At 36.3% G+C, this 65,359-nt stretch overlaps 6 protein-coding genes and 1 non-coding gene across 8 annotated transcripts; 5 read left to right on the top strand and 2 right to left on the bottom strand.

Moving 5' to 3' along the window:
* Nucleotides 1-12,080: 12,080 nt before the first annotated feature.
* Nucleotides 12,081-13,827, top strand: LOC132166521 (uncharacterized). The gene is made up of 3 exons (XM_059577352.2): nucleotides 12,081-12,284; nucleotides 12,366-12,555; nucleotides 13,164-13,827. The coding sequence occupies exons 1-3, from the start codon at nucleotides 12,147-12,149 to the stop codon at nucleotides 13,622-13,624; spliced, it is 789 nt and encodes a 262-aa protein (XP_059433335.2). The 5' UTR covers nucleotides 12,081-12,146; the 3' UTR covers nucleotides 13,625-13,827.
* Nucleotides 13,828-18,152: 4,325 nt separating this feature from the next.
* On the top strand, nucleotides 18,153-25,576 carry LOC132166345 (Ribosomal protein L17 family protein). Its single transcript, XM_059577147.2, has 6 exons — nucleotides 18,153-18,265; nucleotides 20,998-21,052; nucleotides 22,045-22,095; nucleotides 24,444-24,535; nucleotides 24,623-24,700; nucleotides 25,248-25,576. The coding sequence occupies exons 1-6, from the start codon at nucleotides 18,210-18,212 to the stop codon at nucleotides 25,393-25,395; spliced, it is 480 nt and encodes a 159-aa protein (XP_059433130.1). The 5' UTR covers nucleotides 18,153-18,209; the 3' UTR covers nucleotides 25,396-25,576.
* LOC132166816 (small nucleolar RNA Z122) lies at nucleotides 21,401-21,487 on the top strand. The gene has a single exon (XR_009438617.1). It is a non-coding gene; the product is annotated as a small nucleolar RNA Z122 (small nucleolar RNA).
* Nucleotides 25,577-29,679: 4,103 nt separating the features above from the next.
* Nucleotides 29,680-36,202, top strand: PGSIP1 (plant glycogenin-like starch initiation protein 1). Of its 2 annotated transcripts, XM_059576743.2 has the most exons (5): nucleotides 29,680-29,820; nucleotides 30,948-31,142; nucleotides 31,880-32,508; nucleotides 33,441-34,467; nucleotides 35,942-36,202. In XM_059576743.2, exons 1-5 carry the CDS (start codon nucleotides 29,756-29,758, stop codon nucleotides 35,976-35,978), a joined length of 1,953 nt encoding a protein of 650 aa, XP_059432726.2. In that variant the 5' UTR covers nucleotides 29,680-29,755; the 3' UTR covers nucleotides 35,979-36,202. The 2 variants fall into 2 exon arrangements, with proteins under 2 accessions (XP_059432726.2, XP_088367984.1); XM_088511858.1 differs by lacking the exon at nucleotides 35,942-36,202 and having other exon boundaries at nucleotides 33,441-34,672.
* Nucleotides 36,203-39,925: 3,723 nt separating this feature from the next.
* Nucleotides 39,926-42,968, bottom strand: LOC132166247 (putative pectinesterase/pectinesterase inhibitor 51). Its single transcript, XM_059577029.2, has 2 exons — nucleotides 41,454-42,968; nucleotides 39,926-41,027 (listed from the first exon to the last, which is right to left on the bottom strand). Exons 1-2 carry the CDS (start codon nucleotides 42,499-42,501, stop codon nucleotides 40,345-40,347), a joined length of 1,731 nt encoding a protein of 576 aa, XP_059433012.2. The 5' UTR covers nucleotides 42,502-42,968; the 3' UTR covers nucleotides 39,926-40,344.
* An 8,605-nt stretch (nucleotides 42,969-51,573) lies between these two features.
* Nucleotides 51,574-53,566, bottom strand: LOC132166339 (putative pectinesterase/pectinesterase inhibitor 51). The gene is made up of 2 exons (XM_059577141.2): nucleotides 52,578-53,566; nucleotides 51,574-52,340 (listed from the first exon to the last, which is right to left on the bottom strand). Exons 1-2 carry the CDS (start codon nucleotides 53,536-53,538, stop codon nucleotides 51,658-51,660), a joined length of 1,644 nt encoding a protein of 547 aa, XP_059433124.2. The 5' UTR covers nucleotides 53,539-53,566; the 3' UTR covers nucleotides 51,574-51,657.
* An 8,243-nt stretch (nucleotides 53,567-61,809) lies between these two features.
* On the top strand, nucleotides 61,810-62,127 carry LOC148583140 (uncharacterized). Its single transcript, XM_088511580.1, has one exon. The coding sequence runs from the start codon at nucleotides 61,810-61,812 to the stop codon at nucleotides 62,125-62,127; it is 318 nt and encodes a 105-aa protein (XP_088367706.1).
* Nucleotides 62,128-65,359: the final 3,232 nt, after the last annotated feature.

Genomic DNA, 65,359 nt, shown 5'->3' on the forward strand with positions numbered 1-65,359 from the left:
CAATTGTTTTGACAGGACAAACCCTGTCCCCCACCAACTGGGAGCTTACTACCTGCAGCTTGTTTCGCCCCAAGTTCATCTGACCGAAGGCTGGCATAAACTGTACGTCTACTGAGTTGCCATTGTCAATAAGGATCTTTCTGGTAATGTAGTTTGCCACCAGAAGAGTTACTACCAGGGGTGTCATCATGGGGTGCTATATTCCCCTGGCTTCTTTTTCAGTAAAGGTGATAATGAGTTCTTTAGTCCTCCAAATCTTTGTAGGTCTTCCAAGCACATATAACCTCCCTCACCTAAGCCTGCTGGAAGTGCACCTTCCTGTCTGGGTTGAATTCGCCTCCCCTGAGGGCTTGGCATCTTTGGGAATCGGTTTTGTCAGTCATCTTGCTTGGGCTTCCGGCGTGCCTGTTGTGGTCGTGGTGTCCCTTGATTAGCCACGAACCTTTGTAGCTTCCCTTCTTTAATTAATCTCTTTACCAGCCTCTATAAATCGAAATAGTCTTCTGTATCATGACTGTAATCTCGGTGGAATTTGCAATACATGTCCTTCCCGTGACTATTAGGATCCGACTTAATTTGTCTTGGCCGTCTGAATTCCAGATTGCCTTGAATTATCAACACTCCCGTCGCCGGAGTGTTGATTAGTGTGAACCCTATAGGTTGTCATCGGACAAGTGTAGGTCTCTACTGAAACGACTTGAAGTGATTCTCGTCTCTTCGGGGGCGGTTTTCTCCCCCTGATCCATTTGTTTGTGGAGGGTCTTTCAGCTTCTTGTTTGTCATTTTAGCTCGTTCGGCCTGCTCCGTGAAGGCTCTAATTGTTTCTTTGGCATTGATGAATTCTTCAAATTCACTCATGAATTCTTGGATGGTTGTTAGGGCTCTTTGTGCTAACTCTGGCATGAAGAGATTGTGTGGGGTGAACCACCTTCTCGTTGGGATCATCTACTAAGAGTTTCTTTTGATTGAGTCCGGCCATGAAGTCCTTCAGGGACTCATGTTCCTTATGTTTCATTGTGAGAAAATATGCCTCCAGCCTTCTTTGTCGGCAAGTACCAATGAAATGAGTTAGAAAACTCTTACCTAGTTTGGCAAATGCTTCAATTGACCCTGACGGGAGATTGTTGAACCATCTCTGACCGGGTCCCTTCAAGGTCAAGGGGAAGGCTCGACAGATAATTTCATCTGCGGCTCCTTGTAGCGTCATGTTGGCCTGATATGTTTTGATGTGGTCCTCAGGGCCTCTTTTCCCACCATACAAGTCAATTGGGAAAACCCAAAATTTTGACGAGAGAGCCAACTCAACCACCTTCCTGGTAAAAAGGGCATGCGCTTTCTCAAAGGAGGTTGTTGGCTGCTGTGGGGTGCCCTCCATCAACTTTCTTAGTAACTTCATCAAACTTGGTCTATAATTGCAACTATTTACTCATCCGTCGGCTTCTTGACGGTGTGTTTGCTTACGGGTCTTCTAAATGTCATTCCTGTGATCCTTTCACTGTCCTCTTCGTCAACTTTGGGATTTGGTTCTGTTGAACATTGTGAATTGCATCACCATCGCAATTCAGGTTGGGTTTGTGTCGTTGCATCAGTTCAAAAATTTTGTTGAAGTAGAAGAGTAATCATTTCTGAAAGATGGTTAGGCTGGGCCTCCATAGCGAGGAGACATTCTTGAGAGTTCTCCCAAGGGTTGATATGGGGATTGGGTTGAGAATTTGATTGTAGCTTAACTTGTGGTTTTGCCTTATTCTCTTGTGGATTCGGTTCGCTGACAGTGCCGGCATGGGCCTTCTGAGTGCTCCTGGATCGAATGTTCACCATGGGTAGTCTTTTATCTTTTAGAGTACAATGGCTTGAATAGCAAGCCATTCTCACGTTGGTACAATGGCTTGAATACCAACTACTGATATACCATGGGGCAAGATGCCTAGAGGTATCCTGTCTGGCAAAGTTATTAATGGGTGAGATCTTGATTCCTTGTTTAGTTTGTTTTCGTTTGGGGCCTCAGCCAAGGGGGGTGATTCCATGTGTAAGCCTTTTTGGTGAGCTTGGGTTGTTGAGGGAAGTATTTCCATCTACGTGGTTTTTGGGTGAGCCCGTCCTTGGTTAGGGCTGAGCCCACTTTTAGGCTCATGGACCCTTGGGCTGGGCTTGTTAACCTTACAATAAATCTAGCCATTCTAGTTGGGAAAGTTGAATGTATGGAGGAGTAGATAAAATTGGTGTGTTCTAAGGTGGGATTTTTATCTATGAAATTTATTTATTTTTATTAGGTTATGTATAACAAACGCCCGGGGAAGAGGTGAACAAGAACTTAAAATTAAAGGTGGGGGAAAATTCATTTTACCCTTCTGAAGTTTCATAAAATTTTCAATTTGAATCCCAATGTTTAAAAATTGACAATGTACTCTCCTACTGTTTCAAAAATTTTCAATTTAGACCTTCCGTTACTAATTTTCATCTAATTGGATGGAAATCATCTTACGTGTGTCTCACGTGGGATTTTGATGTCTTTTATTCCAATTTTGCCTTCATTTAAACCTAAAAAATTAGAAAAAAAAAAAAAAACCCTAAGAAATTACGTAATTATCCTCATTAAAACATATGAAATTTAGGGTAATTACGTAATTTTATAGGTTTTAATGATGGCAAAATTAGAATAGAGGGCATCAAAATTTCACGTGAGATGCACGTGAGATGATTTTCGTGCAATTAGACAGAAATTAGTAACAGTGGGTCTGAATTGAAAATTTTTGAAACATTAATGGGGTACATTGCCAATTTTTAAATATAGGGATTCGAATTGAAAAATTCCTAAAACTTTAGGGGGGGTAAAGTGATTTTAACCCTTAAAATATTTTATTTGAAGGTAAATAGGTACGTCATATATTGAGTATGACTTGACCCAATAGATCTTGGGTCAAATATGGTTAAAAAATTGACTTAGAAACTTAGAAAATATTAAATTAAGAGCCCTGTTCGGACGAGTGGAGGACCTCGTCCGAACGAATCTAGGGTAAACGTGATGAAAACGTTTTAATTGAGTAATGTCTGTTAGGACGAAAGAGAAACTTGGGGACCACTTTTCATATGAGTCAAGTTTGGACCAAAAAGAGGTTCCATCTAAACGAGAAAGTGATCAAAAGGACTAGAATGTGCCATGTGGCGATTGACAAACGAAGGAGAGGGATAGTGCGTGTTGACCAGATATTAGTTTGAACGAGACCAATATACGTTCGGACAAGAGAGGATATCAATTGTGTCACGAAATAAGCTACACCTTACATTATAGTCAAAATTGTTGTTAGTGTAGTAATTATTGAAATGCTAGAATAGTAGTATTGTTTGGTGTGTTGAGAAGTTGAGGATATAGATATTTTGATTGTTAAATGAGAAACTAGTGTTTTCTCTAAAGATGTAAAAGTTCCACGTGAAAAATTGTGTGTTTTTATGTGCATTTGTAATGTGTAAACACTGCATGGAACTAAAGAGGAATTCTAGAGGTGCTAGAAATAGAGTTATGAAGAATTTTGGGAGAGTGTTGGACATGAGTCATTATTCTTCAGTGTTCATATTTTTTTAGTTTGGGCACTATGTAGAGATCATAGTGATTCATACAACCAATGTGTCATCTGTAGCACTCCAAGCCAGGGCAGGCATCCAACCGTCCATCATGTGGGTCAATATGCATGACTGATCAGGACCATACAGTATTGTAGGGTAAAACCATTCCAAACCACCCCTCCCATTAGTTAATATATGAGAGCATCTTCCATCAAGATATTATGAAAGTCGGCTTTTAATAAAATTTAGGAGAAAATGCAGTTTACCCCCTGAAGTTTCAGGGATTTTTCAATTTTAACCCCAAAGTTCAAAAATTGGCAATTTACCCCCATGAAGTTTCAAAAATTGGCAATTTAAACCTTCCGTTTAATTTTTCCGTTAAATTGGACGGAATTTTTTTAAAAAAGCTTGAGGGTAATGATGTAATTTCATAGATTTTCGTCCATTTTGACGGAAAAATTAAACGGAGGGTTTAAATTGCCAATTTTTGGAACTTCAGGAGGGTAGATTGCCAATTTTTGAACTTTGGAGTTAAAATTGAAAAACCCCTGAAACTTCAGGGGGGGGTAAACTGCATTTTCTCCTAAAATTTAACACATCAGGTAAAAACACTAAATACAATGGAGATGAAAACATTGTATTTTTAATTCAAATCAATCTCATAGACTTTTCCTCTCAATACCGAAATCTCCAAAATCAATCAAGACAGTGGCTTCGGTGGTTTTATCAATGGGTATTTTGTCAAGAGAAGAAAAATTATTTGGTGTGAATGGTTGTATTATTTTTTGGTGTTTCAAGTTGAGGTGTATGCTTCTTATTGGAGAGTGCTAAATACTCGGTTTACACTAGAATTTGATTTTAAATATATATTCCTCTTTGGTGGCCTTTCCACACTCCAATCCTATTGACTACCTCATTGTCATCTGAATCACAAATTCAACTCTACCCCTTTTACCTTTCACTTGCACTCTCATAATCTTTGTATGTAGTCAAACCATAATAATTGAATTTTGTAATAGTGAAATAGCAATAAAACTAACTTCTCGGTATATTCTTCAAACAAATATTTCCTCCCAGTCCATGATTATATGTATGTGTGGAGGTGGCCACCACTGTTGATGTTCCCGAGGACATATGTCTCGTACATATCAATCCCACCTATCAAATCTAACTTGATCTAACATGTCTCAATCTCATATCTGTACCCTCTTGTTGGAATGTTTCCCACTATCCCTCTTCTTCTTATTTTGCACAATCTAACTTGTGGGATTCTTCTGTTCTGAGAAAAAAGTGCCAAGATTTATGCACTCATACATGTTCATAAAAGTGAAGCCCAAAGAAGAGACCGTAGCCTTACTTTTCTTCTTTTATCAAATGGCAATATTTGACTATACACATAAGGGGTGGTGAGAAATATCACCCACCCATCAGGGGCTGTATTGGAGTTCATGGGACCCTGCAGAGCAGGACCTGGGGTGGCCTATCCAAGGGACCCTCGGGTTGCTTATTCAAGGGTTCCCCCACCCTCGGGTGGCCTATCTGTTGGCCTCCAAAATATAACCATATAATGAACAAGAGTGTAAAGCACCAGACTTCATCACTAGCATATTGAATTTTTTATTTTTTATTTTATTTGTTCACGGAAGAAGAGGGAAAGGAACTAGGTTGTCTGTTGGTAGTGCTTTGATACATGTGGCATGATGATACAGTACAAAGTAAAATAGTAATATTTAAGAAAAATTACACTTTACCTCCGAAGTAGTGCACATTTTTTGATTCTACCTCTAATATTTAAAAATTAACAATATATCTCTCGAAATTTTTCCTTTTGCAATGTGGTCATTCCGTTTGAAAATTCAGTCTTTTTGGACGGTAGGCCGCCACGTGCGACGCATGTGACATTTAAGCACCAAATATGCTGAAATTACCCCAACTTCACCTCTGATTTTCCCAAAATCCCCATGTTTATTTTTCATTTTTTTTTAAAAAAAAAAAACAAAGAAAAAAGGGAAAAAAAAAAAAAATTCTAATGGTGGTGGCTGCTGGCCACCCCATGGGCATTTGGTGGTGGCAGAAACCAAATGGCCAACTTTGTTTTTTTTTTTTTTTTTTAAAAAAGGTTGATATATATATATATATATATATATTTTAAGGGGGGCAGTTTAGACTTTTCATATGCTAAAAACTCACATGAGGCGCACATGTACTGCAAACTGTCCAAAAAGACTGAATCTATAAACATAATGGCTACATTGTGAAAAAAAAAAAAAAAAAAAAATTCTATATTAAGTATATTGTCAATTTTTAAATATAGGAGGTAGAATCAGATAATGTACTCAACTTCGGCGAGGATAAAGTATAATTTTCCCTAACATTTATAGTACATATTGATGTGGGTAAAAAAAGCATAGGGCCCAAAACTTAAGGCTCAATTAAAATAATTTTTCACTCTCACATTAGCCCAAAAAGCTCAAGTGGATGTCACTTTGATATATTTATTAGGAGTGAGATCAGTTGTGGTTGAAATTTTGGTACATTGGGTGATCATATATATGTAGCATTGTGAGAATGCCACTCCTTAAGGAAAAAAAAGGGGGGGGGGGGGGGGGGGGGGGGTGGGAAATACACTTTACTCCCCTAAACTATCCACCTATTTGCACTTTTAACCCCAATGTTTAAAAAGTGACATTTTACCCCCCCAAAAAAAACTTTCAAATTGTTGCAATTCGACCATTCTGACTTTTTTTTTTTTTTTTTTTTTTTTTTTTTTTTTTTAAAAAAAAACTTGGGATAGGGGCATTTTGGGAAAAAAAAAGTCAGAATGGTCGAATTGCAATAATTTGGAAGTTTTTTTTTTTTGGGGGGGGGGGGTTAAGTGTCACTTTTTAAACATTGGGGTTAAAAGTGCAAATGAGTGGATGTTAAGGGAGTAAAATGTATTTTCCCCCAAAAAAATCCAAATCATTTGATTAAATCAAAAAGATAAAAAAATATCCCCTTGAGATAGGTTTAATGAAATTGATTATTCTTAATCTCAAGCCTATGTGTTTTAGGAAGAGTTTACTAAAACTTTATGTACAAAGTGAAATGAGATTTCACAAGTGCGAAAATAATAAATGGATTAAATTGCTTACTCAAGAATAAGATGTAGTGAATTAAAGTGACAATCATTTTATGACTTCAATTCAACTATGGAATATTTTATGGAGTGGACAAATGCAAAATATAAGTATAGTCATTGACATTAATTGAATAATCAAATCTAAATGACTATAATGCAATTATAATTATTTAGTGGAACCAATTGTAATTAATAGTAACTTATTACAAGTCATGACGCATGTTATAATAAGCCTATTGAAGCTGTTTTTTTATTTTTCCTTTAGGTTCATCTTCAAGCGAATCAAGCTAATGTAATTTGACCAAAGTGCACAAGCTTCTAAAACCTTGTATGCCCCGACCCCATCCCTCCCCTCCCCCCCTTTTTTTTTCTTCCTAATTTGAACCTTGTATGGCCTTGTTTTACAAGACATGAGGCTACGGTTTTAATTCCCCTAGTGCCTGTGCTTTACTAAGGTGGAAGCTAGGGTTTTTCTCTCTTCTACTAGTAACCACTTGCCTATAAATAAGGTGTTTGTGTAGGCATTGCATGCATGCATAACACACAATATTCTCAAGAGTTGAGAGGCACAATTTAAGAGTCACTCTCTTGGTCAAATTCAATCATTGAAGAGAAGATTTAGAAATTTTAAATCCCCATCTCAGCCGTGTACTTGGGGAGAAAAGATAATAAAGCAATTAGCCCCCTTTACTTTATGTGAAGGACAAAACTCCCTAGTAAGTGTTTCTCCTTTGCAATTTTGATTTATGCATGACCTAGTCGTGTTATCTTGAAGTGCTCCTAGGGTGGGTTATTCCGTTGTACATATAATGTATATAATTCTAACAAAGAACAAACTTCAAAGAAAACATGGTTTAGATGAAAATTTGTGAAACTTTATGCATAAACTTCTAGTTGAACGTTTTTTATGGTGCTGCCACCGCGAACTGTTCTGGCATCCTCCTACTCTTGTTTGATCACCCTTGGTCATTTAAAATTTATTATTAATATGTTACAACCTTGATTGGATCACTCGATATGCATTACAGATTACTTGGTGGCAGGTTTTTCAATAGAAGTATGGTTACCTTGTACTGTGATGTCGGTATCCATTACGGTGGCTTGATGATCACGAGTCTCTAATATGGGCTATGGATACCTTGTCATGGGCTGTTGGTACGACGACATAATCAGTATGTTTACAGTGCCTCATAGCAAGAGTACCAATATGTTACAGATTACCTATATAGAAATATGGTATGTTATGCTAACTTCCACTATTCGATGGTTAATGTACAAGTATGATGCCATAGCCGGTATGTTGCTGTACTTCGTGTACTGGTATGTTGCGGTGCATTGAGTGCCAGTATGTTATCGACCACTTGTGAGTTGTGATGGGGTTCCTGTATGGTTATATAACCTCCATCGTATGAGGGTATTAATATACATATATAATGATGTCATAGAATGAGAATATGATGTGATGAGATGTTATTGTTGAAATGTAAATATAATGTGTAAAGCCGCTATGTTTTATATATTCAAATGTTGTTATGCCCCAAAGTAAAATTATCATGAGTAATGCCCTATTTCATAAAATGGCCACTTGATCAGGCCTTTTTAAAACATTTTGTGAAAACCTTCAAGTCACTTTGAATATTTTATGAGGGCTTATTTCATGGTTTATTTATATGTGATGTTTACTTACTAATTTGTGGAGTTATGCAATTACTACCATTTTCACCTATGAAACATTTATTTGGTTCTCAGTTTATCAGATACCATATCTAGTTGGAGCTTAGAGTCTTTCGTCAGGCTTGGAATGTAAAGCGAGAATCGTAGGCAATTTTATTTTATTTTAGTATTTATGAATTTCAGTGATGTATGTTTGCCGCTAGTTCTTTCACTTTGACAGGTGTTTAGGATAGTTTTCTCCAATTCATTTGGAAATGTTGCTAGTAACTCTCTAGGTTAATTATCCTTATTAATTAAATTTAGGGGTGTTACAACTGTGTTGCGATTTCACAATTCACAAAGTTTCAAAGAAGTTCAAGATTATACTGGGGTCATGAGAATTTGAGTGATCATTAAAAGATCTAAAATAACTCTACGTAAGAATGTTTTGAATTGCTTACCACTTTTGGTGGTTTGTATTGATATTTATAATAATACAAGTATTCGATTTACAATGAAACTTATATACTAAAAGATATATAAGAGATAATTACTAACAGAGAAGACATAAGAAATAAGTGCAGCCGTGCAGGGGATGAATTCTATTTACACATAAAGGTTTGATACAATCCCAACTTTTTTGCCCAACTTAGGCACAAATTTTCCCTTATTTTTTAATTTTAAAAAAATAAAAAAGAAAAAAAAGTTTCTGAAGCAATAATATTTTTTTTTTGTCATTCTTTTATTTGGTAAAAAAAATACCAAATAAAAGAAGGACAAAAAAAAAAAATTCTTGCTTCAAATTTTTTTTTTTAAAAAAATTGAAAAATAAGGGAAAAGTTGTGGGGCTTGTACCCAAGTTGGGCATTAAAGTTGAGTCTTTAACATTATCCTTACAGATAATAACCTCTTAGGTTTATCTACAGCTTGTTATTATCTTGAGTGTGAGAGTCTCATACTATCTCAAACTATTATTTGTTCTAACATTCATTAGATTTGCAATTAGCAAATTCAAGTCAGTCAAATTTCTCTTCTTCAAGCTGTTCAACAATTCAAAATTGTTTAGGTTTTTTTTAGGAGGTGTACAATGAAAAGATTGACTAAAACAGAGCAAAAAATCAGCTTTTTTTTTTTAAACAATTTCTCTTTCTTGAAAAATTTCAAGTATATAATCAATTTTTTACACCAATTTATTTTTAAATAAGAAAAATATTTATGCAAGCTTTTATATATAGATTGGTCAATTAAATTGTTTATGAATATATATAGTTGTTACATATTTCAATTGTATAAAATATATAATTTTAGTTAACTAAGATTATGGAGAACATCAATGATTCCATTGTACTCCAATCAAATTATAAACGAGCTTGTATCGAGTAGATTTAGCAAATTTGCCAGTTGATCCTTTGTGAGGAAAAAAAAAAAAAATGATTACTATCATAAAGATAGAGACCAAATCTAAAGAGTATATCTACAAAAAAGACTTTATCAATTAGCAGTTATTAATAGACTTTATCAATTAGTTATAACCATGATTTTTCGAAGGGAAAAATGAAAAATTAATCCTTGTGGTTTACCTGATTTACAATTAAGTCCTTCTGATATCAAAATGAACTTAAAGGTCCCCGAAGTATGCCAAAAAAAATAATTTAGTCCCTACAGTCAAATTCTTTCTACTAATTTAACATATTCTGTTAGTGTGACACTGACTTGAATATGGCAAATATCACAATTTTATTGGTTCTAACGTTTCATGTTATCATAATCTGTTAAGTCAGTGAACGTAATTTGACCGTAGGAACTAAATTATTTTTTTTTGGCATACCTTAGGGACTTTTGAGTTCATTTTGATACTACAAGGAGTTAATTGCAAATCAAGTAACCCACAAAGACTGATTTTATATTTTTTCCTTTTTCAAAAACACAATTTAGAGAAACATGGTATCATCATAATTTAGCGTGATTCAAAAGAATATGCTAATTGGTTGAAATGCAACATTTTAAAAAATGCCGATACATCGAAAATCAGGCAGGAGAAGATTCATTGGTAACATTGTCATTGATTATACCAGTTGTGACAACTACTGCTGAAAGAGTCTTTTTAGCAATGAATATTGTAAACAATTGTTTACATAATCGTATGAGAGATTAGTGGATAAATGATTGTCTAGTTATGTACATTGAGAATTATATATTCAAAACTATTGACAATGAAAAAATTATGCAGAGATTTCAAAATATGAACGGACAACTAAATAAACTAATGCTAGGCGTGACAAAATTAAAAAGAATATATATATATATATATATATATATATATATGTTTTAAACAATAATTAAATTTTATTGAATTGTTATTATTTTGTCAGTTATATATATATTTTTTAATATTTTTAATCACTGTTTGCTCAACTATTTTTTATTTTTTATTTTTTTTAATATTAACCCATCTGAACCAAAATCCTGACTCCACCATGAATAAAAATGGAGGGCATTTGATGTAGATAAAATTGGCCTAGGGCCCAAAGCTTATGGCACAATCAAAGTAAATGCGCGTTCTCACAAAAGCCCAAAAGGCCCCTAGAGAGTCTCAAATAAAAGACGCCCCCTCTCCAAAACTAAGGTATGTCCTCCCCCTCGTAACAAATTCTCTTCATTATAATGAAGAGGGCCAGCATAGGAGCATCTGATGCTTAAGTCAATAATTTTGTTTCAAATTGAGAAATATAATTATATTTCTCAATTTGAAACAAAATTATTGACTTAAGCATCAGATGCTCCTATGTTGGACCCAAGCTATAGCAACTAATAATATGATAAACAATATAAATATAAAACGGAAATAATAATAGTGACACTGTATGTGGTTTGGTCTATGACTTATGTCCACGGGATAAAGCTATAAGACTACATTAATTATGATCGTATTTCTCTGAGTAATATTTACAATATAACATACTCGTATTTATAAGAGAATCATGTTAAATATAAATAGACTTCTACTCTAACTATGTTAATTAAGTGATAGTTTTTAATTATATAATTAGACTTCAACTATAACTCAGTGATACTCTTTAAGTGTGATTCAGTAATATTCTTTCCTATTTTACACGTAGCTGTCACCGGTCCCACCTTATGAAATCTGGCATCATCACGTATTAAATAATTAGGCTATCAAAGTAAAAAATAAAATGATGAAAGTATGAAAAGTAACTCCCAAAGCATTTAAAAGCGACTGGAGTTATGAATTCCCTTAAATGTCTGGCTCTCTTAAAGATACATGCGTCCATAATTAATTCCCTAACCAAAGAAGGAACAAAATGCGTCCCACACCGTAGAAGTTAAAGAGTCCCAAGGAGGAATATCTCAGTAATTCCCTACTGGACTAGAGGCTTAGAATCACCCAACACATGAAAACTGAATCAATGAAGTGGGGCTTCTGGAACAGAAACGAGCTTTCGGTGTCATTTTCACAGTGCAAAAAGATAAGGATCGATATATATTCTCCATTATTTTTCCCCTAGCTCTAGCTGCTACCATTTTTACTCCCTCCCTCTTTTATATTTACCATTTCTATTTAATTAATTACCATATATGCAACATATCAGAAGAAGTGGTGTCTCTTTTCATCATGACCTCATCTGTCACCATATAGCTGTAATTCCCACCGCCATACCACAGTCTGCCATATAAACAGGACTTCTCAAGAAACCATGGTCTATATATAAACCCCTAACTTACACTTTATATAGCCTTCTTCTAGCTAGTCCCAAAAAAGAAAACCCTTGAGCTTCTTTTAGAGAGAGAGATGAGTAGCTTAGAAGAGGAAAGGCTGGTTCAGATGGTACAGGATTTTATAGAATCAGAATCACCATCACCCATTTTTTCTGCTTCCTTAAAGAGTAGTCTTCCTTGTAAACATGATGCCCAATATCTCACTTTACAGGTACAAGTTTATTAATTTGTTGTTCTTGAATGTAATATGTTTTGGTTTTCATTTTAAATTGCTGATTTTGTGCTGCTTCAGGAGATTCTTGGGAGTGGGACAAAAGCTGAGGCTGATGTTCTTGAGAGGGTGTTAAAGCATATGAGAAGCAAAAGGGTTGCTGAGAAAACAACCAGCCTGAAAAAGTGGCTTGTCATGAAGCTCAAGAGGGATGGCTATGATGCTTCTCTTTGTCAAACATCTTGGGTTACTTCCTTGGGATGCCCTGCTGGTGGGTTTCTCTCCCTCTCTTGCTCTATTTATTATTTGGCTGAAATTCCTCATTTCCCTTCTCTTCCAACTCCAATCCATGCATCCACTTTGATTGAAAGAATTTGTTAACTCACTACTTAATTTATTTCTTTAATTTTTTTTAAATGGAAGGTGAACGACAGAGTCAGGATTCGAACCGATATATAGGAAATCACAGAATTTAAAGGCATAAACTTTGGTTCTTGATTGGAAATTTGTTGAAAACTCAGGTCTAAACAAGAGAAGAACCCAAGAAAGATACGCATATTTCATAGTTCCCTGAGAAAGTGAGAATGGCTATTGTTTCACAGAAACTCTTGTGAAAAGGATAGTCTTTAATTTGAGAATGTCCCACCAGATGCATATTACTTCCAATTTCCTTGTCCTCTAAGGAAACCTGAAAAATGCCACCAAATGCATCCTCAATGGTTTTTGTTTGAAAGCATGGGGTTGGTCACATGAATTTTCACGTGCGTGGAACATACGCGCGTGTGTATATAATATATATTATATCTCATAATGATCACTTGGGTTTTAATTAACTCCGGCTGCTGATTCTGGGTTTTTTTTTTTTTTTTTTTTTTTCAGGTGATTATGAATACATTGATATAACATTGCAGAATGATGAGAATGGTGATGATGATGATTCAATGATGAGGCTGATATTGGACATGGATTTCAAGTCACAGTTTGAGCTTGCAAGGCCTACAGCAAACTACAAGGAGCTCACAGATAAACTCCCACAAATCTTTGTTGGGAATGAGGAAAAGCTTAACAAGATAATATCTCTGCTGTGCTCTGCTGCCAAACAGTCCCTAAGAGACAGGGGCCTCCACATTCCGCCGTGGAGAACTTCCACTTACATGCAGTCTAAATGGCTTTCTAGCTGTCGAAAAGCACCTGGAGAAAACAGAGGAGCAAAAGGTGGTTCGCGTGGTTATGGCAAGTGGTCGCCATCGCCTCCCATGGTGAAGCCCAAGAGGAGCCATTTGGGTGGTGGGTCGGGCTTGACTAGCCAGTTCTCTAAGATGAGCATCAACTGTTGCTGAAATTTTTGTTGTTGGATTCTTCATTTCGGCGGAGGCTGCCCAATTTTGGTCCCCCTTCTTTTTCTTTTTCTGTCTTTTTGTCGGTCGGAGGTTTTTTGGTTATTTCATCCTTTTTTTTTTTGTTTTGTTTTTTGTTTTTTTAAACTGAGGCTATGGATGTAATGGAACGGTTGGCACCAATGACAAATCAACTTCTTTTTTTTTTTTCTTGTAAATTATAAACCAAAACAATTATGGATACTTTATTTGGAAGTGGCCATACTACCACAATGATATTAGAGGCCTAAACAGTAAAAAATCGTAAGGATTTCCTCAAATCATTGTCTATTAATCTAGCTCTATTGTATTAGTGATATCGTTTTGATGGAGCAATTAGCTCTATCTTGTGATTGTTGATGAAGTTTTGACGCTTCATTTCCTACTCTTTTATCAATGATAATATTCATTTAAAAAAAAAAAAAAAATCAGCTCCATTAAGCCACTAATGGAACCGAAGGCAATTAATTAACACTAATCAGGCTTGTGTGGAGATTCTCATTGTGGTATTTGAATTCACATCATAGTGCATGCCCAACTATTTTGAGAGTTTTCTTGAAACCACTTAACCACCGCCATTAGTTTTTTATTTTTGTTTATTTTTTATTTTTCAAATATAGCACATTTATATAGTAGACTTAGAGCACCAATGACTTGTATATATACGTACTAAAATGTTTGAAACTAAACTCAGTATAATAATTTGGCAACACATGCAAGCTCCCTATGAGCACGTAATTAGTTAAATTTCTTCTAATTACACATGTGATATCATATAAAATTGTATTTTAGTTTCAAGATTTGTTTGACAAGATATATGCATGCATGATGAATATTTTTGTGGCAGTGATATTCCTAATGAAAAAATGTGGGTGATATCGCAGGAGTTTTCCATTTCATAGGTAGGTGGTGATAGCTAGTCACACGTTTTTGACGTTTAATAATACGAGATTAATTAGTGAAAGCAATGTTGCCTATATTTCCAATTTCTACGAAAAAATAGTCTGTGCTTTAGAGTCCATAGGGTTAAGGACGATAACCTCAATAATAGGTGGTATAATGCAACTTTTCAAGGGAAAGTTGATAAGGACTTCTCTTCTCTCATGGGTTTTTCATTGAACCTAGCCTTTTTAATCCATTTTCCACATTATCATTGAGCAAGGAATGCGACCGTCTAGAATCGTGCAATTATGGTGATCCACAAATAGCTATGACCAAACTTTGAATCTCATGGATTGCGTGAGATGGTAAAAACTAAGACGAACATTTGTTAGCAAAAATATAACAAATTCTGCCACTTCTCTCTCTCTCTCTCTCTCTCTCTATAGAGTTACATTAAGAGCTTTTTTTTTTTTGATATGTTTGTACAAGGAGAAGGGAAGGAGATTCGAACTAGTGACTTTTGTTTCATAAGGCCAGGCCTCAACCAATTGAGCTATCATTTGAGAACACGTTAAGAATATGTTTAAAATTGCGTTGTAAAGTAAAACTTTTAAAGTTAAAAATAATTTTTTAGAAAAGCTTTAATTTTAAGCTTTTTGTTTAATTAGCATGATTTTTTTAAGTATTAAGAATATTTTTTACCTTGTTTAATGTAATTTCAAACATGATCTAAGGCTAAAACGAGGCCGTGACCACATTGAATTTTATTTTATTTTTATTAAGTTAAATATATGTGCATTTTTTGTTTAAAAATTAGGTTTGGGCTACCAAAATTAGGCTTAACCCTTCATTCGCCCCTTGAAATGTATATATATAAGGTCATTAGGGACTGAATCCATATTTTTCATTTATATATATATATATATATATATATATATATATATATATATAAAAGCAAATAAGAAATATGAAATGGAGGAAATGTGTGGTAAGATTTCGAAGTCATCATCATTTGTAATCGTGTTAAAAACTTAAAAGTAAAACTATGGTTAGGAAAAAAAGAATATCAATTCTGCCAAAGAAGTCGTCCCACTTAAAAAGAAAAATGATCATCACACTTAGTTAATGCTTTTGCATGGAAATACTTTTCCATATAAGGAAATTGGAACCTTCTCTATCTGTTTTTCTTTTTTAGGGAAAATCATTTCAGTCTCATTAATTGATGAAGGATCGCCTCTTACTTTACATAGCAAAAGTTTTGAGAAAATCATAGGTGAAGCTACAAGGTTATAAGTCATAGATACATACATCACAATTTTCAGTTATAACAACATATCTATTCTAGAGAAACTCAACTCAATACATAGGTAGCTCATATTTCTCGGCCCTGGAGCAGAAAACCACATGCCGAAACTCATCCTCCATAATCCGAAAGCCAGAAAACTGTTTACATCCACAACCTAAGGTTATGGACAATCTTTATTTAAACAAGTTACAAAGGAACTGCAAAGAACAAATTAAAATACAAAAAAAAAACACAAAATTAGTAGACAGCAGCATCGGTGAAGCTCCCACGTCAGTGCGTGTAGGCCACGCTCTAGCGTGTGGTGGCAGTGTTGCGACGAGGAGGGTGGCGACAGGTGGCAAAGAGGCTAAAGAAGGCGGGGAGAGGCGCATCATTGGCCTGGCAAGTGTCAAATTAGTTTTAAAAGTGTCACTTTTGTTTACTACCTCCGATTTTTTATTACTTTTGTAATCATACTTTTAAATTTTTAAAAGTGTCAAATTAGTTTAGTGTATCAATCTTCTATTTTTTTGAATTTCACCAATCCGTTAAGATTTCTGTTAAATCTTATCAAAATTCTCAAAATACAAAAAAAAAAAAAAAAAAAAGTCAAAGAAGCATGATTATTTTGGCAATTTCCGTTAAATAATTTATTTCTCCTACATTTCCTATTCAACTTCATACCTTATCCCCAACCATCTATTTATAGCTTCTCATTGGCGTTTCTCTTGTGGGTCAGTGGGTCACCATCGTCGCAAAATCTACGGTGGTGGGCATGTCGACATATTGTGTGGGCGGCTAATTTTCTTTTCTTTTTTTGAAAGAATTTTTAGTGCTTTTAGTTATTAAAATAAAAAAGAAATGGAAAAATCTTTTGAATAATATTATCTGAAGTAGCAATCGAGTGCATTTGCATGATCACTAGGATAGTAATTGACGAGCAGTTCAAGGTAGATTTTTTGTCCGATCCAAGAAATAATTATATTGAGAAATTAAAGAAATTCAATAAGAAGTTGTTTGGAAGCTAAGAAAATAAGGACACGTACGTACATGCAGTTGATATAAGAAGTGTCATGGTCTACATGTTTCAGCCATATCCGAAACTGACGTCGGGCCACAACCGACGGATAAGGAAAAGAAGAAGAAGGTGAAGAAGAAGAAGCATGACAATGAAAGATAATATTTTAGGAAAAGGATTGGAGAAAACCAGAGGCTCTTCTTTGAAACCAGGTGGCGGCACAAAACAATGGGGGGAAATGACAGCACTTGCGTCTGCCATAGAATCTACATTTTAAGAATAATGTTTTAAATAATAAATAACTAAATAAATTAGGTTTAGAGTACGTAGTACTTCAGGTGTTTTTGTTTTTGTTTTTTTTTTTTTTTTTTTTAAATAAAACAAGAAAAATATCAAATGATTCAAATGTACAGTTAGCCACACAAAGATTATACTATATTATCCTCTATAATATAGTATATATGCTATATTAGCCACACAAAGATTATACTATATTATCCTATATATATAAAGACAAATCTAGAACAATTGAGCTATCAGTTGAAAAACTTATTAAAAAATGAGAAATGATAGGTGTTTTTTTAGTGTTCTTCTAGTGTCTTCTCAATTGTGATGTGACTATTAAAATTACCAAATAAATTAAAAGTCAATAATGATAATATCAAATTTAACGATAATTTTAAAAGTTACATCACAGTTGAGAGGACACCAGGGAAATACTAGAAGAACACATATCATTTCTCATTTTTTAATAGTTTTTTCAACTGTTAGGATTTAATTTTAAATTTTTGAAAGATAGAAAGTGAGAAAGTTAGGATTTTTAATGTCTTTAATCACGTACATATTGGATTTTAGCCATACTTATAAATAAATAGCCCAGATTAAATGGGATCTCACTATATTGTTATAGACTCCAAATATGTGTGAGATATAATAAAGAGAAGAGACATGTTATTTTGTATTCTCTCGTCATTCCTCTCTCTGATAACGTGACATTATCAATTCACCCTTAAATTAATTTTTATTAAAAGGATGTCAACAAAGAAGAATGGGTATATATATATATATATATTTTTTCAATACTCATATTTTATAAGCTTTTTCTCTTTGTGTAAGAGTTTTCTGACTCTGAAAAAAAATAGAAAAAACATTTGGGCTTTGATCCAAGCCCAAGCTATCTAGCACGATAAAAAAACAAGAGCAAACCAGAGCCCGCAAATAATGAGGGCTTTCGTCTGTGGGCCCAAAGTGAAGCCTATCCCTTGGAGCCCAACACAAGGCTTCATTTTCAGCTTCGGCACCTCCAGCCTAAATCCTAGGGTTTATCATTTACGAGCTCAAACTCTCTCTTTTTGTGCAAAAGAATGACGAAGTTCAGGAAGCTAAATCGACCCACGGGTCACCGAATGTCCATGCTCAGGTTCTCGTTTCATTTCATAATTCCAGTCTCTAATTAGCTTCTGAATTGGCTTATTTGTAGTGTGATTAAGAAATTCTTGGATGATTTTTTTTTTTTTTTTTTTTTTTTAGAGTTGTGTTGGGTGTAGCTTTTTAATGTGGTATGGATTGATTGGGTTTAAGTTTTGTTGAAAATCTTGGTCGATTGAAATGGTTGGCTTTCCATTTTCAGTGGTTTGCATGGGATTTGTATGAGGCGGAAAACATATCAATTACAATCAACAATTGGAGACGCCGTGAAACCAACACCATCAACGCCATGCTGACTAAGGCATGACGGTGATGGTGGTGGTTGTGAGGTGAGATGGGCAAAAGAGACAAGGCTTTAAGGTTTCTTACTTTTCACATGGATTACTAACATGTCACATTTTCAACCGATTACATGGTAATGGCCTATATTTGAGGAATTGCAATTCCTGCAATACTCTATTCCAGGGAACTCAATCCTATCTAGAAAACAAATTTCACTGCAATAAACAGCGCACTAGTCAGTCCTCAGTTCCCAACAAGTCTCACAGCAAACCAATCACCTACAAGAACATGGAGAGAAAAACTCATTGAGTTTGTTGTGGAAACAGCAAGAAGCTACTGTAAGTGACTTAATTTGTAAGAGATCACTTGGACGGAAATGGGTTTCTCTTACTCCATTTATCTTCAAGCGGGGCACATGGCACTGTTTCTGGCTACCCCTTCCCACTCTTATTAAGAGAAGCTGGTACTGCAGGCCTAAATATGTCTTGCTGAAGTACTTTTTCATATGCATCATACAGTGAAGTCATTTGCCTCATCATTCTCTTCAAATCTTCCTTCCATCTTGATACACTTGAACCACTTAGCACAAGGAATGTAGACTGCCAATCTTCTGTTGTCAAGGCGCTAAAAGGAAGTAAAACCCATCTAAATGCCCTTTGTTCAGATTTCCTGGGATCCATCCTGGCATGTGATCCTCAGTACAGTGAAGTCATTTGCCTCATCATTCTCTTCAAATCTTCCTTCCATCTTGATACACTTGAACCACTTAGCACAAGGAATGTAGACTGCCAATCTTCTGTTGTCAAGGCGCTAAAAGGAAGTAAAACCCATCTAAATGCCCTTTGTTCAGATTTCCTGGGATCCATCCTGGCATGTGATCCTCAGTTGAGATCTTCATAACCATACTCACAAGCAAGCTGCTCAAATAGTTCCCATGAGAGATAGATGTCATGCAAAGTGCACTTCCAAAGCTCTTTTAACCCATCTGGTGTCTGTACATTGAAGAACTCCAATTGAGCCACATACATAAAAACTTTAGAAGCTCCTATAAATGCATACTGAGGAATTTGCCAAAATATGCTTAATGAGCTTGAACCCTCACAACATGTGCAGTCTTTTTTCGCACTTTAGTCTATAGCACTCCACTATTCCAGCTGAAACCATTATCATCACTGCTATTACAAGGCCAATTCCCATTCTCTGAATCTTAGTAAGCCCCTTGGAATCCTGATTTCTTAATTCTACCCACCTTGAATTATCCTCAGTATTGTAATGGCCTCAAATATCTCGAGCACCAGCGTGCCTTTGGTGTAGGACCCATCGGTGTAGGACACCTTGAACATAAACTGACCCTTATGCCAACCACCATTATCGAGGCAGTCACACACTGCGGCGGAGACGCACGAGTGTAATAAAACTAAGCCACCAATATCATGCTAACTACCTAATATTTCCTGTGTGAGTTATGATGATAACACTATATGTGTTATGATAACACCCTACGTGTATGATAACACCTATCCACTGGGTGTTCTTTTGTGCAGAATGCAGAAACATTTATCCCTCACACACTTTATTTTGAATGACGTGATAGAGTTAGTAGGTTTAACATCTCATGCGTGGCCAAGTAACTCGGTTGTAACAGTTGTATATAATTCATATTGACTAACGTGAGAATTGACGAGACCTGTCAGTTTCGGAAGACAGAAGACATGTCGTGGGCAAAGACGAAGCCTTGGGCGGGTGAAGACAGAAAATTGCAGGGCCATTCTACAAAAATGCTTAGTTTTTAAAAATCTTGGGAGTTACGAACATCCTCCCACCATCCAACCTATGATTGTGGCGATTGAGGAGGGAGTTATGGTTGGTGATCTTCAGTAGAATTGATCGACCAAGAATGACGGGGAAACTTTTAGTTGTTTAGTTTGGTTCTCTGTTTTGATGGGTGTGGAGCGTGAGCTAATTTTTGGGTTGAAAAAGATTTGAGACATCGATTGGCCTTGGCCAATTGGTGGTGATTTTAGGGGTTTGAATTTTCTGGATGTTCTGTTTTTGGATTACCAATTGGGAATTTTCGGCGTTGAAGCTCTTGGACCAACGTTGAACCCCCAAATCTGATACTTCATTGTTGGCAAAATTGTTTGTGAACAAAATCTGATAACCAAAAGAAAATGGTGTTTTTGAACAAGTTTTGGGTTGTTGGCAATAATAATAATAATAATAATAATATTTAAAAGAAATTAGAGAAGAGGATGGAGAATCGGTTGGAGATTGTATTAAAAAAGGAGTAGGTAAAATAGAGAAAAATGATTTTTTATTAGCTATTTTACATCTTGCTGCTGGAGATGCTATAATGGGTTCCCTTTTAGCTCTCATTTTCCATATAAGTCTTGAAATTTTTTTTTTTTTTTTTTTAATTTTTATTTATTATTTTTTTTTCAGGACAATGGTGTCCCAATTGGTGAAGCATGAGCGCATTGAAACCACTGTTGCCAAGGTATATATATATATTTTTTTTCTTAGTTTTTGCCTGTAATGAGCACAATTATTCTTGGTTTCCAGGATCTGTAGGACTTGTTCTTGGTTTGTTCTTCTTCTTGATCTAAAAGATATGGAATCTCTGAGTTTTTTTTTTTTTTTTTGCTGTTCATGAGGCCTCTGAGACTGTTGGGCACAGAATTTACGAGCTCGTGTTTCTTTACCCTATGTTTGTTTCTTTGGGCTTAGAGATTATCTGTGGTTTATAAAATACTCTACATTGCCAAAAGAAAGGTGGGGCCTATCTAATCTGTCTCTTTCCATGCATTTTACATTGATTTGGTGAGTTTTTTCTTTAGCCTGGAGTTATGGGAAACGATGCCAAGATTCAAACATTTGGTCAGAGGCGCCAGCTCTGCTGAATAGTGTTTTTGCACGTCAGTCTGATCCCAAGCTCCATTTAGTTTTTCTGCAGTAATTCTGCAGAAGTGGAAGTTTTAGGCAACTGTACATGTCTACTGTGCGGGGTTTTGTTTTTGACTGATCTTAGTGCGGGGGCTTTTGCTTTGCTGGGATGTGAGTGTTGCTGAGGCAACTTTGTTCCAGCAGTTTGTTGGGGTGTATTGTAATGTGTTGGTCTTTTATAGATAAGGTTATTCATCCAAAAAAAGAAAGCACAATTTTTCTGATTTAACTTTATGCTTATTATGATGATTGGTTGGATTGAATGATTAATGAAGGAAATTGCATTGATAGAAAGTGGGGAAAAACAATTAGGGTAGTTTCAAGGAAAACCTAGCCTCTAAGAGAGAAAAAACAAATCTGATCAAGGTTTTGGACATCCCCTCCATTCAACAAGTGGTCCCTTTTATACTAATATGCTACAATCAGTCTAACAACTAATATGGGTCAGCCCATTATTCATCTTGGCCCATTTACAACACATACAACTCAATTACGAAATGCACACCTATTAAAAGACCCATTACAGCCTTGTTTTTCAATTGGCAGGCAAAAGAAATTCGGCGGCTTGCTGATAATATGGTGCAGCTTGGGAAAGAGGTTTGTGTAGCCTGCCACTTATGCGAATTTGTTATGTAGATATACTTTTTCTTTTGTTTATGTATTCCTTTGTTCTTTTTCTGATGCGATATATTGTATGTTGTGATTAGTGCCTCCTATATTACCATCTGGCATCGAATTATTTTATGAGGTTAATGCATTAAACAATGCTAGTAGTTTGTTGGGATGGGCTTAAATAAGCCTTTTTGGTAGATTGAGAATTTCAATGAAAATGAAGTTTTGTGAGTGCTTATCTGCACATGAGCTTGTTTATGATTTGGCATGAAATTTGAATTCAATTACATAAATACCGGAGATCAAGTGCTTTGGGAAAGATGATAACCGTGGTGGAGCATGAAGTAACATGCAGATATGGAATTTAATTATGTCAGAAATGCATTGAGGCCAATGGATCTAAATCTCCCTTGGCTTTTAACTCCTTGCATAATCACTATCAAATAAAGTCTCGAAATGGGTAGAGAAATAGATATATGGGAATATGATGGAAGACTAGATGGCTCTGATTGACCAAGAAATTTTGTTCGGTCTGATAGTTGGTTAATAATATGAGCATCATGCATCAGAATGGCCTTAAGTTGCATACTGTGATTCATGTAATCTTCAGCCTACAGATCAAGTCACAGATTTTAAGCTCTCAAGGCTCTGTCCAATTGTTCTTCTTAGGCCTCAGTATGTGGAATGCAGACTTTGAAATCTTTAAAAACAATGTTCATGGACAAGTATTGGATCATCCTGAACTTCTACAATGTGGTTATTGAAATCGCTTATAACATTAAATCTTCCTTAATAAGTCAAATGAAGAGAACCTCTTTGAACATGCTTTTGGAATCACGTCCATTTAGAGGAATGGATCAGGTATTTTATCTTTGGCTAGGTGCTCTGTAAGCTCCTAGAAGAGGAGTAGAAAAAAATAAAAAAGGAGAAAGAAGGAAGCTGCTCCGTGAGAATTATTACTAATATTCAGAATAATATTTCTTTGCCCCCATTTTCATCTGGGTAATATGTTGGAGAATATGCAGTTTTGTGCTTGAATGTTTTTCTCCTTAGGAAAAAGAGTCCAAATTGCATTTTTTCCCTGCCTATTTTCTTAAATCTTATCCATCTGTCCGTATTTTGTAAATCATTCTCTTTACCGATTCTTTGATGATTTCTACATTTTTGTGGAACTTGGCCTTTTAGTTGAAGTAATTGAGCTTTTAATTTTGAAGCCACAAGGCCTTCACATTCAAGAATGAAGCAGCATTTACTTGAACGCATAAAGAACAAGTAGAAAGATAAGACCAGTAATTAACATATTCTGAAGAGACAGCTTTTTCTTTCATCTCTGTAATCGAAGGTTTACCTTAGAATAGTAAGTTCCTAGGTCATTAGATATCAAAAAAAAAAAAAGTAAGTTCCTAGGTCATTGTCCAACGGCCAAGTGTGGTGCCCAACTTGGTATGTTTGAAATCTCTTGAAAGAGCAATTAGGATCTACCAAGGCTTGGATGTGAGCACTAAAGAACTCTGTATGCAGAGCCATCTGCATCTACACCCATCTTACCCATCTTTTAGCAAATGTGATTCTTAGGTCAAAACAGAGTGCCAGAGACATACAGATGAAGTGGAAAGTGGAAGCGAGGACCCTGAAGTAAGACAAGCAGAGAAGTCGGAAGTGACAAGGATGTTTTAGAAAATCTAATAAAAGTTACTATGAGGAATCTTAATAAGAAACCAGGAATGCCTAAAGCTGATAAACACTTACATAAGCAGTTATGTATGGTAATTATAGTCTAATACATAATTTCTTATATTGAAAAATAAGCAATTAATTTACTAGTCTATAGTTTCTTTTAAAAATTAGTATTGGTTGATTAATATAAACCTGTCTTTTTGATAAATTTCTGGTGGATCTAAAATTTTGGACCTGCAAATTATGGAGTGAAGTTTTAAGTTTTGCATGCTTAAATTGTAGCATTACAGACTTACAGTCACCCTAATAAATTTTGAAGTGGAAGTGCTTCCCATGGTGCATTTTTCGGATATTAGACTATCACAAACTTGTATAGATAATACTTATCAAAAAAAAAAAAAAAAAAAACAAACTTGTATAGATGCATTTCACTGTTACTTCAGTCAGGAGGAATAACATGAAATTTTCTTACAATCCCATAGCCAACATGAATTTGCTGGATGGTTTTCTTAACTTGGAATTGGAGTCCTAGAAAATGGTAAGCCATTGTTTCAGGTGGAAAGTTCAGATAAATCATCAGTATGGATTTACCTGTTCTTTATTTGAGCATGTTCTTGCCTTTCAAAGTGATTAATTCCTCTTTACAATTATCACAGGGTTCCCTCTGTGCTGCTAGGCGTGCTGCCGCTTTTGTACGAGGGGATGATGTCATTCACAAGCTATTTACAGAACTGGCGTATCGATACAAGTGAATCTCAAACCTGTTACTTTCTCAGTTTTTTTATTTTTATTATTTTTATTTTTTTTAAGTTTTACATTGGGTCTTGTGTTACAGAGATAGAGCAGGTGGATACACAAGAATGCTGCGGACTCGTATAAGAGTTGGTGATGCCGCGCCGATGGCCTATATTGAGTAAGGCTGTTTTTTGTTTGTTGTCTGTAATTTTGTTTGACTCAAGAGACTTGTTTTCCATCTAAGTGAACTGTCTGTATGTTCTCAAATTCTCAATAGATAGACACTGATAATTTTATTCTCTCGTTTCTGGCAATGTTCACTCACTAATTAGTTATTGAAAGGCTTTTAACAAATGAAAAATTATAGTTTTAGATTTGTGATTCCATTTAATTAGTTTGTTATGTTAATGCATTTGGCATCCAACCTATCCAAAAAAAAAAAAAAAAAAGAACGCATTTGACGTCCTATGATAAGCTTCATCTGAATGAACATCATACGGAAAAAGCTAATATTAGTAGCTGATTTGTTTTTGCCCTTTTGACCGTTGGCTTCATCCTTTGACACTGCTCAATTTCGTTACAAAGATTTTTTTTTTTTTCGTCCTAATGTACAATGTTGATGTAATGTAGTAAAAATTTTAGACCAATTAACTTATTTGTGTGTTTGATCAATCTTCAATGGGGTCGCTTGTATTTTATTAATTATATACCGACACGTTGAACAGGTTTATCGACCGAGATAATGAGCTTAGGCAATCAAAGCCCCCGACTCCTCAACCACCTCAAAGAGCTCCCCTTGACCCATGGACAAGATCAAGGCTCACTAGGCAGTTTGCACCACCTAAAGAGGATAAGTCTGAGCCTGAGATATGAAGCCTTATACTGCAACAGTGAGATTTTGTTTCATACGTTCTTAGCTTGGAGCCATGGAATATCTCGATTCTTTTTGTGGGCTCTCTTGTTATCAACTGATTTACATTGTTTAATAAATTGAGTGTAACTGTATACCCGTTGACACAATATTTAATATATCATCTGTTGTTGTTTGGGTTTCCATTCAAATAGCATTATAGTTTTGGTGTCGATGTTTCCATTTCACCAAGCATCACATCCATAAAACCATCACCAGTTAAGCACCGAGTTTCTGGATCTTATTTCTGCATGAGTGCCCGTATGTATTTGTGAGTAGCAATTAGTGTAAGCGTGTTGAATTTAAGTCGTGTCGAGGCATAAGTATAAAATATTATAAGTCAACCTTAATATAATCCATTTTATTAAACGGGTCAAACTCTTCAACTCAAACTTGTTAATTTTATGTCGGAATCAAAGGTCGTGTAAAAAATTATCAGTCATAGTATTGCATGTTGAGTTCAAGTTGTATCATGTTTTATATATATATATATATATACACTTGAATTTGCATTTGAAAATGATAAGTGTGTCCAAAAACACAATTGAGTAGGTTCACAACCGAATTGATGAAACTTAAAACTGAAAAGTTTGGCAACGTTTTGTATGCTTGGCACAGTATGATAATAAAAAGGTTGAGGTTGCAAGCAACATGCAAAAGATGGCCCCATAAATTGATTTGTTCTTCCCTGACAACCTGTCCAAAATTGACCTTTCTTGTCATCTTGTCACATACAAGACATCCATTGAACGTAGATATGTGTTCAACATTATATACTTGTTCCGCTATTGATCAAAATTATCCGGATAAATCCCGTCATGCTCGCACTAATAAATGTGTATTGGTTGAGTGAAGACTCAACAGTCAATATGGACCAAACAAATCGATGATTTGAAGTGACCTGGGTGTAGGTATAATATATATGAACCAAACAAATCAACTATTTGAAGTGACCCGGGTGTAGGTATAATATATATGAACCAAACAAATCGACCATTTGAAGTGACCCGGGCGTAGGTATAATATATTGCACTTAAATACCATAAAAGAGATCCTTAAACTCTGAGACTAGATGATCCCAAATGCCATTACCAACTGGTCAATGTAACAGGCTAACTAAAAACTTTTAAACTTCGTGCTGGGTCTTTTTCTTGTTGAGACTCAGTAATCAAGCAGTCCAAAACCTTCTTGGAAATCAATTTGGTACCTACATGCCTACATCTTATGACGAGAGAAATACAATATTGGTCAAAAGCATTTCATTGGCCTTCCGACAACTGTACAGCACACAGTACACAACCAATTAAGCCCCTGCCTTTCGGTTGCTTTGCTTCCAATACAATACACTAACTGTCTCTATAATAGTATAGACCAAATATATTTCTATTTCTTTACTTTCACAAAGAAAGAAAAAGAAAAAGCAGTCTATATATATATATATATATATATATACATGGCAACTAGAAAATATTTATCAAATATATAGTGACTTTATATGAATACACTGCATGGGGATGGAGATGGAGTAACAAAGAGATACGTAGCGATGGGTGCAAGGCTTCCATCATAAAAAAAATATCCCTCTCACCCTCTTTACAACATACACGTGTCAAGCTGTAGTGTTGCCACTTGTATTGCTTTGGCTGGTTCAGGACTTCTTGATGATACTTTAAAGTTAATACTAATTGAAATTGTTAGCCTCATGATTCATGCGTGCAACAATAATGCTTTCTTTCGCCTTTAACAAATTAAACTACATTTATCCAAAGAAAAAAAAAAAAAAAAAAATTAAACCACATTATCCTTTAATACTAATGATATTTCGTAGACTGCTATATAACTTGATAATATGGCAGTAGATTTTCACTGCCACATCATTAATATGTATTGTAATCGTATAACAGTTTACTAAATAATATTACTTATACACGAGTAATGCTACAAACCACATTTTTCCAAGGGTTGGTTGGTACTACACATCAGTATTAATATGCGATAATTATCGAGTGAAAATGTGATTTTTAGCATTTCTCTATATCCACTGGATTTTTCTTCTAAAATCTTTGTTCTTTTCTATATCTCTTTTCTTCAGTGCTAAGAATTAGTGTCCCGACAGCAAAAATAGTTGGTCCAAGTATGTGTGGTCCATTTGGGCAATGCTAGTCATGATTTGGTAATCGTTATTTCAGTTACCTTCTTAATGGGGTTTTGACCAAATTAATTATTGTTAATGCCTATTGTCTGGTGGCATGGTTGTTGAAAAGGACCTCTAAACCATACCACTTATCGAAAATTAATTTTACTTATGCAATAAGTGAGTTTATTGAAGAATGATCTCAGGAAAAATTAATATGAGATTACTATTTGTAATTATCTAATGACTTTGAATAAGGTGTTATAGTGTCCCCCCAATTTCTTCAATTAGGGTTCAACTTCCTCATTAGCATAAAACAGATTTAGAAAAATCAAAATAAAATTAAGGATAAGACCTACTACCTTCTTTTTACCACCTACTACTTAGTTAACTTCAAGGTAATAAATGTGTTTTGCACAAGGTAAATCAAAGAGACATTAACCATCAAGGTTGTGGGTTAATGGCCAAAGAAAATTTTCAAGTGGTCAGAGTATGTACTAAGGTGTGGGTGAATTCTCACATATGTTTTATTTGTATTAGCCGCCTTGAATTTTCATTAATGTCCTGGTGGGGCTGAGTCAAGCTATGGCTCAGTCGGACTTGAGGGAGCGCTTGTGGTTCCCACTGTTTATGCCCCTCCTGTGCGGCTCCCAACTGGTAGGTGTTACTATGGTCATGCCCAGGTAGGATAGCCACAATTGGTCTTTCCGACCTACCCTTTTTGCTTAAAAAAAATAAAATAAAAAAATCAAAGTGACATTATGGTTTTCCAAGGTGAAAAAAAAGAGAGTTTATTATTGCAGTTTAACTTGGTCACACAGCATTATTGCAGTAATATGAGCAACATAGCTGGATGGATAGAACAAAGGAGAAAAGGAGAAGAAATGTTCAGGAATTTTATAAATATCACTTAAAAAAAAAAAAAGAATCAGAATATATCTTCCTATTTGTTAGTAGGATGGAACATTTACATCTTCACTCCAAATTCAAATCAATATCAAGTAAAGCAATTGTTTTCATCAACCTAATCTGGCAACTACTCATAAATTAATGACAAATTTTTGCCCCTCTAAAAAATGAAAGTGGCATTGTATTGTATCTGCTTTACCTTAGAGCTTGGTGACTGCACTATCAGATAGGTTGGTGAAAGCTACTTTTGTTTGTTTGTTTGTTTTCCCTTGCTAGTTTATTGTACAAACCTTTTGCTGTCTGTCATATATTTTTTGTTGTTGATTTGTTTCTTAATTGGAGCATACATGTTTTAATGTGTGTTTTTCTTCTAATTTTTCTCTAAAAAACTATTTTAATGTGTTCTAATTTCATTTGTTGGCACTGCAAAATCATTAAAATGGACTAATCAGCCAAAAAAAGAGAACAAAATAGCATTGTGCAACCAAATCCAATAGTAGAGGTATTTTTCATAACTATTATGATAAACAAGAGGGACAGATCTTTGTGCCTAAAGGATTATGGCTTTTACATAAAACTCCAACTCAATTGGTTGGAATTACATCTATGCTAGTTGTTAAAGTAATAATTAAGTGATTAAATTTACTTATTTCTATCGGTTTAAGCTTTTGAAATAATTGATAATTTAATACCAGTGACCAGTGCGCAAAACAAAGTGAAACCCATTAATTTCCTCGGTCCAAACAGGACTTTAGTATAATGAAATCTATAAAAAAATATCAAGAAAAGGAGGATAACCAAAAAAAATATTGAACAAAGAATACCAAACCAAAGAAATAAAAGAAAAACAAAAAAGACATGAAAAAAGTAGGTGAAAAAAAAAAAAAACGAAAATTGAAATTCTAAAGTGAATAGAAAATTCAAATAGACGTTACTCTGTTTATATTGGCTCTGCTGCCTCAACCTCCCTCTCTACCTATCATCTTCCATTATCATTTCTCTCTCTCTCTCTCTCTCTCTCTCTCTCTCTCTCTCTCAAATTCATTCTGCCTCTTGGCTGCATAATATATTGATTCATAGCTTTGATCACTGAGTTTTAGAATTTGGCTCCTGGGTTTCTTGAGTTAGAATATGGTAGCTGCTTGCATGTTTAAGATATGTTTAATTATGACTCAACTTCTTGAATAGCCATTTCTTGAGATTTTATTTTTCTTTAGTTTATTTTATCTTTCAACTGTTGGTAGACAGATGGTGCAATCTTCTGCTTCTGATAGATCAGTATGAGAGGAGCAATGGGTACTTCTCCTGGTGCTGCTGAGGCTAGACATCGTTTATCTTCATCCATGTGAGTTTCTTCTTTCCTTCAATATGCAATATTTGCACTGGAATCCAAAACTTGGCAACTGTACGCATGGAACTTCCTATTCTGTGTTTTGTTTTTTTTTTTTTTGGAATCGTTATTTTTTCTCTTCTTGAATTCCCTTTATAGCCTTCAGTCTTGTCTATCTTTGCCATCATATGTTGTCAGAACAATTGTAGTCCTATTGGGTGTCTGTTCCTTTGAATCGAAAGAAGTTAATGCTTCAACATGATAATTGTACTAATTATGCAGTACCCATATTCACGTGAGATACACTATTACGAATTGTGTGACTTGTAAATTCTTGAAAGGATTTTTGGTATATGAAATCTCATGGCCAGCTTTCCCCAGATGGATCTCTGGTTAATATAATCTTCTTCAACATCTTCTTCTTGATTTGACACAGCCGATTCAAGATCGATCTGCTTGGTCCACGAATCCAAAGATTTTCATTTCTTTGGATTTAAGTCTTCTTTAAAATTCCCCCCCAAAAAAAAATGAATGCTTCCAAGTTTTAGGCTGGGATATTATATCTAACAACAGCAATATTCTCCATCAAATCTCCTTACAAGAATCCAAAAATTAGCTAATTTCTTTCTATAAGAATAATTATTTTCTATATTCAATTTAATTTATCAGCATACATGATAAATCAATGGATTTTAACACTTCCAATGAAGCTAGCTAGCAATGGGAAATTGTGGATTTCTTCTAGAAAGCACATTTTGCAGAAATCATACCAACAGATGATGACCACAAAAGTTCTAAATGCAATACTAGCAAAGAAATGTAAGTGAGAGGCTTCTAGATGTGTTTCTAACTTCACATGAGCTAAGCCAAAACAACAGAACCAACAAAAGGAACCAATAGGGTTCTTGACTTCTTGGAAACCTAAACCATGTCAACTCGTGGGCCTTCACATCTGTACCTTTTTTAATTTTTTTATTTTTTTCCCTAATTCAGATGTTGACATTTGACAATATTCTCACTTCATTGGGGGAAAAATGGGAAGCATACTACAACAGAAGTTGTCTTTTCTTTAAGGATTCCTTCAAATATTTTTCCTTCTTAATTTGCTCATGATCTGCTCTTCTTGATTCAATTTGGAACAGTGAAGACGTATGCAAAAAAAGATTACAAAAAAACAAAGCCAAGCCTTTCCACATATCCATTCAAGATAGAAGTTCAAGGTGCAAGTTTCCTCTGCTGAAACTTGTCCTCCTAATTGTCGTATCTGGCACTTTTATATCCCTCTTGTACTCTCCAGAGGTTTACAACACCAATCAGCCTGCTCAATCTGGTTCTAGGTATGTTTTATTCCATTTTTGAATATATCTGAACTTTTGCTACATGTTAAATCATCATTTATCTCAAAAGCTTAAATTGATAGGAAATAGTAAATTGAATCAATATTTTAACACCCCCACTCCCTTTCACGTGTTAATTGAAAAGGGAGGTTAATTGTAAAGTCAGAGTTTGTATTAAAGACATACCATGTTAAGAGAATGTTCGGAATTATGTTTGAGAAATAGAGTTTTTAACTTAAGAAAACTCTTTTTTGACAAAAGCTCAATTTTTAAGTTTTTGCTAAAAGTGCGTTTTTGGACCCTTAAAAGCGCTTTCCATTTTTTTTACTAAACGAGTACTTTTTGCTTCAAACAAACTTTTTGAATGTTAAGCGCGCTTTTAGACCCCTCAAACGCGCACCAAACATGCCCTAAATCACAATGTATTCCAAAAACTTAAGCCGATAAGAAAGAGTACACTATGTCATGAATCTTCCATAGTCATTGACGAAGAGCTTGTTTGGAATTGCGTTTGAAAAATAGAACTTTTAAGTTAAAAAACGCTTTTGGGCAAAAGTTTCATTTTTAAGCTTTTGCCAAAAGTGCGTTTCGGTAATTTTTAGACTTTTTGAACCCTTAAAAGCGCTTTTAATTTTTTTTACCAAACAAGTACTTTTTCTTTAAACCGACTTTTTGAGTGTTAAAAGTACTTTTATGGTCCTCAAACGCAATTTAAAGCAAAATTTGCCTAAATGCAGGTCAAGCTTTGTGAACAGGTGGATATGGGGGGGCTCAGATCCTCGTTATACGTCAAATCTGGGCATTGAATGGGATGACATTATGAAAGTTATGGAGAAGGTGACTGAAAATAATGAAACTCAGGGAATTGGTCTTTTAAACTTCCTTGAGAGTGAAATCAGTCAGTGGAAGCAGCTTGTTCCTGATGCCAAACACAGTGTTCTGCACCTGGACTATGCTGCAAAAAATGTGACATGGAAATCCTTATACCCAGAATGGATTGATGAGGAAGAAGAATCTGAAGTACCCATTTGTGCATCTCTACCAAAGCTCAAAGCCCCTGGAACAAGATTTGATTTCATAGCTGTCAAACTTCCTTGTCGGAATGAAGGGAATTGGTCCAGAGATGTGGGAAGGCTGCACTTGCAGCTTGCAGCTGCTGGCCTGGCAGCCTCTGTCAAAGGCTTGCATCCTGTGCATTTGCTTTTTATCACTGACTGCTTCCCAATACCAAATCTGTTTACTTGCAAGGAACTTGTTGTACGTGAAGGGAATGCATGGCTATACAAACCAGACTTGAATGCACTGAGACAAAAACTCCAGCTCCCAGTAGGATCTTGTGAACTTGCTCTTCCTCTCAGGGGCAATGGTCAGTGCTAACCTTGCATTTATTATTATTATTATTTATTTATTTTTTAAAACAAAAAAAATTATCTTATCCTTGAAGTATCACGGGTTTTGCAATCATAACCTCGAATTATCAATTTTTTTAACGTTGGTATCTCAAGATTCAATCCCTTTTAATTTTATTCACTGTTAGGATTTAGGGTTTATGGTTAAGTCAAATGGTAAACAAGTAAAATGTCTCTTCTATTCCTGTAAAATTTATAAAAATTATAAATTTCCCCTTAATTAAAATTAAAACATGGTTTAGGGTCATGGTCGTGTGTCAGGGGTATTTTGGACATTTTGGCATCCTCGGTTTGGATTTAATAGAAACCCCTTTTAATTTTAGCCCTATTGGTAGGGTATGTGGTTAGATGAAACAGTAAACAGGTGAATGTCTCTTAATACTTTTGTAAAATTTATAAAAATTATTTGTTTCCCCTTAATTAAAATTAAAACATGGTTTAGGTTCACCGTCTTGTGCCCGGGGTATTTTGGACATTTTGGCATCCTCGGTTTGGATTTAATAAAAACCCCTTTTAATTTCACCGCTATTGGTAGGGTATGTGGTTAGATGAAACAGTAAACAAGTGAATGTCCCTTAATACCTTTGTAAAATTTATAAAAGAAAATTACCATTTTACCCTTAATTAAAATCTAAAACAGGGTTTAGGGTCACGGTCAGGTGTCGGGGGTATTTTGGTCATTTTAACATCCTCGGTTAAGATTTAATATAAAATCATAATAAATTGGTGAAATTAAAAGGGGTCGAAACATGAGATACTAACGTTGCAAAAATTGATAATTTGAGGTTATAATTGCAAAGCTCGTAGTAATTATCAGGTAAATGAAGTTCTCCCCCCCTTTTTTTTACAATTTATTAACAGAGATGTATTAAAATTCCTTGCAATGCAGAGCTGGTTTACTCGGGAAATATTCGTAGAGAAGCTTATGCAACGATTCTCCATTCAGCTCATGTATATGTTTGTGGAGCCATTGCTGCTGCACAGAGCATCCGCATGTCAGGCTCCACTCGAGACCTTGTCATACTTGTTGATGAGACAATCAGTGGATACCACAGGAGTGGACTCGAAGCCGCAGGGTGGAAGATTAAGACAATCCAAAGAATAAGGAATCCAAAAGCTGAGAAAGACGCCTACAATGAATGGAATTACAGCAAGTTCCGGCTATGGCAGTTGACAGATTATGACAAGATCATTTTCATCGACGCTGATTTGCTTATACTCAGAAACATCGATTTCTTATTTGGGATGCCAGAGATTTCTGCAACGGGGAACAATGGCACACTTTTTAACTCTGGTGTAATGATTATTGAGCCTTCAAACTGTACTTTCAAGCTTTTGATGGATCACATCAATGAGATAGAGTCCTACAATGGGGGAGACCAAGGATACTTAAACGAGATCTTTACATGGTGGCATAGGATTCCAAAACACATGAACTTCCTGAAAAATTTCTGGGTTGGTGATGATGAAGAGGTTAAGCAAATGAAAACCAGGCTTTTTGGTGCAGACCCTCCAGTTCTCTATGTTCTTCACTATCTGGGGATGAAGCCATGGCTGTGTTTCCGTGACTATGACTGCAACTGGAATTCTGACATCTTCCAAGAGTTTGCAAGCGATGTTGCTCATGCGAAATGGTGGAGGGTGCATGATGCAATGCCTGAGCTGCTGCAGCAGTTTTGTCTGCTGAAATCAAAGCAGAAGGCTCAGCTAGAATGGGATCGCAGGCAAGCTGAGAAGGCAAAGTACACAGATGGGCATTGGAGGATTAAAGTGAAGGATCACCGTTTGAAGAAATGCATAGACAGTTACTGCTCCTGGAAGAGCATGTTAAAGCACTGGGGAGAGACAAATTGGACAGAGGATGAAGCTTTTACTCCAACTCCACCTGCACTTCCCACTGCTTCTCTCTCTGGCTTGTGAGTTTACATCATTTCCCAAGTTTTTTCTCTTCATGGATTCATCATATCTGGACGTGTGAATTTGTAAATTTTAAGCAGAGGTTGTTAGAACACTTTGATCCATTCATCGTTATGAGCTAATTCTATGTTTACGTTGTTAGAATATTATCGTAATATTCTCGAAATATTATGACAATGTTCTTCATTCTTTTCCACACTTTGTTCACCATAATTGTACTCATTTGTATTGCCATGTTTTAGTGGCATCATTCAACTATAAATAAGATTTACCATTGTGGAGTTTTATACACTCAGAAAAACAGAGCTCTCTGTTTTACATGTTCTGTTTCTCTTATCATCATATGGTAGGTAACACTAACACCCCTGTAATTTGATTAACAATGCTAATTTATTTGGAGTGTTATTCACAGCGTTTCCAAAGCTGAAATACACTACTCTCATAGAAGTACAACAATACACAAACGATACACATAAGTCTGTCTCAGCAATCCTTTGCTCAGCAACTCAAGCCTTGCAAACAACTCACCGAATGTATAGTGAGAGTTTAGAATTATACCTCTCAAACTCCATTTTATGAGCACCTCGAACTTCTCACGTTGAGATTCCACTTTCGCAGGGCTTCAGCCCCCGAGAATTCCCTTTCTCACACCCTCACACATGTCCCTTAGGGTTTCTAGGGAGAAGAGAGATTTTGAATAGAAAATAGGAAGGCTTAAGGCTCGATTTATAGAGTTTTAAGTTGGTGCTACCGTGCTTGGTTGACTAGGGTTGTGTCTCAGTCGATCGAATCATCATGACTTACATTTAATGCAAGTCAAATTGATTTGACATAGCCATGTCGTGTAGGCTGAGTCGATCGTCCACGTGGCTCAATCGACAGGGCCTCCAATTTTCCCGCCAAAATCCAGAGCCTACCATGTGTCCCACCTCTGTCAATCAAGCACAGTGATTGGTCGACCGACCTAGTACGAGGAACTCCCTAATATTACATTCTTGACCCTGTTTTTCAATCCATTTCGGCTTATCTCTCCCGAGCCTTTCCTTGCCTGATTGATCGGGCGATATTGCGCACTTGGTGGTAATTTAGACGTAACTTGAGCTAGGATCATCATAAACGTGCATAAAACCCCAATTCGAAAAGATCTTTTTTGTGCACACACTTTGTATCACTTAACTATGCTTGGTGAGTGCATTTTCAGGCTCAAAATCCACTGTTATTGCCTCCAAAACCTTTTGTTTTTTTCAAGTTATTCTTTACCATTTCTAAGAAATGCTTATTTCTTTTAGGCTCACTTAGGATTTCTTCTTCCCTTATTTATGATTCTTCTATCTCTTTTCTTCTCACCCAGACCACTTCATTCAAGCCACTTTGCATTTGCTGATATGGCGAAATGGTTAACACATATTCTTTCCCCTTGCAGTTATCTTAATTTAAATCCTAGGGATTCTCACTCATTTCTCTTATTTGCAGCTGTTGTCTTGGACCTCATATGAAGGTAGAGAAATAACGTTGTCCATGGAGAACCCCCTCCTAATGTGATCTAGCTGGTGCACCAATTCACAAGGTTCCACAGTGATGATCTATTAGCTTGGAAATCAATCCCTGGGAAGAGATCATTAAACAAGAAGTAGTCGCCTCCTCCAAATGATTTCCTAAAGATTAATTTTGATTTGGCGACCCATGAGACATTCGCTATGGGATTCATCTCATAACCTCCTATATGCTTAGACAGGAAAGTTCCCCCAGGAGACCCCTCTATGGGAGAGGCCAAAGTGCCTTACTCGCAATCAAACAGGCCACCACGAAAGGCCACATTAAAGTTTTGTTTGGTGAAAAGCTACGCTTTCCAAAATTTTTTACACATCATTTGGAAAACAAATTTTGGAGAAATGTTTTTGAAAGTGTACATAACCTTACCAAATGGGCCGCTCCCATCGACGTAAGTGGAGAAGCATTCCCATTTTCTCTCTGCCCCCATTGTCATTGTCCCTATTTTAGTAATATTAACCCCCCTTGGCTAATTTTATCCTCTTTTCTTTTCTTTTTTCTTTTTGCTTTTGATTTCATATTTGTTGTCTTTCTTTGCTTTGTGTTTTGTTATGTATTTGCCCAAAAAACTAAAAAGTTTGTTTTGCTAGCCCTATGTGAATGCACCTCAACACCTTTCATAATAGGAAACTCAATGCTCGCTTCCTCATAACTTGATAACTAAAATCTCAGTAACTTCTTATTAACTGATTTGATCAATCTCAAGAGTCATGAACCTGGTTTTTTGTCAATACTGCAGCAGGGATGTGTCAAAGGTAGTCATGCTAGGCTCCGTTTGGCAATGAACTTGACCCATTAAGAAAAAAAAAAAAAAAAAAAAAAAAAAAAAAACTCAACTTGCCAACATTCTTACTTTCTATTACTTTTTTATTATTATTATTCAAACAAAAAAACCTACTACAAAACAAAACTTTTTCATTTTTCTATACAAAAAATTTAAAACTTTCATCTACTTTATATCATATCAATCACTTTCAAACCAAAAGTCACTTGCCAAGTCTATTGGCAAACAGAGCATTGTATTTCTAGAACTACAAAAATCAGAATTGTTAATGTTTTTTTATCACAATTGTCTGCCACAATTTCCTGCATATGCATAGAATCGAAGAAGGGGAAACTTCACTTATTCCATATGAACTTATGCGTCTTTTGCAAACACTCTTCTAATATTCAAAATCTCTCACTTTAGTATATCGAACTTTGATTTTCTTTCAAATACCTCCCTTACTGTTAAATATTGCAATTAAATTAAACAGTAAAATGTGTAAAAGACCTTTATACCCCTAAATTTTTTAAAAATTCCAAATTTACCCTTATTTATAAATTTGCCCTATATATATATAAATTAATAATAAAAATAAAAAAAAAATAAAAAAAATAAAAGAAGAAAGTGACGGTGGGTCACTTGACCCACCTTGGTGACCCACGGTGGGTCACCATGTGACCCTCCGTCACTTTTTTTTTTCTTTTTTTTTTTTTAATTATTATTATTATTTTTAAATATAATAATAATAATAATAATAATATGACCTGTGGGTCACAATATGGGTGGGTTAGATCCACCAGTAAACCCACGGGTCAAGAGTTTTTAAAAAAATATATTTTTTAATAAAAATAAGGGTATTTTAATAATTTCACACCCCTCCGTTAGAATTTAACTAAAAATCCTAACAGAAGGAGAAAAGTGGAAGAAAATCAAAATTTCATAGACGAAAGTGAGAAATTTTGAATATTGAAAAGGTGTTTATAAAAAATACATAAATTCATGAGGGATAAGTAGAGTTTCTCCCAAAAAAGAAATAGTAGTTCTGGGGTTAAGAGGATAAGAGCGATATATAAAAAGTGGATTCCCCCGAAATGCTTTGTGCTAACTATAATGGAATTGCCACTATAAGTTTTGAGTGACCACTCTATTCCCATTACCACGAGTGTTAGATAATTAGAGCATTGTTTTTACCAGGAAATTCAATCAAATCAGCTCAGCACTAAGTCCTCTTGCAGCCAAACAGACAACAGGGAGCACATGTGAAGCATTAAATCTTCCATATAACACCATAGAAGCAACTATTACCCTTCTGCTTCACGACAGTGCAACTGAGACACGGGTCTCTAGTCTTCTCTATTGCGTGGAGCCCGTACCTGTATAGCTCATGTGAACTTTGCTTCATCTTTAGGTGTTTTTTGTTTTTTTTTTCTTTGAGTGGACAGTATTCTATCTCACATACAACTAAAGATAATTTTGAGCGCTTTCTGTATAAAGTTGTTTGATAATATGTTTATTTTGGAAAAAGTTTACATATTTCCTTAAATTACCATTCAATTGTTGATGTTCTCCCCTCAAAACTAGGATCCAGATCTATCCAACTTTTAAAAAGTATTGCAGAATGGGGTGACGTTGAAGATGGCCAAACCACCCCATGCGGACATGGGGTGGCTCGGCCACTCTAGACGTGCAATACGTGATATTTTTGTATTATTATTTTTTTATAAAAAGCAAAAGATAAAAGAGAATAGTGGACTTTTTCTTTTTTCTTTTATTTTTGGTTGAAAGCAAAAGACAGAGAGCATAGAGGTTGACAGACGAAGCAACCATACCTCAAGCATTTTCGTGCCAGTCTTATTTTGAAGGACCCATAACCATAGACGCAACTCGCAAGCGTGCCTTTTAAGTTATGGCCTGCCCATGACTGTTTACATTATACAATGCTCAAATTACTATCATGGACATCACCCAATCCTGTTGGCAGCATTGATTGGGGAAAAAAGTGTTAAAATTGAAATAAAATTGTTCTTATTTCTAAAGGTTCGGTGAATTGAAAGTCAAATAAAGAGGATTTCAACCCAACCAAACCAAAACCACCAACTTGGTTTTGTTTGCTTTGTGACAATTTCTAACGTCGCCGGCAAGTCAAGAAAGTTAAGGGCAATGTCGCATTTTTAAAAGTTCATGGTATGGTATGGGGTAATGCTGTCATTCTCTCCATCTTTTGTCTTTTCAACGCGTGCGACTTTTAGTAGCTAACTCACACGTCAAGATTTAATGGAGCGACATTGACCATTTAGTACTCATCCAATTCTTCTAAGAATTCTAACCGCTCTGTTCCGCAATGGACGTATCATCCATAGAAGAATATCTAGGACAAAAATATTCTTTTATCATAATTAACGAGATATTCTTTAATCTATTTGAAATGAAGAAGATTATAATTCTCGAATTGAAAGGGATACGTTTTCTTCGTATTATTAATGAAAAATTTACCGAACAGCTCAACCGTTGACCAGCCAACGGTAGCATTTGGTAACTTTTCTTCATGGGCCGTGATTCTGAGAACGCCGGCGTGCTTAGCACGCCAAGCTATTTTTATTTTTATTTTTTTTAATTTTTTAATATTAAAAAAAAAAAAATTCGCCGGCGTGCCATTCTCTTTTACTTCACCCTTTCTTCATATGAACTCTAGTGAACAATTTTATATTTTTACTATTTAATTTCTTAATATTCGCTCTAAAACATTCTCTACTTTTTCCTTACATTTTTTGGAGGGACATTCCTAAGAGGACCACCACAAGATCCCTCACCTTCCCTTAGCCCATCACCGGGGACGAACTTACACAGGTCCGTGTAGGGACAAATGTCCCCCCAAAATTTTAAAATTACCCTTAAAACTTAAAATTTTACTCATAAAATTTATGAATTTTTATGAAATGTCTTCCCAAAAATTAAATTTTTACATTTTGTCCCTCAATCTTAATTGTCTAGTTTCGCCCCTGCCCACCACCACCGCACATCTCTCTCTAACATCTTCCTCCGCAGAAGAACCCCATCACACTTCAAGTTCATCGTTTTTGATGAAAGAAAAGGTGAGAAATGATCAGAAATTAAAAAAGAAGAGAGAAAATAAGTTACAGTTGTTGCCAAAATATAAGTAAACACTACAGCAAAGTGTGGGGTTTAGAGAACGAGAAGACAATTTACTGGAGCTCTTTTTAGCCTTCATTATCTAAATTTAGACAACCATTGACTTTCACATAAGCATGCTCTTATGCCATTATTTACAAATACTAAAATCTCTCTGTAGCATCTTCCTCTGCAGAAATACCCATCACACTAGAGAGACGAAACTCAGTCTAGCCACACACAGAGATGACAAAAGAGAGATGGGTGAAGGAAATGGCAAGAAATTATTTATAAAAAAAAAAAAGAAGAGAAAATAAGCTACATTGTTGGAAATGTAAGATTTAGTGTAACAATATGATGGAGCTAGCTCTTTTTAAACCTATATAAGCTAAAAACTTGTTGGAAATGCTCTCTATTTACTTATACTAAACTAAGATGATGGAATCCACTCATTTCCCTGAATAAAATTCTCTACAGAATATGTGTGAACGTGCTCTGCAGGGATTTGGTTACTCCATTTTACCCTCTGAGTCAAACTAGAACCTTGTCCAGAATTTCCCAACTCCCCATAATAAAGCGTTTTCAATGCAAAATCGCCACTCCATGGCAACCAACCTTCCGGGGTAACAAGAGCTTCTAGGTTGCAGTTTATGAAAACTGTTCTCGAGTACTCCTTCCATGGCCTCCCCAAGTAATTCTTGTGTACTTGGGGTTTGCTATTGTACAATGCCATGTATTCTTCGGTGCCATTGATGACGCAATTTTGGAAAACAAAACCCGTTGCTTGGGCCGGGTCGGTTCTGCCGTGTGCAGTGACGGCATTGGTCTCGCCTTTCTCCGGCTTGAGCTGCCGGGGGCGGACTAAGATTTGGGAATCTTGGAAAACAGAGGCGGAGTTTCCGAAAATGAAATCCACATTGCCTTGGATGCTGCAAGATTTGTAGAACTGGCGGAGGGAGTGAGCGTAGAGAGTATCTTGATTGCCTAGGAATTCGCAGTTCTCGATGACGGATAAATCGCTGTCCGATCTGAAGGCAACTGCTTGGTGGGCATCGGGGCCGGCGGTGTTCTGGATTGTGAGACCAGTGGCCATGAATCCATCACCTGAAACGCCTGCTCCAAGATGATTCAAACATTAGCACAAACAACATGGTATTAACAAAGCAAAGCTCTAACTATAACTTTGATGAAAAATAATAATAATAATAAATATTACTTTTCATACGCATTTCATATCTGTTAATATGATAATTATTAATATAAAAAGTACCTTAAAATACAATAAAACAAAGTCGTAAGTCAATATAACAAACGCGTAGAAGTTTGACCGTTGCGGGTCTTGGATTATTGGACCCAAAACAGATGACCAACCAAACTTGGATTAATTATAATTTATGCATGACAGCTCAACATCAGCAACTACTTTAATTGGACAAAATTACTTAAACAACAGACCTGACTACAAGATTTTTTATTTTTTTTATTATCGTTATATTAATAATAAATTTGAGAATAATGAATCTAGGAAGAGAAACTAACCAACTGTGGCGGTGTTGAAGGTGGAAATCCCAGGCTGGCCCACATTCAACGACCCCGTGATGACCGTTTTGCCCATTCCGTCACCCAATAACACCACGTTCTTCTTCTCCAATGGAATTTTAACCGTCTCCTCGTACACCCCCTCCTTTATGTGTATAACGAACCTCCGTTCCCCTCCGTTATCCGGCGCCGCGTTCACGGCTTCCTGCACCGTCTTGTAGCAGCCCCCAACAGTGGCGTCCTTGCACACCGTCACGTCCGCCTTCAAATTCGACGGAACCCCGCCCTTGAAACCCGACCCGGACCCGCTGCCTCCCTCCCAGAACCCGTCGCGCTCCGTCTTGGGCGCGGCCCACGACCCGGTATCCTTCCCGTAAATGTCGTACGCGAGCAACATGCTCAGCGCGTTGCTCGTGAGCCCGGTCAGCGAGTCCAGAAACGACATCGTCTCGTTCACCATGCTCGTGTCGTTGGCGTACTTGAGCGCGGACCAGCAATCGTACTGGAAGAGAAGCGCGGCGCTCAGCCAGGCCCTGGCGTCCTTGACCCTGCCATTTGGCAGGGCATCGTTGGTGGTCTGGGAGATCCGGTAGTCGGAGTTGTGGAGGACCTCGAGACAGTTCTTGGCGGCGGTGGTGCGGTTCTGGCTAGAGGCGGAGGAGTCTAGGATGGACTTGACCATAGACTGGGCGGTGTGGAGGTTCTGGGAGGAGACCCAGATGGCCGACTGGATGAGCTCGAGAGATGTGGGATTGGAGGACACGCGCTTGGAAAGTGTCAAAGAGCTCTCGCATGCGACAGGGAAGCGCGTGGCCTTACACGCCTGGCGGATCGCAGGCGGGGCAGAGGTGGAGGGGTCGTTGGGAGTGGGTTGACGGGCTGGGGAGTGGTGGCGGGTGGCGGAGGAGAGGGAGAGGAAGAGGACGAGAGAGAGAATGGATAAAAAGAATACGGAGGCCATGGAGATTACAACGAACTTGGACGGTTTTGAAAAATGTAAGAAAGAGCATCTGGGTTTTGTGGGTTTTCTGTGATGGGTGGTCGTCATCGCAAATCTATATATACACACACAAAAGCTCGATGATTGGATTTGGAAAAAGGGTCGGTGATTGGATTTGGTAAAAGGTGAATGGAAGTCACGGGGTGGATGGATAATAAGTCACGGGTTGTTTTGTTTTGGTTTGGGAGTGGGAGTGGGAGGTAAATGGCGGGTCGTCACAGACTTTACAGAAGACTATAAGAGGGAAGATCCAGTGGAATTTTGGATTTCTTGCCAATTATTCCATGTGGAAATGCCTATGATTTCTTTGCCAAGATTTGACCGTGTTCCCCTTTTTAGGGATTTGGATCTCCCTGAATTTTTCGAATTTCTTTGAAATTCTTACCGTAAGAATGGGGAATGAGGAACTTGTGGAGAAAATGTGAGCTCCACGGCGACCTATTTCAGGGATGCTAATGGCTCATCTCCTTCTTTTTGAAAGCTTAACTGTTGACCGACAACGATAACCTTGGGGGCCATCGAAATTATGAACCAAGTCTTTATTTCCTTTTATCAATGAATTGAGAGTTGCAAGAACGAGAACCCTCCCTTTTTTTTTTTTTTTGGTTTGTTTTTTTGTTTTATTCCTTTCATAAAAATAAAACGTGTTGTCCTAACAAAACAATATCATATAAATATAATGAGAAATTTTTCCATCTAAATTTGATTTATGATTTGTTTAATGCTTTGAATTTTACTGTTTCAATCATTTCTAGATCTACAACATATTCTAGTGAATCACATTTGTTGCTCGGTCTATCACAACTTTCTCAATTAGACAATGATTTTTTAACTTTTTCATCTCCGCTATAAGTGCATTTCCAAACGCAATCTCTTTCGTTACTTCTACCGTGAGTGATAATTCTTCTATATGCTTGATAATGGGAGAGGCTTAGGTGCGGTGGTGACAAACTACCGCACCCTGCGGTAGCCCAAAACGTGGTCGTTTTGGGCATTAAACGACCACATTTTGGGAAATAAAAAGAAAAATAAAAATAAAAATATTAAAAGATTAAAAGTAATAATATAAAATTGGTTAAATATAAAAATATTAAAAATTAAAAAATTAAAAATTAAAAAACTAAAAAACTAAAATTATTAAAAAAAGAAAAGAAAATTAAAGGAGTGGTTGGAACCACCCCTTTGCCAACCACACCATGGACAATCTGGGGTTGGACGAACCACCCCATGGCTAAGGGATGGTTCGGCTAGCCCCAAAAAGCCAAAATGGAGGTGGTCCACTGACAGCCACCCACTTCCGAGAGCCGGTGACGCCGATCCAACCACACAGACATATTTTTCTTTCTCTTTCTCACCGCCACTCTTCACGAGAGCCACCCACACCCACACGAGCCATCCTTCGTATTGTTCATGTTGTTGAGATGCTACTCTTTGGAAGACTGATTTTAACTCTTTTTTCTTGTATTTTGGGTTTATGACGATCCTGCTCTACTCCCTCCAGATTTCCATAACCCTAAACTTAAATACCCCTTTTGTCCGAAACCCTACCCAGTTCGCCGCTTCTTCAATTTCTTTCTTCTCTTTCTTCCTTCTCGTTCTTCTACGGTCTCTACCCAGCACCCACAAAATGCAGCCATACGTAATTCCGAGCCATAGTTTTTGCAATCTTCTTTGTGAGCATTGATTTTTTTTTTTTTTTCTTTAGTTAGATTTTTACGTGGGTTTGTTGGTTTTGGTTCATAGGTGTTCTTGTTTTCATTGGGTTTAATTAATCACCGCATATGGGAAGATTTTGATCGTCCATGGGGTGGCTGGACCCTTCACCAAAATTGAGTGGTCCGACCACCTCATTTTGGCAAAGGGGTGGCTCTTCTTTGTCTTTTTCTTTTATTTTTTTTAATAGTTTTAGTTTTTTAATATTTTTATTTTTTTAATTATTAATATTTAATAAATTTTATATTATTAATTTTAATCTTTTAATATTTTTATTTTTATTTCCCAAAACGACCACGTTTTGGGCTACCGCAGCTAAGCCTCTCCCCTTGATAATTTCTCTGTTATCGGTCAGTGATTTGCTTCCAAAAAATAACCAAAGAGAAATCAAAAGACAAACCAGAGATTTAATATCATTACTCTTAAGGTTTAGTATAAGCAAACCTTTAGAAAATGACTAAATGAAATTAAAACCCCAAAAAAAGAGGAAAAAAAAAAAAAAAAAAAAAGCTTCACCTCATAAATCACAGCTGAAAACAAATTTAGATACACTACAAAAATCGCATTTTTTTTTCCTAGCCATTTCTGACGTGTCCTTTTTTACGTGTCTCAACGGTTAAAAGGGCGGGTGTCAAAAAATCCAAATTTTTGACGTGGCATTTTCACCACATCAAAAAATTTTGACGTGTCAGAAACTGGAATGTTTAAAAAAAAAAAAAATTGACGTTCTAGTTTTACAAATATCTAATATCCAATATGTCCAATGCATTCAATATCCAATACATTCAATCCAATACATCCAATATCCAATATCCAATATCCAATACATTCAATTCAATTCAATCCAATATCTACATTTACATTATCCAATACATTCAATTCAATCTAATATCTACATTTAAATTATCCAATATATTCAATTCAATCCAATTTCTACATTTACATCCAATTAATCCAATGCATCCGACAACATCTCCAACACATCCAATAACATCTCCAATACATCAAATACATCCAATTATTCCAATACAACAAACATATCCAACCCCATTTCAAACATATCCAATACATCAAATTAATCCAATATACATATAAAATTCCAATTCAATTTGCATATACATCCAATACATATGAAATTCAAATACAAATGAATTAAACAAAATTTTAACACATATACTACGTTCCAACATAACACAAAACAAAACAAATATATACATAAAAAATATGTTCCAACACTACAAATATCTACATCGAAAATACGTTCCAACACAACAAAAAACAAATATACAATCAAACTATTTCTGTTCTAACTACTCTCAACAAATATATAGCAAACTATATGTTTGTTATACATAGTAACAAAATATATATACAAACAAATACATCAACAAATAGTAACAAAATATATATACAAATAGCGATGAGAAACCATGTGCTCAGTCTAAATCAACATAGTCATCCCTAACGCCTAGCCCACATTACCTACAAATGAGTTGTGAACTAATGATAATCAATAAAAAAATACAGAATACAGATATACAGTGATGCAAATATATGTTAGTTCTAAAATGAACCACGGGAACAATGTGTTGCTAACTGAGAATTTTGTGGAGACACAATTCTAACAGTTAAAGTGATCGATGCGAGCTATAGTCATGTTAACTAAAGAATAACAAAAACAATACAAATATAGCATTACCTCTGTCGGGCGTGGATCCAGATGTTGATGCGAGCATGGCCTCAAGAAGGCGGAAACGAGCCTTAAAGATGGCATCTTTTCCTGCTATCTGAGCTTTTTGTTCTTCAATCTGTTTGGACATCTCATCTATCACACGTCTTTGTTGTGTCTGCTCATCTTCAAGTTCTCTAACCCTATTCATCATCTGTGAGAATGAGGAGTTCCCAGAATTCTCAGACCGTGCCTAAGACAACGTATAGTACGAATGTATGCTACCTCGCACCGGTAGAACATTTGGACCCACCTGTTTGACCCTGCCAGTGTACTCAAGCTTATTTTCGTATGCTTGAGCATACGCGTTATTCGGTGTCCACCATACCGTCCCTTTCAGTCACGCTCGACGTCAATGCCGAGTCAGTAGGTATCAATTCCTTCATCCTCTCCTGTACGTTAAATAACAAGTTAGTATCTCATATAAAGAAGGTTAATCATAAATAATTTATCAAAATATATATCGCTGAATACTTACACATTTCTCCTTGACCACTTCATTTGGATGGTCACCATCCTTCTTCGTGTATGTCAAGATGTAAGCTTGCGCTCGAGTCGAAGTAGTGCCCAAAGATAAGGTATATATATATATATATATATATATAAAATATAAATATGTGCGGTAAATAAGACAAATACCTCTTTATGTATCGCTCTAGCAAAGCTCATCGACTAGGTACAGTAAGGTGCGTTGTTGTTTGCTCGCAATGCCTTCATGTAGGCAGCATACTCCTACACAAGTATCATTCTTAATATGTTAGCCCTAACACAATTACAATTAATGAAACTACACTGGTGACCTACCTGATTCTTCGGGTCGCACCATTGATCCAACAACACATCCAAGTTGTATGCGTTGTATTTTGAAACAGCATCTTGGCCCATTCTCGCCTTCACGATGTCAGGAGTATCACCTGGCTGAATTTTTATCGCTTCTTTCACTGAGTGTCTCCAACTCTTCAGCTTCACGCCCATATCTCGGAACGCGTCTCTTTTAATCGCATCGAGATTGTATTCAGGCAGGATGTAAAAGTCAACCTGCACAAGTTAAAAAAGTAAGACGTATAATTTACGCATTAACAGCGTTTGACCTAATGAAATACACATGCTAAAATATAACAGATAGTTTAACCATACCATCAAGACGTCCCATATATCCTCCTTCGTATGGGGCGGTACCTGCATCCAATCGTCTCGCAATCTAACATAATTCCCACTCCTTATGATGTTGCCAGTCATCCTTTAAAATTTTATCCCGTTAAATCTTACGGGCTACCACGCTCTATTGTACTCGTAGATGACCTTTTGCCTGGTGGAGACATCCCACGTCTTATTCGATGGTTTAATGGTCTCTACTTGAATATGGGTGCGCCCGTTTCATCGATGCCTAACACATTAATAATTACCGATGTTAATTATTTGCAATTCAATAGTAACTACATAACTTATATACGTATTCAATATTGGTATTTGAAGCATATATACTTACTTATTGTCCGAAGTTGGCGACTGCCCAACACATCTGGAGTAGGGTCATCGGGCTACGAGTCATGCGTGGCACCTATCCCATCATCCACGTCCGCCGCACTGTCATCCGGTTGCGATGGCTCAATGTGTTCTCGTCAAGGGGGGGGGGGGGATAATTGCTCTACATGGCCATGTGAATATATCCCTAACTCGCTCATCGTAGGCGGCGGACTAGGCATATGAAACTCTTGCTCCGTGTCGTATAGAGACGGCTGAAACTGATACCCCATTTGGGACCCTTCCACATACTCTGGAAGTACTGGTCTATACCCCTAGTCGTCTACCTATGGGGACCTTCGTCATCTACTCTTCCCCTTAGTACTCATACCAACCTACGAAACACATCACGCACCCAATTAATTATGTATACAATAGATAAAATATGCACCACAATTACCAATCAATGTAGAAAGAAATAACAGAAAACAAGTCAATTCATGTAAACTACATATATAATTTTATCTTTTTGAATCACATACGATTATATTGGATCTAAGTCTGGTCGGACGTAGTCAATGTCATCCTGCGGATCCACTTCATTATTACTAGTCAATAGGAGCGGCTCACACTCGTGGTAGTTGGCACATTCATCATCAGGACCTTCACCCTGACCAATGTCGTATACGTTTCTAAGTTTAGTCCTTACAACACAAGTCCAATCAAGGTCCCTTTCATCTTTGATGTAAAAGACTTGGTCAACTTGTGACGTTAACACATACGGCTCATCAGTAATTTGTTGGCCCCAGTGGACAAGGTTTTTGAAGCTAACTAGTATCATGCCATACTCGTCTACCTTATATTCCCTGTCCCTCATGTTGTCCGTCCAATTACACTTGAACATAACGTACTTGGTCCTGTCGAAGCACTCTATCTCAATTACTTCTGTTAACTTCTCATAGTACGTTTCGCCATCAACAGTCGGCACGCACAAGCCAATGTTGTAATTTTTTTTTTTTTAAATGACATTTACATAATCTAAATTTGTAAGACTAAATGAATTTTTTATATATGGAGACCCTAGATAAAATATATCTAGATAGCTAGGTTATTTGTTTGTTGTTATTGTTATTTATTTTTTTTTTTTTGTTCTGATAATGTGCATTTGCAAAACCTATACAAAATTTAAGTCTAAATCTAAATGCAAAATCCTGCACAAAAAAACCTAAACCTACACAAAATTTAGGTCTAAATTAATCTAAATGGAAAAACCTGCACAAAAAAACCTACTTTCAAAAAATGTACGTATGTAATTTTGCACGCATGCATGTATATAAATACATTAAACAATATTCCCATCATACAAAACATATATTTCAAAAAAATAAATTAATGAAACAAATTCACAAATTAATACAAAACATATATCTCAAACAAATAAATTAATTAGCTAACATGTAAAATTAATTTGATAATATAACTATATCAATAATATATAATAATACACACTGTAAATTATATATTTATATAATTTATTTATTTATATATAGTGTGTTATTGCAATAACACACTATATATATATACCTAATCTGGAGAGGCCGGAGAACGTGTGAGAGGATGGAGAATCACCAGAGGGAGAGCTCGTGACGGTCGGAGGGAGGAGCGGCGGTGACGGCCAGTGAGAGAGAGAACCACTAAGAGAGAGAGGGTGAGAGAGAGAATGGCCGGCTGGTAGCTTGCTAGCTAGTGAGAGAGAGAGCGCGTGTGAGAGAATGCGTGTGACTGTGATGGAGACGGAGCTAGATATGGTTGGCGATGAAAAAAAAGTGGTGGAAGGGAGCTGGTGGGCGCGGGGGAGAAAGAAAGAGAGGGAGGGAAATAGAAAGAAGGAAAAAAGAAAAAGGAAGGAGAGCTGGATTTGCGCGTTCCCGAGGTAAACTTCTTGACGTGTCAACATAGGACACGTTAAGAAGTTCTTGGCACGTCAAGAATTAATTTTCTTGACGTGTCCACATGTGACACATCAAGCAATTCATGTGGCACGTTAAGAATTGCAAGATAAATTTTTAAACTTTTAAATTTTAATTTATATCATTTTTTTTCTTCTCTTATATCATTTTTTTCTCTTATATAACACGTTATACATACAATATACTTAAAATTAATTAGAGAATAAATAAATTAATATTCTAGATGTACAAATAATAAAATCCATTTTTTCATGAGGACTCAATAATCCACTCACCGAACACATATTTTGTGTTGGCCGAGTTCATGTGAAGTTTGCGGGTCTTATAAAATAAATGTATTATGTTTGTCCTATATACTTTTTAAAAATTAATATGGCTATCATATTAATATTATTAGAATGATTTATGCATGATAATATCATATCATATTAATATGGCTATCATTTTATTTCAAATTAATATTAATGAAATGTTTGATTCATATGCATGCATGTAATAATATTAATTGGTATACAATAGTATGATTATGATACTAATTGGCATGCATGTGATATATACGTATACGTATATACCAATTAATCTATACTAATATGATAAAATTAATTTTTCATACCAATTAAAATTAATTTACTACCAATTTTTTTTTAATACATATTGTATAATTAATTTACTGCATAATTATAATTATTGACATGGTGAGTAAAGGCACGTCAAAATTTTTGACGTGTCATATTGGCACGTCAAAAATTTTTGACGTGTTAAAATTCGACACGTCAATAAATTTTTTATTGACATATTTAGTTAGACACATCAAAATTTATTAACATGACAAACATGAGTTATTGTTTACCACGCCAATAAAGTTCTTATTTTTTGTAGTAATAGAAGAGAAACAGGAACCGTTACAGATCTTGGAATGCTAGCAGGGACATCGGTAATTGAGCTTGGAAAGCTAGCAGATAATAAGGTCAAGGACTATGAAGCCAATGACCTACAACTGGGACTAGTAGTGACCACAAGACAAATTCAAACTCTCATAGTTTGATTAGTACACTAATCAACCACGGAATAGAGGGATTATAGAGGGCCCAATTACCGACGCCTCCTTTGAAAATGGGGCACCCATTAGAAATCACTTGGAAAGCCGATGACCCGCTTGGTTGGAGCCTATAAAGCCAACAACCTACAACTGTATAACGGCCCCAAATTTAAACCTATAAATTTTGATCAACTTGGAGAGTGCTCCTACCTATTGACAATACTTCTAGACTAATTAACTAGTAATCGACTAGTGGTATCACCCATAAACTCATCATAGTAAAAACACGTGGAAAGCAAAAAATACATGTTCTAATGTTACCAATAATATGATTATTCATTAATGAAATTATGTGACATCAATTATAGATTCAAAGCTTTCAACAACATTCTATAAACAAGACATCAAACAACCATCTAATCAAATTGATAATACAAGTCATTCACTTGGTGTCTTCATTTTAGCAAATTCTCTCACTCTATATTCTAGCAATTCGCTAAATCTCAAAATATTGAAGTGTTTGATAAGTAGAAGGAAAATAACTGTGTAAGACCACGATTTAGTAAGTAAATTTTATAGAACCAATTTATGTAATGAGTTTTGGTGACAAGTCATAACTCTAGAATATTAAACTTGAGTTTTCACAAATATAGCTTGGATTGCCTCCGTTATTATACCATTAAAAGAAAGGGGTAATTAATTTTTCCCTCTATGAACTACAACACATTTTCACTTTGTACCTATGAACTACCAACTGTGACATTCGACCCCCATAAACTACTATTTTGTGTCCCAAACCCTGCTTTCGTCAGTCAAATGCGTTAACTCAGACGGTAAAAATGATAATGTGTTGTAGTTCATGGGGGCAAAGTGACAATGAGTTATAATTCATGGGGTAAAATGACAATGAATTGTAGTTTATTGGGGGCAAAATGACGGATAAACCGTATGAGTTAAACGCCTTTGGCTAACGGAAGGGATCTTTGACTAACATAAAATAGGGTTTTGAGCACAAAATGGTAGTTTATGGGAGTCAGGTGTCACAATTGGTAGTTCATAGGGGAAAGTGTCAGAGCGTTGTAGTTGATGGGGATAAAAGGTAATTACCCCTAAAAGAAATTATGTTTTATTTTTTTAAAAAAAATATGCTTTACACATATATTTGGGGGGGGGGGGGGGGTGTAAAAATGCATATATATATATATATATTTTTATCAATATCCCCATCTGCAAAATACAGAGAATGGTTTTTGATATCCACTCATGTCCACTCATTTATAGATACTAAATTAAAATGACGGAATCCACTCATTTCCCTGAATAAAATTCTGCACCGAATATGCATAAATGTACTCTGTAGGGATCCGGCTACTCCATGTTACCCTTTCCGACAAATTAGAACCTCGTCCAGAATTTCCAACTTCCCCGTAATAAAGCGTATTCAATCCAATATCGTCTTTCCAGGGCATCCAGCCTTGTGGTGTAACAAGAGATTCCATGTTGCAGTTTACAAAAACGGTTCTCGAGTACTCCTTCCATGGCCTCCCCAAGTAATTATTGTGCACTTGGGGGTTTTTATAATACAATGCCATGTATTTGTTGGTGCCATTGATGAGGCAATTTTGGAAAACAAAACCCGTTGTTTGGGCCGGGTCGGTTCTGCCATGTGCAGTGACGGCATTGTTCTCGCCTTTCTTCGGATCGATTTGCCGGGGACAGATTAGGATTTCGGAATCTTGAAAAATTGTGGCGGAGCTTCCAAAAATGAAATCGACATTGCCTTGGATGCGGCATGATTTGTAGAACTGGCGGAGCGCCTGAGCGTAAAGGGTATCTTGATTGCCTAAGAATTCGCACTTCTCGATCACAGATAAATCACTGGCCGATCTGAAGGCAACTGCTTGGTGACTACCAGGTCCAGCGGTGTTCTGGATTGTGAGACCGGTGGCCATGAATCCATCACCAGAAACGCCTGCGAGCACATGCAACAACATGGTATTAACAAAGCAAAGCTCTAACAACCACTTTGATGAAAAAAAATAATGATAATAATATTTGTTAGTTTTCAGTTTTCACACATATATTTGACTTCAAGATTTTTTATTTTATTTTGAGAGAATAAAAAACAATTTTCTTTTTTAATTTTTATAAAATAATTTTCACCAAAAATGAGGAAGATAGCACCAAGCATTCTCCTTTAGAAACTAACCAACTGTAGCCGTATTGTAGGTGGAAATCCCAAGCAGACCCACATTCAACGACCCCGTGATGACCGTTTTGCCCATCCCGTCTCCCAAAAACACCACGTTCTTCTTCTCTAGTGGAACTCTAACCGTCTCCTCGTACACCCCCTCCTTTATGTGTATCACGAACCTCCGTCCTCCACCGTTATCTGGGGCCGCGTTCACGGCTTCCTGCACCGTCTTGTAGCAGCCCCCATTAGTGGCGTCCTTGCACACCGTCACGTCCGTAGTTAAATTCGATGGAAACCCGCCCTTGAAACCCGCCCCGGACTCGCTGCCTCCCTCCCAGAGCCCGTCGCGCTCCGTCTTGGGGAGGGCCCACGATCCTATCTCCTTCCCGTAAACGTCATATGCGAACAACATGCTCAGCGCGTTGCTCGTGAGCCCCGTCAGCGAGTCCAGAAACGACATCGTCTCGTTTACCATGCTCGTGTCGTTGGCGTACTTGAGCGCGGACCAGCAATCGTACTGGAAGAGCAGCGCAGCGCTCAGCCAGGCCCTGGCGTCTTTGACCCTGCCATTTGGCAAGGCATCATTGGTGGTCTGAGAGATCCGGTAGTCAGAGTTGTGGAGGACTTCGAGACAGTTCTTGGCGGCGGTGGTGCGATTCTGGCTCCCGGAAGAGGAGTCCAAGATGTACTGGACCATGGACTGGGCGGTGTGGAGGTTCTGGGAGGAGACCCAGATGGCCGACTGTATGAGCTGGAGAGAGGTGGGGTTGGAGGGCATGTGCTTGGAAATAGTCAAAGAGCTCTCGCACGCGACAGGGAAGCGCGTGGCCTCGCAGGCCTGGCGGATCTCAGGCGGGGCAGAGGAGGGGTCGTTGGGAGTGGGTTGTTGGGCTGGGGAGTGTTGGCTAGTGGCGGAGGAGAGGGAGAGGAAGAGGAAGAGGAAGAGGACGAGGGAGAGAAAGAATACGGAGGCCATGAAGGTATGAAAGCGCAGCAGCAATAAGTGTTGTGTACTGTGGGTTTTTTGCCATGGATAGTGGTCATTGCGAATTATCTGTATGTATACACACACGAAAGGAAGCTAAAAATGGATGGTAGTGATTGTTGTGGTGGTGCGGATGAGGAGGGCCCGGTGATTGGATATATTTCTTGCCAGTTATTCCATGTCCGAATTCCTAGGATTTCTTTGCCAAGAGTTGTTCGAATTTCTCTGAAATTCTTCCGGTAAGAATGGGGAGTGATCGAGCAACTTGTGATGCTCAATGGCTACCTAATTTCAAGGATGCCCAACTGTTGACCCACGACAGAAACCTTGGGACCATTAAAACCTTAATCATCCATTCTACTCACCGTTAAATGTTCGGTCAGAAAGAGTCGAAAGTTCGACCAGATATAGTAGAATGTTTGATGAGTATCAGAATGCATGAAAGGCTCCAAATTTCTACCAATCACATATATAACAAATCTCAACCAAAGTTTCTAATAGCTTAATAAAAACTTGATAAACAATATCTTACATGATAATTCATGAAAAACAAGAATAAGTTTATAAATTTTTAGAAGACGCGTACTATTTTCTTTTGGGGGTTGCTAGGTAGGTGTCCCAAAATCCTTTCCAAAATTCTTCTCAAATGATGTGGAAAACACTATTTTGGGAAGGAGTGTGAGACAAATGAGAGAGAATGAAAAATTTATTTTTAAGAAAAAAAATGCTTGCCACATCATTTGGGAAGAAACCCTTGGGATGTCTAGCATTATCCTTTTCTTTTAAGAAAAATAAATTATAAACTTATCTTGGTATGTTTATACATCACATGGACAACATATCAACAACATAAAAAAAATGAGTTTAAGTTTCAAGTACTTGAAACACAAAATTCCTTTATGGGGTAATTACATTTTTCCTCCATGAACTACTACGCTATGTCAATATCCCTCATCAACTGCTAACCTTATTGTTCGACCCCATCAAACTACCATTTTCTTCCAAAAACCCCACATTACGTCAGTCAAATTCGTTAAAAAATTTGAAACGACCTGAATACCCTTAAAATTAAACAAATTATATATATATTATTAATGTATTTGTACTAGTTTTAATAAAAAAAAAAATCAAAAATCAAAATTAAAAAACTAAATAAAAATTAAAACAAAAAATATATAAATATATTAAAATTAAAAAGCACTTATAAATTAATTTATAAAAAAAAAAAAAAAAGTCAATATAAAAAATGAAAAAACAGTTAAAAAAGACTTAAACTATATATATATATATATATATGTGTGTGTGTGTGTGTGTGTGTGTGTGTGTGGGTTGTCCTAAATTAAAAATTCATATGTGTGATATAAAAACAAAAATGATAATAATTCAGAGATTATCGTGATAGGCCAAAATAACAATTTAGTCCCTGTAATCAAACTCCGTCAAAATACTTGATGGATTCCATTAGTGTATCACGTCATCACCAATAGAATGATGATACGTGTCATTCTTAATTAAAAGTAAATAAATATATTAAAAATATAAAAATATAAATTATTTTAAAAAAATTAATTTATAAGTTTTGTATATTTATATTTTTTGTTTTAATTTGTTATTTGGGGGTATTTCTGTCTTTTAATGAGATTTAACGTCTAAAAGACAATATTCCATCTAATTTAACGAGTTTGACTCATGGAATGAGAGTTTTAGAAAGAAAATTGTAGTCTGATGGGGTTGAGTAGTAAGATTGACAGTTCATAAGGGAATATAATTGACCTAGCATGGTAGTTCATGGGAGAAAAAAAGTAATTACTCCTTATTTTATTTTCTCTTTAGAAGATATTTTTCTCTCAATGATTTGGTTGCTGGGGTGCATGGGTGAAGAGTATCTTCTAAATGCCAATTATTCCATGTGGATTTTGATTGGATTTCATGCCAATTATTCCATGTGGAAATGCCTAGAATTCAAAACTTTAGTTTGCGAAAGGAGCTAGAAGATAGAGACAATGGCAATCGAGTAAATAAAGGATAATTGATGAAAGCATTTCACCTCATCCAAGAGATTTTAGCATTGAATCTTGTTATCTAAATTTGCAAGACTAAAATTGACGAGTTAACTAATGGAATATCGTGTTTCCTTCCTAAATATTTAAAATTAAAAGAAGAGAGAGAAATCCAATATTATGTTTCCATTTCCAATAAAGGAGTTCAAATTTTGTAACTTAAAGGCAATGTCAATTATCCAATACATAAAAGGTAGGACTATAATGAACAAAGCTACTCGTATTCACTTGAGGTCAGCTCGGTTAAGTTTGAATCGATTATTAAATCGGTTGTTCATGAACACAAAGCTATGTACGATTATTAAACAATTCATAGTTATACAAAATTCGCTTTGACTCGGTTAACATTTGTGAACAAACTCGTATAGGGCTCGACTTGTTATTCTCGAATCGTATATATTAATATATAATAACTTATATAATATATTACTTATTAAGTAACAATAATTAATTGATTATATATATAAACCTATAAACATATACTTAAAGTATATGTTATAATGTTGTAAACATATATATACTTATTTGTTATAAATTATAAGTATATTTAATAATTTATGTTATATGCTATATGAAAGCTGTAAAAAACTAACTCCTATAGGTAAAAAAAAAAAAAAAGTGTCATTAAGTATAGGATCCAACTTCCATGCTGAATTAAAAAAAAAAAAAAAAAAAAAAAAAAAAAAACCTTTTATTATGTAAAAAAAAGCGCAGCAGATTTGCAGTAAATGTAACAAACGGTCTAGATTAAACTTTAGAATTTTTAAGCCAAACGACACCGTGTAGGAGGTAAGAAAATGTTAAAAATTTGCATCTGCGCACTCACGGATCGGGGAGTCAGACCTCCCTTACTTGGTGTGGTTGGCGTCCCCACATGGCCAGAATTTCTAGTATTTTTTTTAGAGAGCCCCTACTATTAGGTCATGGTGTAAACCAACCACTTTATAGCATTCAATCACCATGTGACACATCATCAATTTAAGAAAAATACAAAAAATGAAAGTGAGCACAAACACACCAAATTAAAATGAGAAAGAGAAAAAAACACCACATGCCGGCCAGAACCACGACGCCGTGACCCGCCTCAAAACCCGCCTGGCCGGCCATAACCTCCCTTAAAACCCGTTTCTAATGCCTTAAAACCTGTTTCTAATGCCTCAAAACTCATTTTTTGATTTAAAACTAAAACTTAAAGGTGGAAGGTTAACCCCTTTAGGGATTTTATTACCCTAAATGCCGAAAAAGGTGATTCACGGCGTCGGAGAGGGTGACCCACGGCTAGCTAACGGCCTGACCCAGCCGTGGGTCACGTCAGACCCACTGGCATCACCCAGAGCAGGGTAGCTGGGTTTGGCCAGCATTTTTGGCCGTGGGTAGCTGGGTCTGGCCAGCATTTTTGAGTTTCAACATTTTTTCTCTCTTTGAGTTCAAATCTAGTGCATCCTGATATATATTATTTGTGTGCACCTTTTATGCTTTTGCTTATGTGTTAGTTGTTAATTGGGGGCTATAAAAATGGGGTTTTAAGGCTCATCCTGATTAAAGTGTAACTCTTTTTTTTTTGGGGGGGGGGGGGGGGGGGGGGGGTTAATTATCATTTCCCCCCATGAACCACCACTTGATAACCATATACTCCCATTAACTACCAACGTTACATTATGACCCCATCAAACTACCATTTCGTTACCAAAACCCCCGGCCCTTCCGTCAGTCAAGGTCGTTAAGTCAAATGGTTAACCCATCACGTGCGCATCACATGCTTTGAATGCGTATGCATTTTTTTTTTGGGTAATTACTCTTTCCCCCATGAACTACCACTCGATTATCATATACCCCCATCAACTACCAATTTTATGCACACGTGATAGGTTGACTATTCGACTAAACGACCTTAACTAACAGAATGGGGGTTTTGAAAATGAAATGGTAGTTTGATGGGATCGTAATGTAAAGTTGGTAGTTGATGGGGGTATATGGTAATCGAGTGTATTTCATAGGGGGAAAGGATAATTACCCCCTTTTTTTTTTTTTCCTTCATTTCTTAGATACCCAGAAGAGAAGAGACGATGTGAATTGGCTGTTGATGTAGCAAATCTTTTCGATGATTGGTGGTTTGGTTATGAGGAAGCCGAAATAGAATTTTTAGTGATTTTTTTGTGTGTTCCTACGCTGCTAAGAAGAAAAGAGACGCCGTCAATTTTTTTATGCGCCTTTATCTAGTGCTTGGTCGTGAGTTGTGACTTTGCCATGATTTTTTTTTTTTACACACGTGTAATCTTTAGGGCTTTTAAGTTGTATTGTTGGTTTTAAAATTGTTGTTTATGATTTTGTCATTGAATGGTTAAAATGGAAGATTGTTTGGTCTTATCCAATGCAAGTGTCTGTTGTATATTTTTTATTTTTAAAACCATGTGATAAGATTGCAAGTTGGTACAAAAATGAATGCTTTTTGTTTTTCTATTAGATGGGAGTCAGGATGGGCTCATGACGACACTTAAAGGAAAGCTCTCTACTTTCTCATTAGATGGGCGCTAGGACGGGCTCATGACAGCACATAAAAGAAAGCTCTCTGCTTTCTTGTCAGATGGTACGTCAGGATGGGCTCATGATGACACATAAAGGGAAGCTCTTTGCTTTCTCGTTAGATGTCACGTCAAGATGGGCTCGTGACGGCACTGAGAGGAAAGCTCTCTATTTTCTCCCTGGATGGCACGTTAGGACGGGCTCGTGACGTGATTCAAGAAAGAGCTCTTTGTTTTCTTGTTGGATGGCATATCAGAACGGGCTTGTGACGGGATTGTGATGAGTTTACTCTTTTCATGTCATAATGTGACTCATTTTTCATTAAGATGTGAAAAATTCCAGATCTCCGTTCTGTATTTTTTGTTCATAAAGTCTTAAGGCAAAATAAATCCCGTTAAGACATGATGAGTAAAATTTCTCATCTATAAGTTTCATTTCCTGTCACTATTCACATCAAATTTTTTGGGTGATTTTCTTAAGAGTCTCAAAGTTTTCCTCCAAGCAAATATTTCTCGTGAGTTGGTTTCCAAGAGAGGATGTGATGAAAGGCTTGGAATGTCCTTTTTTTGATGTGTTGATTGTAGTTCGACTACCTACAACCTTTCCATTCTACATCCGTGAAGAAACCTACCGGAGGGTCGGTGAGGAAATTCACTCCATGAAGTTGGTCAGCTAGGAGGCAAGTAAGAGAGCTTGTTGATCTTACAAAGTCTAAAGACTTGCAAGAGTTTGTGAATATTTTCTAATCTCTGTAATTTGATTCTTCATTAATAATTTTGGGGGTTTGGCTACCTTGGTGATTTTTACTTTTGATCCATTCAAAAGTTTTTTCACGTCGTCAACAAGTTTACATGTTGTGGTTGTGATGGTTTAATTTCCGTTGTACATGTTTTAGATTGTTATTGCATTATCATTAGATTTTTTTTTTTTTTGGGAGAAGAACACGATCCTCGTGTTTTATCAGCTACAATAAAGTATGCATGAACAGTAAAAAGAAATCCTCTCGAATATCTACTTCACAAATTCAGCCTTTGAGGAAACTCTAAAGTCCACATGGGTTGTGTACTAAAATAGGTGGTAGAATACAACTTATAGAATACCTTTAGAGCATTCACATCAGGCTCAGCAAAAGTTTAGCTAAATTTAACCAAAATGTCACTTTTTTCTATTTTAACTATTAACTTTTTTAAAGTACCTACATCCAGCTCAACATTTTAACTATCAAACTTTAATATTTTATTTTAAATTTATTATTTTTATTAATTTTTATTCTTTATGTAGTTCTATGAGGAAGGAGGGAGAAGTTTAAATGATTTTTAATTAGATGAGAGATGATGAAATGATTTTTTTATTAATAAAATTATACATTGTTGAGCACTATAGCTCAACAATTTTGTTGAGCACTGTAGCTCCTCAGCAAACTCTTGGCTAGTTTGGTGAGCCAGATGGAGAGTGGTTTTAACACTATGGCTTAACAAAATAGCAAAAATGCTCTTTTGTTGAGCCGAATGTGGATGTTCTTTAGCCCACTAATTTGGATTGCATTAGGATGGCCCAAAATGTTCTCATAAAAGAAAATCAAAATTTTTTAATGAAAGTGTTGGATGCTCCTTAAATTTCTTCTAGTTCGAATTGTCTACCTCTCAGTGACTCAGTTCAAACTGAGAATATAAAATTAAACATCAAATATATTTGACCCAACTTAAGACCAATATTTATATTAAATTATTCTTAGTCATCCTAAGAAATTCGTCGGATGTTACACTTACGCAATTACTCTCTTCTACCTGTCGAACACTTTGGTGTTTTACAAATTAGCAAGTTGTCAAGCTTTAGAGTTAGAAATTCACCGGGATGAAGATGCTAAACGAATGACTCGCATTGTCAAGTTTACTTAGATAAATGTAATTGATATTGTTATAGTAATGCCTATTTGGTAGTTCTGAGTCTACATTGACGATACACGATGTTAATTAAGGTCATATGAATAATCATCTTAGATCATTTATTTATGTTTTCCGCATGTTCATACTCTGATAAGTAAATATTTAGGGTAATACGACGAGTACATTTCCAGTGAATTGGCATGGAGGAATTACTAGTAACACTTCAAGTTAATCAAAATTAATTAATTTAATTTTGCATGCGTTACATGTATGCATGGTAATGTTATTGTGATGATTTGGTTTTTTTAAAAAAGTTTTGGGCGGGGTAAAAAAAGTTAAGAGGTAAAGAGGAAAAGACACTCTTTCCTTTGGGATTTTCAAGAAATTTACTCAATTTTTATCTAAGAGGTTATGCTATTGGGGATAATAGTCTACAAGAGCAAGAAAAAAGAGTTTTTAAAGTACGTAGACTTACTCTTTCCATTTCTTCTACAACCATGAATATTGTCAAAACTAAGCTTTGCAACAAAATTGAAAAAAAGTTTCTGACTAATTATTTAATGTTGTACATTGAAAGAAAAATTACTGCAAAATTTAATACATATTCAATAAAAATGATTTTTGAGATCTAAAAGAACAAGAAGTTCCATTTTGATAGGCAAACACTATCGCAAAATGTGTTAATAAAAGAATGGGAAGACAATAAGTTTGAGCTCTCTGTTTTAGCCTTTATTAGCTAAATTTAGACATCCAATGGCTTTTGGAGGTATTTTTACTTTTTATTTTTTATTTTATACAGAAATTTGAGGATTTTATTAATGAAAGATCGGGAGCATAAAACTTTTACATACCAGAACAAAAAGCTCTTACAACATAAAATATAACGCTCTGCGATGTTAGAAAGTCATAGATACAAACAAAAAATCTTACAATCAAGTGCCATCTATGACTTCAATCTTCCGCTAACTTATGTACAAATATAGTTAAAGAGCATATTTGCTCCGAGCAGACTAAATCTAAGACATGGATAGCCAAATATCCTAACAAAATTTATTTAAACCGGCCGTGAGAGATAACCCTTCACACCCAACTATCCGGGCTGTGAGAAATAACCCCTCACACCTAATTATTCATCCTCACTCATAATGGTATATCTAGAGAGAATAAACCTCTTATTCTAAACAAAAAACACAAAACAAATAACCAGCAAGTAGCAGCAGCAGCAGGGGAGGAGATGAACGGCACAACACAGTGAAAGGTGGACGGACGCATAGCAAATAGGCCGAAGTTGTTGATCTGGTATGAGAACACCTAAAAAAAAAAAAAAAAATTAAAAAGAAAAAAAAGTAGGAGGGTGGGGGAGGGTAGGTGATAAAGCACAAGATAAAGCTTCAAGTTTGAATTCAAATATCATTGAAGATAGTTCACATTTGAATTCAAGTGATAAGGGATAATGTCTTTTATCCCTTATCTGTCACTTATGTATATTTTAGTTAAATATTATTTGTTATTTGATGTAATCTGATGGCTAGCTGTAGTTGAGAAATTGTAGGAAATCTTGTTATAAAGAATTATTATATATATATATCAATGAATACCCATGTAGATGGGTACGAAAGCCATTACATCATATAGTGTTCTTTGAACTCCATTATGGTATCAGAGCATATAAAGACTAACGTCTGCTCCTAGTTTTTTTTTTCATGGCTGATTTTGCTTCTAGCAACAAGTCTATTTTTTCTGTCCCACCTATAAGTCACCAAATTCAGATTCGTCTTGGCAAATATAACTATATGTCATGGAAAACTCAAATTAATGCCTATCTGCGAGGTACAGACTTGTATGGTTTTATTTCTGGTGTCGAGATTGCTCCACCTCAAACCATACCCAACACTTCAACTGATGAAGATGCTCCACCCAACATGGCTAATCCTAAGTACCTTACTTGGTGTCAACGTGATCAGATGATTCTCAGCATTCTGATCTCCACACTTTCGGATAATCTCGTTGCACATGCTGTCGACTGCTCCACTACAAGGGCTCTTTGGCCTTCCTTGGAGAAGATGTTCTCCTCTCAATCACGAGCCCGTATCATGCAGATGCACTATTAACTAGCAACCTTGAAGAAAGGGAGTGCATCCATTGCTAACTACTACCAGAAGATGAAGACTCTCAAAGACACGTTGGCTGCTGTAGGCCAACCATTGAACGATTTTGAGGCAGTACCGTATCTTCTTGCTGGACTTGGATCAGAGTACGATCCTTTCGTCACCTTCGTTACCACAAGGGTTGATCCTCTCACCCTTGATGATATCTATGGCCATTTGTTGGCTCATGAGTTACGTCTTGAACAGCATTTTCCAGCTGCTGATTTGCCCATACCATCTGCGAATGTCTCAGCTAGATCTCCTAGCAACCATGGCAAAAACATTCATTTTTCCTCCTCTGGCCGAGGGAATTCTTTTGGAGGTCGTAACTCACGAGGACATGAGAGTTTTTTCTATGGCCGTGGACATGGTTCATTTGCCAACTCCAACTAGCCTCGAGTCATTTGCCAGGTATGCAATCATCCTGGACATTCAGCGCTCAATTGCTACTGTCGCCTTGATCGATTCTCTTCCTAGCATAAAGGATCCTCTACTCCACAGGCCTTCTACTCCTCTCCTGATCTGGCTGATGATGAAAACTAGTATCTGGATACAGGGGCTACGAACCACATCACCAATGACATGAACAATCTCAACCTTGCGGCTAAGGAATTTGCTAGGTCAGATCAAGTTCGAGTGGGTAACGGCACAGGTTTGTCCATCAGTCATATTGGTTCTGCTTCTCTATTTGCTTCTTGTCGTTCATTTATTTTAAATCAATTACTTCTAGTTCCACAGATTTGCAAAAATCTCATTTCTGTGAGTCATTTTGCTAAAGATCATTTTGTCTTTTTTTGAGTTTCACGCATATTTTTTTGTGATTAAGGACTGTCACACAAAGAAAATCCTCCATCAAGGTCCACTTAGAGCGGGTCTTTACCAACTCAATCCATTACATGCTTCTCCCCAAATAAATCAAGCTCTTGTTGGTGAATGGACCTCCACTGATCACTGGCATCGCTGCTTGGGCCACCCTGCCTTTCGAGTCGTCAAGCATGTTTTGTCCAAGTTTTCATTACCTTTTGCTTCCAATAAACCTGGATCACCTTGTTCTGCATGTTTCCGAGCCAAGGGTCACCAGCTTTCGTTTTCAGCATCTACGTTTGTGACATCTAGTCCTTTAGCTTTAATTTATTACGATGTATGGGGTCCCTCCCCAGTTGTTTCATATCATGGAAATCGTTACTATGTATCGTTTATTGATGATTTTAGTAAATATACATGGTTGTTTCCTATTTCTTGCAAATCTGATGTGTATGGTATTTTTCTTCAATTCCAATCTAGGGTTGAACGCCTATTTAATCATAAAATCATATGTGTTCAAACTGATTGGGGTGGAGAATTTCGACCTCTCTCATCCTTTTTTAAAAAGATTGGAATTATTCATCGGATCTCCTGTCCACACACTCATCAACAACAAGAGTGTGTCGAAAGGAAGCACTGTCACATAATTGATACTACTTTAGCTCTTCTAGCTGACAGTAATGTTTCCAAACCTTTCTGGGATGAGGCATGTCAAACTGCATGCTATCTCATAAATAGGATACCAACTCCAACTTTACGTTGCATGTCTCCCTACCAAAAATTATTTAATTCAATTCTTGACTATAAATTCCTACGTATTTTTGGTCGTGCTTGCTTTCCAAATCTTCGACCTTACAATAATCACAAGTTTGTATTCTGGTCAAAAGAGTGTGTTTTCATGGGTTACAGTTCAAAACACAAAGGATATCGTTGCTTCCACATTGAATCTGGAAAATTTTATATCTCACGTGATGTAGTATTTCATGAGAGAAATTTTCCTTTTTCAAAAATTAAAAATGTGGCATCATCATCTTTATCCACTTCCTTATATACTATGTTACCCGTATCCCTTCAATCTCCTCCATTAGTTTCGGATTCAGGTCACCCAAACACTGAGTCATCCTTATCTCCTACATATCATGATAATCCCAATATCCCAAGTCCTATACCTGTGCCATATGACTCCACTCGAACTCATCCTATGGCAACACGGGCTCAGCATAATATAAGATGACCACGTCAGTTCACAGATGGCACCATAAGATACCCACTTCCACGTGCTCTTCCCACAATCTAAGCATTGGCTCTTTAAGAACCTACATGTTATTCCATTGCTATACGTATCCCTAAATGGCATCAGGCCATGCAAAGTGAGTTCAATGCTCTTCTTGCAAATAATACTTGGAGTTTGGTTCCTCCGTCAACTACTACCAAAGTGGTACGTTGGATGCAAGTGGGTCTTCAAACTGAAACGTAAAGCCGAAGGAATGATAGAACGCCACAAGGCATGGTTGGTTGCTAAAGGATTTCATCAACAAGCTGGGATTGATTTTGGTGAGACATTCAGCCCTGTAGTCAAACCCACAACTATCCGCACCGTTCTATCTATTGCTTACAGTCTTGGATGGGCAATGAGGCAAGTTGACATTCAAAATGCCTTTCTCCATGGGTTCTTGTCCGAGGAGGTCTATATGAGCCAGCCACCTGGCTTTGAGCATCCATCACTGCCAAAACATTTATTCAAATTGAATAAGGCGCTGTATGGCTTAAAACAAGCTCCCCGCGCTTGGTTTTCATGACTTAGTGGTAGACTTATTCATTTGGGGTTTATTGGATCTAAAGCAGATTCATCATTTTTTACATACAAGTCCGAATCTATTACTATTTTTGTTTTGATCTACATCGATGATATTATCATCACAGCTTCCAATCTGGCTTCAATTGATGATCTTTTGAAACAACTGAAGATGGATTTTGCAGTCAAAGATCTTGGGCAACTATCCTTTTTCATTGGCATTGAGGTTCTCCATGGACCGGATGGATTGCTTTTGTCACAAAGAAGATACATTATGGACTTGCTCAAACGAACCAACATGCATGAAGCAAAACCAATTTCTTCATCAATGTCTTCTTCTCCTAGTTTATCAGCTAATACAGGTGATTCAATGGAGGATTCTACTCTTTTTCTTTGCATTGTGGGGTCTCTACAATATTTATCTCTTAGTCGGCCTGATCTTGCTTTTGTAGTGAATCAAGTGTGTCAATTTATGCATCACCCAACCAATCTACATTGGCAAGCAATAAAACGGATTTTAAGGTATTTGAAGCATACTGTATCTCATGGATTATTAATAACTCGTTCAACTATATCTCAACTTCAAGCCTATTCGGA

Source organism: Corylus avellana, chromosome 11 (assembly GCF_965113065.1).
Source record: "Corylus avellana chromosome 11, dhCorAvel1.hap1.2, whole genome shotgun sequence".
NCBI lineage: Eukaryota > Viridiplantae > Streptophyta > Magnoliopsida > Fagales > Betulaceae > Corylus > Corylus avellana.

What these genes read in the sequence shown, in the direction of transcription:
- LOC132166521 (XM_059577352.2), top strand. Translation starts at nt 12,147, where the DNA reads ATGAGTAGCTTAGAAGAGGAAAGGCTGGTTCAGATGGTACAGGATTTT. An exon ending in CCCAATATCTCACTTTACAG is followed by an intron (nt 12,285 to 12,365) that starts GTACAAGTTTAT and finishes GTGCTGCTTCAG; the next exon opens with GAGATTCTTGGGAGTGGGAC. An exon ending in TTCCTTGGGATGCCCTGCTG is followed by an intron (nt 12,556 to 13,163) that starts GTGGGTTTCTCT and finishes TTTTTTTTTCAG; the next exon opens with GTGATTATGAATACATTGAT.
- LOC132166345 (XM_059577147.2), top strand. Translation starts at nt 18,210, where the DNA reads ATGACGAAGTTCAGGAAGCTAAATCGACCCACGGGTCACCGAATGTCC. An exon ending in CACCGAATGTCCATGCTCAG is followed by an intron (nt 18,266 to 20,997) that starts GTTCTCGTTTCA and finishes TTTTTTTTTCAG; the next exon opens with GACAATGGTGTCCCAATTGG. An exon ending in GAACTGGCGTATCGATACAA is followed by an intron (nt 24,536 to 24,622) that starts GTGAATCTCAAA and finishes CTTGTGTTACAG; the next exon opens with AGATAGAGCAGGTGGATACA.
- PGSIP1 (XM_059576743.2), top strand. Translation starts at nt 29,756, where the DNA reads ATGAGAGGAGCAATGGGTACTTCTCCTGGTGCTGCTGAGGCTAGACAT. An exon ending in TCTTCCTCTCAGGGGCAATG is followed by an intron (nt 32,509 to 33,440) that starts GTCAGTGCTAAC and finishes CTTGCAATGCAG; the next exon opens with AGCTGGTTTACTCGGGAAAT. An exon ending in ACTGCTTCTCTCTCTGGCTT is followed by an intron (nt 34,468 to 35,941) that starts GTGAGTTTACAT and finishes TCTTATTTGCAG; the next exon opens with CTGTTGTCTTGGACCTCATA.
- LOC132166247 (XM_059577029.2), bottom strand. Translation starts at nt 42,501, where the DNA reads ATGACGACCACCCATCACAGAAAACCCACAAAACCCAGATGCTCTTTC. An exon ending in CTTCAACACCGCCACAGTTG is followed by an intron (nt 41,028 to 41,453) that starts GTTAGTTTCTCT and finishes ATCTTGGAGCAG; the next exon opens with GCGTTTCAGGTGATGGATTC.
- LOC132166339 (XM_059577141.2), bottom strand. Translation starts at nt 53,538, where the DNA reads ATGGCCTCCGTATTCTTTCTCTCCCTCGTCCTCTTCCTCTTCCTCTTC. An exon ending in CTACAATACGGCTACAGTTG is followed by an intron (nt 52,341 to 52,577) that starts GTTAGTTTCTAA and finishes ATGTGCTCGCAG; the next exon opens with GCGTTTCTGGTGATGGATTC.
- LOC148583140 (XM_088511580.1), top strand. Translation starts at nt 61,810, where the DNA reads ATGTCATGGAAAACTCAAATTAATGCCTATCTGCGAGGTACAGACTTG.